General features: G+C 45.2%; 3 protein-coding genes and 1 pseudogene across 3 annotated transcripts in view; 3 read left to right on the forward strand and 1 right to left on the reverse strand.

Moving 5' to 3' along the window:
* Positions 1–3,383: 3,383 nt before the first annotated feature.
* Positions 3,384–40,099, reverse strand: LOC116827468 (interferon-induced very large GTPase 1-like). Its single transcript, XM_075065874.1, has 10 exons — positions 40,000–40,099; positions 37,912–38,011; positions 33,594–33,898; positions 31,957–32,028; positions 29,823–29,922; positions 24,427–24,731; positions 16,163–16,262; positions 12,043–12,347; positions 10,443–10,565; positions 3,384–8,110 (listed from the first exon to the last, which is right to left on the reverse strand). The coding sequence occupies exons 1-10, from the start codon at positions 40,097–40,099 to the stop codon at positions 3,384–3,386; spliced, it is 6,237 nt and encodes a 2,078-aa protein (XP_074921975.1).
* Positions 40,100–49,683: 9,584 nt separating this feature from the next.
* LOC116827463 (up-regulator of cell proliferation-like) lies at positions 49,684–50,739 on the forward strand (annotated as a pseudogene).
* Positions 50,740–51,857: 1,118 nt separating this feature from the next.
* Positions 51,858–60,363, forward strand: LOC116827467 (up-regulator of cell proliferation-like). Its single transcript, XM_075064693.1, is given in 6 exon segments — positions 51,858–51,899; positions 52,417–52,630; positions 55,270–55,401; positions 56,401–59,901; positions 59,968–60,194; positions 60,352–60,363. Coding segments are annotated over 6 exon segments (4,128 nt in total).
* A 9,164-nt stretch (positions 60,364–69,527) lies between these two features.
* LOC116827476 (sulfotransferase 1C2-like) overlaps positions 69,528–71,817 on the forward strand; it is a 6,090-nt gene continuing 3,800 nt past the window's right edge. The window contains exons 1-4 of the mRNA XM_032785042.2: positions 69,528–69,737; positions 70,933–71,058; positions 71,128–71,225; positions 71,460–71,586. Coding sequence (XP_032640933.1) covers positions 69,569–69,737; positions 70,933–71,058; positions 71,128–71,225; positions 71,460–71,586 — 520 coding nt within the window. The 5' untranslated portion in view covers positions 69,528–69,568. The remainder of the gene's footprint in view (positions 69,738–70,932; positions 71,059–71,127; positions 71,226–71,459; positions 71,587–71,817) is intronic.

Consider the following 71,817-nt stretch of genomic DNA (forward strand, 5'->3'; position numbering starts at 1 on the left):
CGATGGATCTGCCGCAGTCGTGCCTGCGGAGGGTCCGCTGGTCCACGGCTTTGGTGAAGCTGCAGCAGTGGCGCCTGCGGGAGGTCCACTGGAGCAGCGGAAGCAGCTGACCGTCCGCAGGCACGACTGCGGCAGCTCCACTGGAGCCGCCTGCCGCTCCCTCCGGCAAAATGCCACCCACCAATAATCCTGGCGCCCTAGGCGATTGCCTACGCCACCTAAATGGAAGCACCGGCCCTGCCTTCTCTGCTCCCTCACCATACCCCACTCACAGTGGTTGTCCTTGGTCAGTGAAGACCAAGGGTTTAGGGGTGCATCTATGTGAGTTCACCTCCCAGCTAGGGAAGAAGGCACCTTGCTAGCTCTGTTATCTACATACTTGCTCTGGCTGGCCACCCCACCAGCCACGGTTCCTCTCCCCTGGCCACCCTGCCAGCCACTTGTTCCACTCACTGGTCACCTTCTGCCACCTGCCTCTCTGCCGTGCCCACTGCAGGTCAGTTTCCTGAGGTTCCACCCAGGGCATGGCTACACTTGCAGATGTAGAGCGCTGTGAGTTAAACCAGCTCTTGGAGAGCACATTAAGGAAAGCGCTGCAGTGCGTTCACACTGTCAGATTCAAATGCACTGGCGGTGCCACATTAGCAGTTCTTGCAATGGCCACAGAGAGCAGTGCATTGTGGTAGCTATCCTGGCATGCAAGTGACTGCACATGCTTTTCAAATGGGGTGGGGTGGGGTGGAGTGTGACAGGGAGTGTGTTGTGTGTATGTGGGAGGAGAGAGAGTTGGTTGTGGGGGGGCTGAGAGCATGTCACTTCTTGTAACTTGTAAGTTCAGACAGCAGCAGACCCCTCTCCCCTACCTCTCAAGCAGCATTCCACAGTAATGGTTGCTTTGTCCTGGAGCAGATAAGCAGCTGGCTGTCAGAAATAGAGCTTTGAAAGGGCATTTCTGCATTCCCACAGCCAATTCCAAACAATGACAAGAGTGGCCACTTCACTTAAGGGGATTATGGGATGTTTCTGGAGGCCAGCCAGAGCACAGTAATGCAACATCTCATTCACACTGATGCTGGGAAGTTCCAGCCAAGATGCACCAAGCTTTATGCTTCTGGTGAAGGTGGCTTACCAGAAGCGCTCCAGCTGCAGAGTCCAGGTGCTCTACGTGCCTTGCCAGTGTGGACAGGTCGTGAGTTAGGGCACCCAGGGCTGCTTTAATGTGCTCTAACTCGCAAGTGTAGTCAAGCCCTTAGTGATTTTCAGCTATTAGGGTTTGGCTACATTTGCAGCTGTACAGCACTGGGAGTTAAAGCTGTCTTCATGCAGCTGTGTAGGGAAAGTGCTGCAGTGTGGCCACACTGACAGCTACCAGCACTGCAATGTGGCCACATTTGCAGCAGTGTTGGGAGCAGTGCATTATGGACAGCTATCCCAGCATTCAAGTGGCTGCAACGTGCTTTTCAAAAGAGGGGGGTGGGATGGAGTGTGACAGGGAGTGCAGGGGGAGAGAGAGTGGATTTTTGGAGCTGACACTGTGTCAGCTCCCTGCCTTGCAAGTTCCGACCCCTTTCCCCACCCCTCTCTCATTCACTAATGCCAAATAGCCTTCTTGTTTTTCCCTCACAGACCGATAAGCAGCTGCTCCAAAATGGACCCCCCATCCCTCGTGCTGCTTCTCTCCTCAAGCAAACACTAGCTGTGGACATTCCAAAGGGATCCCCCTGCCTGCCTGCCTCTGCTCGAGCAAACAGGAGCTGTGTTTGTTTTTTAGATAAGCAGCTCTGGGAGCCCTGAGTTCCACAACAAACAAAGAGAGTTCTTTAGTTAAAAGCATGATGGGAAGGTTCCGGAGGTCAGTTATAGCAATAGTAAGATTGATCATTGTTTACACTGGCACTCCAGCGCTGCAGCACCAGCACTGTTCTCTTTGGGCTTGGCTACCACTGGCACTTTACAGCGCTGCAACTTTCGCGCTCAGGGGTGTGAAAAAACACCCCCCTGAGCACTGCAAGATGCAGCGCTGTAAAGTGTCAGTGTAATCAGGGTGGCAGCGCTGTGAGCACGGCTCCCAGCACTGCACGCTACACCCATAAGGGATGTGGTTTACAAGCAGCGCTGGGAGAGCTCTCTCCCAGCGCTGCGGCTCTGACTACACTCACACTTCAAAGCGCTGCCGGGGCAGCGCTTTGAAATTTCTAATGTAGCCATACCCTTTATTCCTCTCGTCCATGTTGAGTACAACCAGCGCTGTAGCCAGGGAGATACAGCGCTGTATGTGCCTTGCCAGTGTGGACGGGGAGTAAGTTACAGCACTGTAAACCAGCCCCAGCACTGTAACTCTCAAGTGTAGACAAGCCCTTTAGGCTGGGCAGAAATGCTGTCCTGCCACAAGTAATTGTTAGCTCCTTTGAGCACTTAAAATAACGAAAGGCTCCTAATGAAGCCTATTTAGTGCTACCTTTTGAAGAGTGGGAAGGAGCAGGTTAAACCAGACCAGGGACCCTTAGGGAGAGTTCACACCTCCTGACAAAGATATCTCTCCTCATCTTCTCTTACTTTCACAGGGGTCAGGCATTCAAGCCCCTGGCTTAATGAATCCTTTCAGCTGAGGGTGACCCCTCATTTGAGAAAGGTTAAACTCAGTTCTGCTCCCCTTTACTCATACAATTAAAGCAACACTGACAACAACATTTCACTATCCCTTCATTTAGTACTAAAGTGATTTGTAACCCAACACCAGTCAAAATTGACCACTTTGAGCAACACCTCTATCTGCTGGATATCTAGGCAGAGTAAGTGATTTCATGTAAATACAGTTTGTTCCTAAAGTCTCTCCTACTCCCAGCTAGATATCATGGGAGAACTCATTCGGACCCTGTTTACATAGTTATGTGAGGAAGAAGTTTCCTCTCTAAACATGTTTCTATAAAATTTCCATTAGATGGTATCTTGCACGTCCCACTGAGACATCTTGTAATGGCCACTGTCAGAGACAGGATGGATCACTGGCTTGATCCAGTACAACAGGAAGATAAGATACCGAGCTAGATGGCCTTTAGGTCTCATCCAATACAGCAAGGAGGTGGGATACTAGGCTATATGGGTTATTGGTCTGATCCAATAAGACAGAGAGGTGGGGATACCAGGCTAGATGGGCTGTTACTCTGGTTCAGCAAGGAGACAGGGACTATCAGTTTCCTTTGGTATGGCTGCACCTGTGCAGCAGCCTTGCACTAATTGGAAGATGTGACCTGCAATTGATTTTTTTTAGTTTTCAATTTAAAAAAAAGTACAGGCTGTCAGATTTGTTCATATTCCGTTTTTTAAAATCAAGGGTTTTGTTTTGTTGAAGTGTATCCTGTTCAAAGATACACTTGAGATGTCTATTTTTTCAGATAAAACCCTTGCTTTAGGCCCCGCAGTGCGTACTCTTTAGTTATATTTTTCCAGTCTCTTGGGAGATCTGCTTCTTTAGCATCATACTTCCTAGCTAACTGGTCATTGAATGATTTGAAAACAAATTTCCAGTAATCAGAAGCATCAATGCTGGGATCAGGCTGAATGCGCCAGTCTGGGTAGTAATGGCGGTAATCTTTGAAAGGATGAAATTTTCCTTGTGTGGCTACAGTTTGGAACTCACGATTGGAAACCACATCAGAGGAGCATATGGAATGCTCAAGCTTTTGTGAATCACGATCCCTGAAGTTCCCTAATCCTTTGGGTCGATGGACTGATACAAAATGCTCTTTATGGTCAGTGCCTCCTGCTTCACAGGGGGCTTTACAGAATGGACACTGCTTGCCACAGCCAAACACTCGCTTGAAGATCTCATCCCGGGGTTTCACTGACAGGTTGGAGAGTTTGGTGTCAAGTTCCAAATGATTAAACTGGGTTAAGATTTGTTGTTCTAACTCCAGAAGGAAGGTTCGGATGTTATCAGAAAGCTGCTCAATTTTTGCTGTGCTTTTAAACTGTACTCCAACTAAGCTATTGCAGGAAATGACCAGGTCCTGCTGCAGCTCTTTGCAAAAGCTGTCTAAAAAGGCAGAAACTGTGTTATTGTTTTTATTTATGGAGTTTTTCAGAATTCCTTTGATTTTATTTATTATTGTGGAGAGAATCCTTTTCTCCAGATCTCTCAAACTTCTCTTCTCTCCATAGTGATCTATCAGACATCTCTGTATCCAGGATTTGACAAACTTTTCATACTTACTTATGTATTTCACATAGTTGTCAAAGTTCATCTCTTCCAGCAGCTTCTTTAGCACAGAAAACTGAAAGAAGCTTCGGCTGGCGTATTCAACGGCCTGTTCACTGCTGAGAAAGTTGTCAACTATTTCTAGTCCCAGCCTTTTGTTGACATAACCCACCAGGGCAGGTTTGAGACACTGATAACAGAAATCCTTGGCCCTTGCTTGGCTTTCATCCTTTTCCAAATAGAGATCCATAAATATGGAGAAATACTGAGGTTTCAGCTTCTCCAGACGTTGCTGAGGATCGTTTTCTTTGATAAAATCTTCATGCATCTTCTGAAATGCACAAGCTGCTTCCCCCAAAATGTGAAGTTTCAGGTCAACTTCAAAACTAGGGGTAGTGGGAAGTTTCTGAACATCTTCCCGTTTTAATCTCTCATTAACCATATGCAGCAGTTCTCCACAATAGGTTTCATCATAGTCTGTTTTGGATTTAACTTTTTCTTCAATGTATTTCTTGCATTCCTTCATTAAAGATAGAGCAAGCTCTTCAGTTTTACGGTGACAGTCCTGTAAGAAGAATTCCACAACTGCTGTGGTCCATTTTAGTTCTAAGTACTCCTTCTTCATTGTGAAAGACTTCATTCCATAACCCAGTAGGCTTTTTGCATGTTGAAGCATCTGATTGACAGCACTCCCTCGATTCTCAAAATCCTTTCTCAGCTGTAGATCCATATCTTGAACAACTTGACGTTTCTGTAAACTACTGAGCTTTAACTCTGACAAGGTTTCTCGCCACATTGTTTCAAATTCTATTTTCAGTTTCTCATTGTCTAGTTTATGTTTTCTGTTCCGGCATTCAGCCAAGAGTCTGTCAACTTTCCCTTCAATTGTCTGTTTGTACCCAGTCTGGATAGTGTCTATCTTGTGCTGTCCTCTTTGAATTCGAATTGCTTCCTCACAGTTACTGATTGAATAACTTTCAAGTTCTCTTTTGAGGCTATTTGCGCTCCTTTTGAAATCTTCTCTGTACTTTTCTATCAGGTTCAAATTTGAAGCTCCACTTTTAAAATACTGTTCTAAATTATCCAAGAGCTTCTTTTCTTCCTCCTGAAGTTTCCCTTGTGCCTCAATTTTTAAACTTGTTAAAGGATCACGCTCTAGTTTCTCTGGTGGCTGGTTCTGGATGAAAGTTTCTTTTTCGGATATCCAGATATACATCTTCTTGTGGAAATCCCACTCCCATTCAGAATACTTCATAGACAGCTGGTTATAGGCTTCAGCTACTAGACTGTTTCTAAAGCTAAAGATGAAGTTTTCATGTTTTACAGCATTCCAAAGACTCTTCAGCCATTCAATAAATTCAGGAATGTCTTTGATAGCTCTGTAACGTGAACGGTTCTTTATGAATTCAAATAGGTATTTCTTTAGCTCACACACACTCTCACTGTATCCAGTGTTTACTGGAGCCATGGGAGGGACTCCATGCCACAGCCCAGGGATGTACCAATTGTGTTTCTCTGGGTTATACTCCATAATATCAGAAAATGCCATTTCCCTGCTTTGTTTTTCCATCCTTGCTGCAGCTTTGGTCATTTCATTCAGCTGCTCCAGGAGGTGTTTCCTGTCCCTCATATTCTGGTCATGAGCAGACACATCACTGACATTCTGATGCACAAACTGGCAGTTTGGCTTTTGTCCTATTTCCTCCATTCTGAGAAAGGCGTGGACCACAATTTGCAGAATATCCTTCATTTCTGTGGCATTCTCCATGGCCATGTTAACGATAGTTATGTCACTTAGTCCAATCACCAGTGTGGCCAGCTCATTGTCGTGTTGATAACTGTCTTCCAGTGCTGTTAGTTCAGGGGCCTTCAGACCTTCAGTGTCTACCACCAGGATGAAATCACAGCCACTTAGCTTCTGAACAGCTTCTGTAACTTTAATTAGCGTCATGAAGGCTCCTCGTGTACATCGGCCACTGCTCACTGCAAACTGCAGGCCAAACATGGTGTTGAGAAGGGTGGATTTCCCTGTACTCTGCACTCCCAGCACTGTTATAACCACCATTCTGGATCTACCCTCTAGTCTGATATTGAGATGAGTTAGAACATCTACCACCCAGTTTATGGGGATGTTGGAGGCATCTCCATCAATCAGCTCTACAGGAAACCCTTCCAGCATCAAGTCAGCTACTATGGCTGGAAGATGGAGGAATTGTCTCTGATTTTCTGCCTTGTTGCCTTTTTTAACTATTGAGCATTCAGCTTCATAGAACTGCCCCAACTCACGTATGAAATGCTCAACCCCAAGGGAACTATCAGCTATTAATTTATCTAGTTTTTCCAGCTGTTTTTGGTCCACTCCTGGAGTTTCACATTTCTTTTTATACTCTGCCCGCATTTTAGAAAGATTTCCTCTGGTAGTGCTATCGAGGCTAAATTTCATCCATTTCAGGAAGTAATGTTTCTCCACTGTAGGCAAGTGTTCTATTCCATTGATAAACTTAGTCAAACCATTAGTAAGGCCACACTGATTCTGCTGTCTGCGTATCTCTAACCATTTCTGTTTCAGCTCAGATTTATAGTCTTCAGTGGCCATGTCTCCTTGGCTTTTCATTCGGCACAGCTCTTTTTCCACTTTAGCCAAGTTTTTCCATGGATCTCCTTGGAGTCTCAACATTTCTCTTTTGTATTTTGCCCCATCTCTTATTTCTGCAATGATATCTTCAGCACATTTCCTCGCACACTGACATGCCTGACAGTCCTCATCCACTTGGATTCCTAGGTCACGTGCCATCACAGCCATTGCTTCCAAACTCACTGTCTTGGGAGATGAGTTCATTATGTTTCCTATGGTGGACTGCACCTTTTTCACAAATCCTGCATTATTGGTGGTGCTGTCTTTCACAAGTAGCTGTGATTTGCTCAGCTTCAGCACAGGGGCCAGCTTATTAAGGAATCCCAGAGTTTCCATGGGTTTCTCATTCTTGTAGTTAAGGATGAAGTAATATTTAGCTGTTGATTCTTTCAGAGAGGATAACAGCTCATATTCTCTCTCACTGATGCTTTCAGTAACTATGAACACTGCTGAGGAGACCTCTGTTAAAAAGCTAAACTGCAGCCACTGCGTCTCGATGTCTCCACGCAGATTTGTAACTGCCACAGGTTCTGGGAAAAGATCAGAATTCTCATTTCCACCTGGGAAATACCAGGAAATCTCGACCAGCCCATCTGCGATTTGCCGAAGAACATTCCCAGACTCTGTGTCCCGATGAATAAAGAAATTGTGGTGCTGCTGGGACGGGCTGAGAACATCATTGAGGAGTTTGGACTTGGAGAAGCTGCAGCTCCCCAACCGCACAAAGGAAATGGTTAGCATTGACGTGAGCACCAGGCTCTCCTCTCTGAACCCTCTGCTCTCTGCCAGGGAGTGCGGCCTCCACTTCCTCACAATGTCCCTCATGGCCCACAGCAGTAGGGTGCACTTGTGGATGTCAAGGGCAGGTAGCAGCAGAGGGAGGGCAAATTGGCACATGGACATTTTGGACAGGATCTCCTGCTGCAGGAAACTGTCTGAGCAAAGCAGAACAGCACAGAGAACATCGAGAGGGTGCAGTGAAACTTTTATCTCAGCATCACTAACACAGAAATTGTCATCAATATGCAGCTCTTTATCATCATCACCACTCATTTCTTCTTCAGGAGCCTTGTGCCAAATGCTTGTATTTCTGGCTGTCCCATTCACAGCCATGACCTTCCTCAGAAAATGCCAAGGTAAATCTCTTAATGCCTCTGGAATCCTGTTTTTGATACCTTCTGGGCAAATCTCCAGGACATCCCTCAGCCTGATCTTCCTGCTTCTGTACTTCTCCAGGTTTAATCTGGACAGAATATCTTGAAATGCCTTACTTCTTTCTGCAAAAGGAAGTGAAAACATAAACTAAATTTTCAGAGTAGAAAATGATAACCTTATACACCGTTTACTAATTCCTTAGATTGGCTGATGTTGTGGGAGTTATGGAAAGAGAATTGTAATTTAAAGAAAAGCAGTACCCAGTAAATGACAGATGCATTAATCATCCTGGGCTCAATTTTTCTCTTATTTATATGGCACAATATAAATAAAGCCAACAGGATTACTTCTGTGCTTACCTCTCATAACTGTTGTTCTTTGAGATATGTTGTTCACATACATTACAATTAGGTGTGGGCGCATTGCGTGCATGGATGTTGGAAACTTTTCCCCTTAGCAGCTCCCGTCAGGATGGCGGGGGAGTCCCCTAACGTGGTGCCTTTATGGCGGTGTATATAATACCCTGCCAGACCGATCCCCCTTCAGTTCCTTCTTGCCGGAGACTCCGAAAGAGGGGAAGGAGGGTGGGTATTGTAATGGACGTGAACAACACATCTCGAAGAACAGTTAAGAGAGGCAAGTAACCGTCTTTTCTTCTTTGAGTGATTGCTCACGTCCATTCCAATTAGATGACTTCCAAGCTTACCACTGGAGGAGGGTAGGAGTCATGGAATGATTGATTGGACAGCTCTGCCAACTGCCGCATCATCTCTGGCCTGTTGATCGACAGCATAGTGAGCTATAAACATGTGCACTGAAGATCAGGTAGCTACCTTGCAGATCTCCTGGATGGGAAAGGCAGTCGAAGATGCTTGTGCTCTGGTCAAATGGGCCATAATTGCTGGGGCTGGGACCTTGGCCTGCTCATAGCACATGCAAATTCAGTCTGTGATCCAGGAGGATGTGTGTTGCGCAGACACTAGAAGGCCTTTCATTTTATCAGCTATGGCAACAAACAATTTGGTTGATTTGCAGAAAGATTTTGTGCACTCTGTGTAGAAAACTAAGGCTCTTTGAACATCCAGCATCTGTAGGCTGCAGTGCCGCGGGCTCATGTGGGGCTTTGGAAAGAACACCGGCAAGCAAATGTCCTGACCCACGTGGAATTGGGAGACCACCTTGGGGAGGAATTTAGGGTGTGGTCTAGGCTCCACCTTGTCCTTATGAAACCCACCACGTAAGGGGGTTCAGAGGTGAGAGCTCTCAGTTCAGACACCCTCCTTGCCGATGTAATGGTCACCAGGAACACTAGCTTCCAAGAAAGGTAGAGGAGGGAACTCAAACAGTGGGCTCATGAGTTTGGAGAGGACCAGGTTCAGGTTCCAGGTTGAGACTGGGGATGACAATATGGGAACACCCGCTCCAGCCCTTTAAGGAAGCATCCCACCATGGGATTTGAGAACACCAAGCACCCAGACTCCCTTGGATGGAAAGCTGAAATGGCCGCTAGGTGCACTCTGATGGACGAAAGAGACAGGCCATGTTGCTTAAGGTGTAGGAGATAGTCAAAAATAATCAGGATCAGAACCTCAAGCAATTAAAGACACTTGGGATCGCACCAGCAGGAAAATCTTTTCCACTTTGCCAGATAGGTAGCCCTAATGCAAGGTTTCCCCTTCCTTATTGTCTTTGCTTTTTCTCTTTTCATGCCATACTTCCTTTCCTCCCTGTTTTTACATGTGAGTTTCCTCTATTTTCTTACCTCACAGCCCATTTCAGACCCTCACCCCCGCAGAGACCCACTCGCACTCCAGCCTCCATCCTTTCCTCCAGCCTCTGACAAACTCATCAGTCACAATCCTCATCATTTCATCCATCCCCTCAGTCATCCATCTCAAGGAAAAGGGAGGTAGTTAGCAGCGGGAAAGAGGAAAAGGCACTTTTCTCTCCCTCTTCCTTACTACATCGCTGACCAACAACCTCCCAACAATTGTCTCCCTTCTTCCCTGTACAGATGCCCCATATTTTCACTTGAAATATCTGGTTGGCCCAAATGGGAGGAGGGTAAAGAGGGGGGGAGAGCAGGTGTGGGGCAAAGGGAAACAGGAGGAGATGTTTAGAGACTATAACCCCACCATTTATTTTGGGCAATAGCTGCCACTTGTCCCGGTGCTTTGCCACTGGCCTTCACGGGAACATGGATCAACTAACAGTTGTGGTTCAAAGCACCCCACTGATCAATACAACCAAATTTTAAGCAGAGGAGCCCCTGTGTTCCTGCCTCTAAGCCACTGACTGGGTTTCCATGGCATCCCTGATTGAATCTGAGCAAATCTATGCAGAATACCAAGAAAATTCTTCACTCTCATAAGCACCATTCACACCTGGGAGCGCCAAGCTCTTCTAAAGGTGTTAACTCCCACTACAGAAGGAAGGGTGATCAGAGGAAATTACCTTTGGAAAGGTTCTTCTCCTCTGGCTTTCTGTCTTGTTGAATATCTAATTCCAGTTCTGGATTTATGACACTTTTTCCCCCCAGCTCTGGGGCCTGCAGAGTCTGAGATTCCCGATTTAATCCTTCCAGCAAGAAAACAAGAGGAGAAAACTTATTTAGTGTCTAATTCTCTTCAATCCCTTCCTGTTTGCTGTGTGTATTTTATTTAATTCACTGCTCCTGCCTCTGCATTTCATTACATAGTTTCTATTTTATAATAGAAGAGCTACTTATCCAACACATTGGTATGAAGCTTTAGATAAAAAATGCAACGGATGCAGCAGTATTCTGGCCTCTTCGAAGGGAGATCGGGGGTTAATTCTTAGTCACGTTTCTTTCTGATCAGAGTCCCAGATGGGAGCTGTGCACCTACTTATGGTTCTCGCTCCTCACTGTATTCTATCCCTGTTCTGCAACCAGTTCCCAATAAACTACAAAATGTTTATATATATTGTTGTTGATTTCCATTGCCGTATCAGGTTACATAACCTTGGCGGGCCTGGCACCCTCAAACCATTCTAGCTAGAATTCAAAGAGGTTCTTTGGAGCATTGTGGCTTAGTTCGTGCCCCTGCCACACAAACTGGGGGAAACAGATATGTAAAAATGTGACAGACCATTGATCTTCAACTGGCTTCACTTTGGGGTCCATTTCTAGCTCTCTTTCATTTTTGGAGGATTTTGCTTATCCAGCCCCATGGCAAAAATACTGGATTCTGGGGCACCTTGGAAAAATGCCAGATTTCATGGCAGTGGAATCAGGAAGTCTTTTGGGCTCATCTGGGCAAGTTCACACTTGTCAGTGCTATTGTTTCAGGCAGATATCACTGCAACAGTTACACTCACTTGTACTTCATGCTATCAAGATTATCTCTGCAATCACAAATGCTAGAAACATTTTTTAAATGAACAAGTTCAGTTTCTGGATCAAAATTCTGTAGCAAAGGGTGAATTTTGTGACTGTGGAATCATGGCATACACAGGTCACTGGATATAAGCAAGGGAAGTTTGCCTTCTGTCCCTAACCATAACTGTTGGATTCTCTGGTGACCTCCTGTGGGTGTGGACATCTCTACACTCATCCATTGTTTGATGGATACATAGATCCTATGGTTAGATACACTGTTACGTTTCAAAAACTTTGTTCTATGAAAGATTATACAGGTTTGAGAGTTATCCCTTATACATAAAGGGCCTCATCCAAAGCCCACCAAAGACAATGGAGATTTACTGATTTTGACCACCTGAAGATCTTTGTGCGTATATTTATATTCTATTGGTAAATTTCTATCATAAAGGTTTTGTAGAATACACCACTATATCATCATTTTACACATGAGCAAAGAAGTCACACAATAGCTGCCTGTGAACTATATGTTTCAATTTAACCATTTTCACACATTTGAATTCTCAGCCATAACTTTGCATTAACATAGGCTCTACCATTAATCGTGTATCTATTTGGAAATTAGCCTTTGATTGATATTGCGAGTCCTAAATTTTTTTGTCCTGTAGGGCAAAAAAAATCAAAAACAACCAATAAACAAAAACAACAACCTACCACAGTGAGGATGTTGTAAATCCTGATTTGTGCCCGGAAACATAGTTTCTAAACACTCCAGGAATTGCTGACAGGCCAGTGCTCCCTTCCTCTGTATTTGAATTAACAATTTTCTAATTTTCGCCTCTGTATCCGATATTGTGTTCATATTGTCATAGTCCTCATCTGTGATGAGGGACTGAGCAAGTGACTCATCCAAGACACCAGCTGGGTCATTTTGAATAATCTTAATCAGTTTCCGTCGCTCTTTGCACATAATCTTCAAGGATTTCTCATCAGCGACCACTGTCACTGAATCGGGGGATCTGTAATAATGAAAAAATACAATGCTTTTTAGACAAGGAGCAAGAAATCATTTGTGAAGGTGAGAGAATTAGATTCAGGTTAGTGAGTAATAATCTGGGATTCTGCCTTCCTCAGTATCAGGCATTCAGCCTGTTGAACAATTGAGGGTAGGCCTACACAGCAGCCGATGGTGTGGCTGCAGCACTTGTAGACATATGTGAACTTTTTTCCTCTAGTTCAATCAAATATCAATGGCAGCTTTTTGAGCAGACTAGCTTTTTGAGTATGTATCTAAGGTCCCAGACTGCTGTCCATAGCGCCAAGGCTTCGCTGCTGTTCTTATCTGAGCTAGACCAAAGCTAGCTCAGGTATGTTTACATATTCACTTATTTATATATACACACACGTGTAATGTAGCTATTCTATGCCTTGATGTGAGGTAGGGACTGTGGGGGTCGCTTTCCCTCTTCTTACTACTTCTAACTGGTAGATGCACTTCATACAGCCTCTGAGCTACCACCCTCCTGCCCCTGGTCCCTTCAATCCTATCAGGGCCACAGAGGAGCCAGGAGGAGAGAGGAGCTGGCCACTTTGTGGGAGGAAGGTGTGCCCAGAAGCTCCTCACGCTTCCATCAGAGGCCACTCAATCCTGCCCTACCCTTACTACCACCACTTCAACCAAAAACAAGGGAAATTAACTGCTAAAAAACTTCATGAACACAGCTCTACCTTTCCGTAGCACTGCCTTGCACCCCTCCAGATGGAGGAGGATGTATACACATAAATCAGGCTACACAGAGTTAAGGTAATGTCTCCCACATTATATCCCCTCACAGCCTTAATGTTGCCCCCTTTGACCATGCCCAGAAAAATCCCTCCTAGAGAGCAGAGGATTGTCTGCTTCCCAAACAAGTAGAGGATGGCAGATAAAGTGAAGAAGAGTAGTATGGAGGAATTGTTTAGGCCCTGGCTTTGACCAAGATAAAGGTCAAGTTTAGCCCAGGCCTAGCTAAAACAAGCCAGTTAACCCAAAAATTGTCTTTTGGACAGATTTAAAGAGAGAAGCTTCTAATTAATAATACTGACAAGTGGATTTTTGTTTGTTTTCTAAAGTGCTTGGTAAGTATGTTTCTTGGTTTTCCTTTGGCCAGCCTGAGGCTGACCTATGATACAAGAAGGAAGGGAAGGCCTTCTAGCTGAGACTCATCATGGAGCAAGTGAAAAGAAGGGAATGAGGGTAATTTTAAAGCAGCTGGGTCTTGATAAGGAGAAGCAGAATTCTTCTTCAGAATGAACTGGACAGAATGTGGTTTAATGGAGATAAAGACAAGAAAATATCCAGAATCCTGCTAGAGGAGGGGGATATTATTTTAACTTTGACGTACCCAAACCAGGGATCAGCTTTCTCTTCTCTCAGAGACAGAGTGTTTTGTTTGTTCTGTCTGAACCAAGGAACTAATATGATTGCTTTCCTCCACTGGAGAAAAGGGAATGTTTTGTCTGTGAAGCCAGGTACCGATTCTGTGAATTTCACTGCCTTTAGTTTAATATCCTGGAGTTAGAGAAACTGTTAATTGTGCACCCATTGAAAAGGACACCAAAGGAGCTTTCAGATAGATGTCAATTTTGTATGTGTATACACTGAAATAAGTAATAAATATTAGATATTTTATATAAAATATATAGGATGAATAGGGAGTTAGTAGGGGTTGGTAACATCTAAACAATATTGTGTGAATCAAACATTTTACAAGCAGAAATACCTCCTTTTATTTGTTTTAAACCTGCTGCCTATTAATTTCATTCGGTGACCCCAAGTTCTTGTGTTATGTGAAGAAGTAAACAATACTTCTTTATCTACTTTCTCTACACCAGTCATGATTTTATAGACCTCAATCATATCTCCCTTTGCTGTTTCTTTTCCAAGCTGAAAAGTCCCAATCTTATTAATCTCTCCTCATACAGAAGCTGTCCCTTACCACTAATCATTTTTGTTGCCCTTTTCTGAACCTTTTCCAATTCCAATACATTTTTTTTGAGATTCAGCAACTGCATCTGCACACAGTATTCAAGGTGTGGGCACACCATGGATTTATTGGCAACATGATATTTTCTGTCCTATTATCTATCCCTTTCTTAATTATTCCCAGCATTCTGTTTGCTTTTTTGACTGCCGCCTCACATTGAGTGGATGTTTTCAGAGAACTATCCACAATGACTCCAAGAACTCTTTCTTGAGTAGTAACTGCTAATTTAGACCCCATCATTTTATATGTATAATTGAGCTAATTTAGACCCCATCATTTTATTTGTATAGCTCCTAAACTCTACAGGACTGGGGCTCTACTTTATCTCCTTTATCATAGGAGCCATGGATGCCAGTTGCTTTCTCCTGCAGGCCTACTTCTGTGCTCCTTTCACCTTTATCCTAGCCAATTACAGTCCAGAGAGTCTCTTCTATTTGGAGCTCATAAGATGCTCCACTTCAATGCAAATACAGAACACGAATGCCCTATCTTTTTAATCTTTGCTGCACTTTTAGAACAGTTTCAGTAAAAGTGAAGGTGCTGAATGATTTTGTAACCAATGAACATTGCTGCAGAATTCTGTGTCTCCTAGAACTCAGTGCATCTCTGCTGGTCCAATGTGCTACACAGTACAGATTGGTGAACTCTGTGGGACCTCAGCATTATTCACCCCAGGGAGGTACCGAATAGAAATCTGCTGCCTTGAGATAAGAAACAAACAAAGAGTTTTTCTTGTATGTGGCAATAACAGTAACAGTATCATGGCACTGACACTTTAGTGCTGTCTGAGGAGACGCTTTCATTCTAGTCACCCTGGCTTAATTTGCGTAGGCATCTAAACCCCAGATTGAGGCTCCACACCCTGTAGGCACCTAAACTCATTCAGTACCTACATTTTTGTAGTAAAAAGTTCCCTGGGCACCTATGTTTCTGCCTCTGGGTACATACACTACTGCCTCTCTCTGGGCATCCAGACACTAGGCTTCTGCCTAAGCCCCAGAGCAATTCATGGAAGGGGTGAGACAGGCATTTGTCCACCTCAGTCGCTCAGGGAGCCTGATCTGGTGTGCTCAGAGGCAGCCTACTGGATAGGGCCCCTCAGGTGAGTTCACAAAACGCACCCTTTGGGGGAGGGGAGGAAGATCTCCTTTATCACTTTTTGTCCAGTGGTTGGAGTACTCATCTGGGATGTGGGAAACCTCCAATTCAAGTCCCCCCTATACCTCATGAGGAGAAGGGACTTCGAAAGAGGTCTCCCACTGCTCAGATCAATGCTCCAACCACTCCACTGTGGGACATTCTGATGTGGGGAATCTGTCAATCTCTCCTGTTGAAGTCATTCTACTGTTCATTATATAATTAGTCATTTGGGCCAGAGAGTAAGTGAGTGGGGGAATGATCCTGTAGCCTGGTGGCTGGAGCACTCACCAGGGAGGTGGGAGACCCCAGGTCCTGTTCTAATGACGGTTCACAGCTAAGACTCATGAATAGTAGAGATGGGCACCTCCCTGCAGCCTGTGCTTAGGCGCCTATTTCTGGAGAGGGGTGGAGCTTAGCACACAGCCAATGCAATATGCTCATGAGAGGGATATCTTTAAATGCTCCCCACCTAGTGTGCTGGTTTTTGTGACTCATAATCTGAGGTGCCTGTCTTTCCCCATTCTTGTACAGAGGGGCTGGCGCCTAACACAGATTCTGTGAATAACAGTGGATTCCAATGATTTTCTTGATGGCTAAAAGTTAGGCATCACAAAGCATTAATCTCTTTGTGAATCTAGCCCCCTCTTTCCAGCTAACAGAGTTATTACCTTGTAGCGGAGCTTGTCAATGTAGCACTGCTGCCCAGCTCTCCCGTCACTTCCTCTTCCATAGGCCTTGCTGCTGAGGTCTCACCATTTGGTGCAGACACTGTGAGATAAAAGAGAACCAGATAAAAATATCCATATGGGAGCAAACATGGAAGGCAAGAAATTAAAATTCCCCAGACAAAAGGCCTTGCTAAACTGGAGTGACATTTGAAAATCCTTATTAGTAATCTGAGTGTTAAAGGCCTTGCAAGAACATTGGAATTAAGGGAGAAATGTCAGAAAGCTAAACGAGTCAGAACTGAGATTACAAAAATGATACAGTTTTGTAATATTCAATAAAATAGATAAATACACAAAATTATAAATTAAGGCTGACATTCCAAAAAATAACCCCCATATATTTGGAAGTATGGAAATTCACAGTTTAAGTCACCCATACAACCTTCACTCAGCCTCATGGTAACACCGATCTTCTATCTTCCCATTTATGTTCCTTTCATAACAAACTTGCAAACAGCAGTGTTTCTATCCCTTTCACTTTTTGGAGTCATGTTCTTACATCAGAATCTCTGTTTTGGAGGCAGAGGTTGTTTTTTTAAATAAGTTTCTAGACTTCATGGTTGCAAAGAAAACTTTGAAAACATGACGTCTACAAATTCAAAACCCAGAAGGCAAGTAAATAGATTTAATAAATAAATGAATAGAAATGCATTGCATTTGAAATCTCATATTTTTAAGCCAATCTCATGACTTCTGACCATCTCACTCACAATCTTTAAATATGTGGAGTGAGTAATATGAAAACAGTGTTAAGTTTGAATTAAAGCCTGTTTTTTCCCCCCTAAAATACTATGTCTGCACCCATTGAGAAACCACGTTTTGCAATTTGCAAGTTGCCATTAAAAAAAGTTAACCATAGACTACCAGTTTACATTCTGTAGCTGGAAGAAAGCTGAAATTGTGCCAATATTTTAAAAGAATAAACAGGGTTGACCCAGATAATTGTAGGAAGATTACGGAATGTCGGATATGGGACTCAGTTAAAAAAGAATTAAAGGAAGGTAACATAATTAATGCCAATGAACATGGGTTTATGGAAAGTCAGTCCTCTCAAACTAACATGATATCTTTTTTGGTTGATAAATGTAATAGTGTTGATGCAATAGACTTAGACTTCTACAAGAATTTGACTTGGTGCTGCATGACATTTTGATTAGAAAACTAGAAAGAGATCAAATTAACATGGCACACATTAAAAGATGGCTAACTAACAGGCCTCAAAGTGTAACAGTAAACAGATAATCATCATTGAACAGGTGCATTTCTAGTGCAGTCCCACAGGGACTGGTTGTTGGGTCTATGCTATTTAATGAATTTTTATGAATGATCTGGAAAAAAAAAAACATAAAATCATCACTGACCAAGTCTGCAGGTGACAAAAAATGGGAGAGTGGTAAATGATGAAGAGGAAAGGTCACCAATACAGAGTTGTCTAGATCAGTACTTCTCAAAGCCAGTCCACCGCTTATGCAGGGAAAGCCCCTGGCGGGCCAGGCCGGTTTGTTTACCTGCCATGTCCGCAGGTTCAGCTGATTGTGGCTCCCACTGGCTACAGTTCACCGCTCCAGGCCAATGGAGGCTGCGGGAAGGGTGGCCAGTACATCCCTCAGCCCGTGCTGCTTCCCGCCGCCCCCATTGGCCTGGAGCTGCAAACCATGGCCAGTAGGAGCTACGATCGGCCAAACTTGTGGATACAACCGGTAAACAAACCAGCCCATACCACCAGGGGCTTTCCCTGCACAAGCGGCGGACCGGCTTTGAGAAGCACTAATCTAGATTGACTGGTAAACTGGGTGCAAGCAAACGGTGTTTTAATATGTAGACTATGATGTTGCACTCCATATGTTTTATGGAAATATGCTTATGAATGTAAATATGATGTAACTGGAATATGCTTTATGCAAAACATCTCTTGCAAGATATCATTCCAAAGGTTATAACTACTGAATATATTCCTTCTATTTGTATGCATGTATCATTCTTGTATCTGAAGCTAAAAATATGAAGTATAACTCTGAGGTCCTGTTGTAATTATGCAAAGTCTGGGGCATTAATGGTGGTTTAGAATCTTGATGGCTCCCATTGACTAGGACAATTGTTGGTAAATGGTTTATTTACCTGCTAGCCTTCCTGTGTACATGTGGACCAAAGCAGGAAGAATGGAGACAAGAGATACCAGAGACATGTGACAATGTCACATGACACTGGACTCCATTTTAATCATTGTACTTTTCCATGGAAGAGGCAGGGGTGGGGACAAGCACAGACAAAATGTTCACACCTTATGCCAAAGGTATAAAAGGGGGTGGAACAGGACAAGAGGGCTGCCAGTCATGAAGAAACCCCTGCTTGTCACCTGAGATGTAAGCTGGAACTAAGACGGTACCAGGGGAAAGGATTGGGCCCAGACTAGGAAAGAGTTCAGTCTGTGAAGTAAACTTATTGGAACATCTCTGCGGGTGAGCTATTACGTGTAATCAGTTTCTTAGACTTGCATTTTTGCTTACGTGACTTACTTTGTTCTGTCTGTTACTTGAAACCACTTAAATCCTACTGTTTATACTTAACAATCACTTTTGTTTATTAATAAATCCAGAGTAAGTGATTAATACCTGGGGGAGCAAACAGCTGTGTATATCTATCTGTGTTATAGAGGGTGGACAACATGCCCACTACTCTGTGTCAACAACTTTTGTCAAGCCTGACATATTACACCTAACACACTGTTGTCCTGATATAGATCCAGAAGGCGGCATGTAATATTTCATTGGAAAACTAATAACTCACCAATCATTAATATTCTTGTGTGATGTACATACTGGGCAAATACAAAGAGTTATGGTTATGGGCTAGAACTATGTGCTTAAAATGCATTTGCCAAGTAGTGCATAAGCCCAGTCTGCCCTGGACAATAAAAAGTGTATTTGCTTGGCTAAGCAGCCTGGTCATCAGGCACAGACAATGAAGATGCATTCACATAAAAGGCAAACAAAGCCATCCAGCTTACAAGGGGAGGAGATAGTGACTCAACCATCACCAGCAGGAGAAGAACTAGCATAAAGTCTTCACCAAATGGCACAGCATCTCTTCCCAACAGGAGAAAAGGAGCTTTATCTGAGAATACATTTCAGTGGCCTACTGAACCATAAAGACAGGTGTCTGAATCTCAAATGATAAGTAATTGATTCAACTGATTATATACAATATTACTGTATTACAAAAAGGTATCAACTAAGGTGTTTTGTGAAAGCTAATTATACACTGATGATTAATATCACTGGAGAATAGCTGTAATTAACACTATATGAGGAAATATGGATAGCTAATATTATACTTTAAAGTCTATGACCAAATCCAAGGAGAAACAGGTTTTCTCCCAGACAGCTATCCTAAGTCTGGGGACAAAACATTGAGGTTGAAAAGACATAAGGAGAGAGAAGAAGCCATCTTGACATTCATCACTGGACAGACACAAGACGCCAGAGCTTTTGCAAGCTGAGTAAGATGGGCCCTTCAGTCAAGGAGGCTGAAGTCTCTAGAAACTGAATTCAGGTGAGAAATCAGCTGAGGCAAAGATCTACCACCTAGGAAGATAAAGGAAACCAGCACCTTCTACTTCTGTGGAAGTTCCTGACTGAGAGAGCCAGCATATGGCTGGAAAGAAAAAGATAGGTAAAAATCTACCTCAAACAAAGGTTGTAGCTTGTTGAGTTAAATCTTAGCTACCAGAAAGCATGCTTTACGTTTATGTGATTGTACCACTTAGTTTTTATTCCTTATACTGGAACTCACTTAAGCTCTCTTTTTGTTGATAAACTTGTTTCACTTTGATTGTAAATCAGCCCAGTGCTGTGTTTAACTTGAAGAGATTATTAATTCCAGTTAAAGCAACTAGCTGTTGGCTTTTGTCTCTTTAAAGGAGAAACAAATCTTATTACTTCTCTGAATGTTTCTGGAGAGGGCCCTACGTTTCAAGACAGATGGTTTTGAGGAAATTTTGGACTGGGGATACGTTGGGGTCACCTAGCTAGTTGTAATCATGGCTGTTGGAGGCCAGAATGTGACTGCTATAACAAGCTGAAGTTAGAGATGCTGAACCAGGGCTGCTAAATACACGTGCACCTACTCAGTGCAATGCTTATTTTCTGGCTGAGAATGTCCAGACAGGGAGTTACATTAGCAGAGCATTTTAAGTCGGTCAGGATTACAGGACAAGCAGTAACACAACTTCTCACTGGTCTGAGTAGACCCCAAATGGTTACAACACATTATGAGCATACTGGGGCATTGCTCAAAAAGAGCAGCTTTATGGCTATGTGGGTATTTAATCTTAACTTTGTAATTTCCTGACGTTTGAGTCTTGCAGAACTCAATATTCTGGAAGCTACAACAATGCAACCTTAACTTTGTATTAAAATAGTTTCTCTGCCATGTAACTTCCTAGCTTTTTAAACAAAGATAAATGTTTATTGGTAGAGTTAGTTATCATTTAGCTAGCTGTAGTCCTCACCTAGGTTTGCAGGTGTGATGCTACAGTGACCAGGGAACAGCCATCTATATACTGATTTTCGGTAGCTTTCAAAGAATTTCACATCATTATGCCCATTTTACAGATGGGGAAACTGAGGCACAGTGAGGGGAAGAGACCTGCCCGAGGACACTCAGCAGGCCAGTGGCAGCAATGGGAATAGTGTCATTCCAGTGACCTCTTCACTAGACCACATGGTTTCCACGTGATTCCTTAGCACTCATCTCCACTCTTGTATATTTTGTTATAAAGGAATGAGGATAATGGTTGTGCTTTAAAATTTTTGCAGTGTGCAGAAGATAACAGAGCCAGTGACAGACATCTCAGACATGGTCTGTCTCCCTGAACCTTGACAGTTTTATTGCATGGTAATTACAGTAAATTTAAACATATGAGAAGACTAGTGTGTGTCTCTCTCCTAGTCAACACTTGCCCCATCATTCTTTGCGACATTCAGCCCCACACCATTTACAGCTCCCTCTTCCTTTGTGACCCCATTAAACCATTACTTGCACTGTATAAGCCATTAGTATGTTAGATGTTGCTTCCTGTTGTCTCCTGCACTAACATATCACAGGCAGCAGCTTACTGGAGGACCACGTACTACCTTGGTTATATAGCTATAGCTGAGCTGGGCCCCTCACTTCCGCTACTCATCCCCAGCTGGGACTCTTGCCTCTGCTTCAGCTAGGCTTCCCCAGCCATACCCTAGGCTCAAGCAGTCTGTCTCCCCTCCAAATGAGGCTCCTCCTTCACACACTGTCACCAGACCGCCCCCCTCACTTCCTTCTGCACGGGGATGAATCAGACCCAGAACTGATCCCTGCAGAACCCCACTCGTTATACCCTTACAGCATGACTGTGAACCATTGATAACTACTCTGTGGGAGTGGTTATCCAACCAGTTATGCACCCACCTTATAGTAGCTCCATCTAGGTTGTATTTCCCTAGTTTGTTAATGAGAAGGTCATGCGAGACTGTCTCAAAAGCCTTACTAAAGTCCAGATCTACCACTTCCCCCCCATCCACAAGGCTTGTTATCCTGTCAAAGAAAGCTATCAGGTTGTTTTGACAATCTGTTCTTGACAAATCCATGCTGACTATTACTTATCACCTTATTATCTTCTAGATGTTTGCAAATTGTTTCCTTAGTTATATGCTCCATTATCTTGCCTGGTACAGAAGTTAAGCTGACTGGTCTGTAATTCCCTGGGTTGTCCTTATTTGCCTTTCTATAGATGCGCACTATATTTACCTTTTTCCATTCTTCTGGAATCGTTCCCATATTCCATGATTTTTCAAAGATAATAACTAATGGCTTAGATATCTCCTCAGTAAGCGCCTTGAGTATTCTAGGATGCATTTCATCATGCCCTGGTGACTTGAAGACATCTAACTTGTCTAAGTAATTTTTAACTTGTTCATTCCCTACTTTAGCTTCTGATGCTACCCCATTTTCACTGACCATTCACTGTGTTAGTTATCCAATCACCACCAACCTTCTTGGTGAAAACTGAAACAAAGAAGTCATTAAGCACCTCTGCCATTTCCACATTTGCCATTTAGAAGAACTTGAAAATGTTGATATCATATGAGGGCTGTGTCTCAGTACCTCATTGTTTAAAAGACCCTAACTTTGGATTAACCCTACCCTAGACCTGATGAGACACAGCAAATTTCAAGGCAAGCTAAGTATGCACACGGATTATAGAGCACATAAGAAATTTCAGCTGTTAAACAGTAAACTAGATGTGACATATGATTATAATATAACATCTCATTGAAGTGTGACACATGGCCAGAAAAGGGTTAAGCAAAATCCCAGGCCGAATGACCCAGAGTCAAGGTATAGAGGCACGTGAGAACTGTGTGCAAGTGATAATTAGAACCATTCAATGCTAGTTAAGACTGAACTTTGAAGTGCAAACTTGTCTGGTAATACTAGTTATATGGGTTTACTTATATCTTATAGATGCTAACCTTGTACACAGAGAGTTCCTATCTATCACTACAACTGCTCATTCAGAGATCAAAAGGGGATATTAACTTTTAGATGAAACTTGGGTGAAATAATGTCATGCTCTAGATGTCTCTTTAAAGTTTGTGATAAACTGCTTAATGGATAAATTACCTTATGTTAGTTGCCATGATGTTTGGGAAACAGAAAGCTACATCAAGTTTACCCAGGACTGTATAAAAGGCCCTTGGGTCCTGATCCTGTTTATCTCAGATCTGCTTAAGGTTTCATACAGGGGAGACCTGAGATCGCAGTCACTGGCTGGATTCCACCCTGAAATGGACAGTGGACTATAACCTATGAACTATTTCTAAAAATTCTTTGCAACTACAAGTTCACCATCTCTGCTATGTATCTGAACCTCAACAATTGAACTTATGTCTTTATGTATATTGATCTTTTAACCAATACACTCTCTTCTTTTTTTTAAATACATTTTAGTTTAGTTAATAAGAATTGGCTACAAGCGTGTATTTTGGGTAAGATCTAAGTTACATATTGATCTGGGTGGGTGGCTGGTCCTTTGGGATCAGAAGAATCTTTTATATGATTAAATAAGATTTTCAGTAATCATCATCATATTTGACCTGGGTACCTGGATGGAGGCCTGAGGCTGGGTAATTAAAGGGAACTGCATTGTTTGGATTTCTGAGTAACCAGTGAGGTAATAAAGAAGCTGTTTTGTGCTGGCTTGGAATTCTAAACATTGGAATATCCACCAGCTTTTGGGTGTTTGTCTGCCCCATTCTTTTTGCAGTTCACCCTAATTGAGTGACCTCAGCTGTCTCCCACCAGGACCGTGGTCACACTGGACAAATGCACATTTTGCCAAAAGAGTGAGGTGTGACCCCTTGTGGGGTGTGGAGGAATGTGCCGGGGGGTGTAAGCATCAATGCCAGCCTGCATGGGAGGGAGAGCTCAGGAGTATGGCTCATGCCAGGCCAGCCCTGCATGGGCGGATGACAGGGGATCTTAGGTTGGCACGATGTGCAGGGGTAGAGGGAGGCCTCAGGCCGGCCCCATGCATGGGCAGCATGCAGGGACAGCTGGGGCTGATGGCTTACACTGGAGGGGGGTCTTGGGCCAGCCCCGTGCAGTGTCCCATTTTCCCTTTGGGAAAATATGGCCACCCTATATTTATTTACTTATGTCAAGTTAAAAATAGGTCAATTGAGAACTCAACATAAAATTCATAAAACAAAATGAATCAATATTATCTCCCTCCAGAGATGTCAACAAATCTCAACCACCAATAAAACCTCCAGAGATCTTCCAAGGCCCATACCCAGGCCAGCCTTTGTCTCAACCGTCCATCTGTAAAAGCTCAAGGAAATAGTTATGTCTCGGCCACCCTGCCCTGGATCCCATATACCCCTATACAGTGCCAGGGAGGGGCTCTTACTCAGATGAACAGCGTGTAGCACTAAAGATGCATACACGTCTGCAAGCCCTGCAATCCTCACCCCATTCTTCTTCCATAGTGGAAGAGCACCACCCTTCTCACCAGAAAATCCCTGTGTCCAAGAGGCAGAGTCAGCATTTGTATCTACCATGTAGGAATCCAGTCGAGAATAGATCCCTCCTATTCTGTGTTGCAGTAATTACATTCTAGTGTGGAAAAATGATTTTTAAAAATCAGAATCCATAATACAACTTACCCTGTACTGAGTATTGTATGTGCTGTTGGAAGTCAGGAAACAGGCTTTGTAAACACTCCAGAAATTGCTTACAGGTCAGTCCCCCCTTCCACTGTATCACAACCAGCAATATTTTTATTTTGCTCTTTGCATCCTTTCTTTTGCTGAGTTGATCATAGTCCTGCTGTGTGATCACTGACTGGCAGAACAGCTCATCCAAGACCTTGTCGGCATCATTCTGAAGTAATTTGATGAGTTTATCTTGTTCTTTGTGTATCATCTCCAAGGCTTGTTCATCTGTGGATGCTGTTACTGAATCCCATGGCCTGGAACAATAATTCACTTTTAATTATATACATTAACTATTGCTAAGGATTAAAAAAGGATACCTCAGGCAGCTGTAATGTTTTGGGACCTGGACTCTTTCAGCAATAAGTAATAAGGAAGACAACCAGTTGCAGAGAGAAAGTATTTCTTCTCTTTGCTGGAATGGTGTGGTGAGCTCACTGGAAGTGAGTGAAAAGATGGCCATTTCGAGTCCCAGCAGCTCATGTAAATTTTCCATTGATGGTCAGTACATGCAGAGGCTGCTCTAAGGATATGCATGCCAGTCAGCTGTGAAGGACGGCATATTTGCAGTAAGCTGGAGTGTGACCCATGTCGCACTTACATGTCGCACCACAGACTAACTGTCCATGTGCACCCTGATGTGCATTGATAGTTCCTTTATATCCTTTGAGCTGTTCCTTTTTAGAACAGGACTAGATCAAAGTTAATTAACGAACTGTTCATGCACATCAGCAGAGTGACATTAACATATGTACAGAGACCTTGGCATGGACCATGCAGCTGAAGGGCCTGGCCTGGACCCTGGTCACCTCTCCTTGGATGAGCATGAGAACTCCCCACCCCAATCCCCAAGGTGGACAGCAACCAGGTAAGTGGCACCCCTTTCTTCCTATCTACCCTCAACCCTACACCTTCTGCTCCTCTCTGCCCCCCTTTTCAAACCCTAGCCAAGCTGCCCTTGTGCCCCAGAGTGCTGCCCCCATTTCCTTAACTCTCCTGCCCCTCTGATGTTGTATGATTAAAATAAGACCGTGGATATCGTTGTTGCTGCTATACAATTGCAAGAAATCTTACACAAGGTATAAATGGAAAAGTTACAGTCTGTCAAATATGATTATCTTGTTTGAATGCATGTATCATCTTTGTATCTAAAGTTATGAATATTGACTGTATACCTGTATTTCAATTGTTACTCCTGGGGTAACATCCACAAGGTCGTTTGCATCCAATCTGGCCAGCACGTTGTAGTCATTAATGGGCCATGAACTTGAATAGTTCATTCACAGTGGGCTATAGAAGAAGCTTATTTCCCACCCCACTGGCCTTCCTGAAGACATGTTAGCCAGGATATAACCAAAGACTCAGAAAGTAATAGCAAAAAAATGTTAAGTACATCAGAAGCAGGAAGCCGGCTAAACAAACAGTGAGGCCACTAGTCAATCGAGGTGCTAAAGGAGCACTCAAGGATGATAAGGCCATTGCAGAGAAACTAAATGAATTCTTTGCATCCGTCTTCACAGCTCAGGGTGTGAGGGAGATTCCCAAACCTGAGCCATTCTATGTAGGTGACAGATCTGAGGAACTGTCCCAGATTGACATATCATTAGAAGAGGTTTTGGAACAAACTGATGAATTAAACAGCAATAAGGCACCAGGACCAGATGGTTTTCACCCAAGACTTCTGAAGGAACTCAAATGTGAAATTACAGAACTAATAATTGTAGTCTGTAACCCATCATTTAAATCAGCTTCTGTACCAGATGACTGGAGGATAGCTAATGTGACACCAATTTTTTAAAAGGGCTCCAGATGTGATACGCAAAACTGGTTAAAACTACAATCAAGAACAATATTATCAGACATATAGATGAACATAATTTGTTGAGGAAGAGTCAACATGGTTCTAGTAAAGGGACATCATGCCTCACCAATCTACTAGAATTCTTTGAGGAGGTCACCAAACATGTGGACAAGGGGGATCCAGTGGATATAGTGTACTTAGATGTTCAGAAAGCCTTTGAGAAGGTCCCTCACCAAAGGCTCTTAAGCAAAGTAAGCTGTCATGGGATAAGAGGGAAAGTCCTCTCATGGATTGGTAACTGGTTAAAAGATAGGAAACAAAGGGTAAGTATAAATGGTCAGTTCTCAGAATGGAGAGAGGTAGATAGTGGTGTCCCCCATGAGTCTGTTCTGGGATCAGTCCTATTCAAAATATTCATAAATGATCTGGAAAAATGGGTAAACAGTGAGGTGGCAAAATTTGCAGATATAAAATTACTAAAGATAGTTAAGACCGAGGCAGACTGCTAAGAGCAACAAAAGTATCTCTCAAAACTGGGTGACTGGGCAACCAAACGGCAGATGAAATTTAATGTTGATAAATGCAAAGTAATGCACATTGGAAAGCACAATCCCCACTGTACATATAAAATGATGGAGTCTAAATTAACTACCACTCAAGAAAGATATCTTGGAGTCATTGTGGATTGTTCACTGAAAACATCCACTCAATGCGCAGCAGCAGGCAAAAAAGCAAACAGGATGTTGTGAATCATTAAGAAAGGGATAGAAAATAGGACAGAAAATATCATGCTGCTGCTGGGATGTGCATGGGTTAAGTAGAGACCTGGGAAGCTGCTAATGTGCTGATATGGCATTAAGGGACAAAGGCATAAGGAGGCTGTAGTTCTTTGTTTAATAAATAAGTTGCCATATTTTGCCCTTCCCTGTTGCTTGTAAAAATTAATAGGAATGCAGCTACATGAAAAATTTAACTGGAATAATGCCCTTTGTGTGAAAGAAGGTAAAAGAAATGTTACCTTCCCCCACCTCTTCCTATCCCAGCTACATAAACAAGCCCTGGCTTATTGCCCCTTCCTCCCTCCCCTGAGAATTGCTGACCAGTGAGATTTGAGGCAACAAATTTTTGCAAAGAAATATATATTTTCAAGGTAAAATGCCTGTGTAATGCTGTGCACAATAGATAGGGTGGGTTTACTAACAAAATGGGTGTTTTTATTACTTAAGGGGTTTTGAGGTGGTCTAACAAATGTAGGGGTGTACATACTAACTTAAACAAAGAATGTGCTGTACCTAATCCAGTGCTTATAGGACAGCTGGGTCCAGGGGAACAAGTATCGCAATAAAGAAGCCCATCTACTCAAATCTGCCTCTGGGTCAGCCTGCTCTTTCTTCTAAGAGTTGCCTCTAGTTCTAGTGCACCCACATCTTGAATAGTGTGTGTAGACATGGTCATCCCATTCCAAAAAAAGATATATGGGAATTGGAAAAGGTTCTGAATAGGGCAACAAATTATTAGGGAGATGGAATGGCTTCCATATGGGGAGTGATTAATAAGACTGGGACTTTTTTCAGCTTGGAAAAGAGACAGCTAAGGAGAGATATGACTGAGATCTATAAAATCATGACTGGTGTAGAGAAAGTAGATAAGGAAGTATTGTTCACTCCTTCTCATAACACGAGAACTAGGGATCACAAAATGAAATTAATAGGCAGCTGGTTTAAAACAAATTTTAAAAAAGTATTTCTTCACACAAGCACAGTCAACCTGTGGAACTCTTTGCCAGAGGATGTTGTGAAGGCCAAGACTATAACACAGTTCAAAAAAGAACTAGATAAATTCATGGAGGACAGGCCCATCTATGGCTATTAGCCAGGATGGCAGGGATGGTGTCCCTCGTCTCTGTTTGCCAGAAGCTGGGAATGGGTGACAGGGGATGGATCACCTGATGATTACCTGTTCTGTTCATTCCCTCTGGGGCACCTGGCACTGGCCACTGTTAGAAGACAGGATACTGGGCTAGATGGCCCTTTGGTCTGACCCAGTATGGCCATTTTTATGTTCTTAATGGCTCCTGATATGACTCATTAAAACATGTGACTTGCTCATGTAACCCTGGACTCCATATCGTATCTGTACTTTTCCACAAACTAAGAGTGAGGGTTTTCCTTCCACATCGGAGATAGCATAAAAGGTGCTGGAAGCATTTTGATTTTTGGTTTTTTCCTTCTCTGATCTCTGGCTATGGACTTATGCTAAAAGAAGCTTTCCAATCGATGGACTCAGGACCTTCCAATCTTTCGGAAGTCACCAGAGACCTTACAATCCAGCAGTTCATTCCAACATTGCTTCAAAACTGATACAAGAACTTTGCATGAGTGCATGTATTTGTTTTCTTTGACCATTTTAACTTTCCTCTTTCTTTTCTCTTATAAATACACCTTTAGATGTTAGATAATAAAGGATTGGCAACAGCATGATTATTAGTTAAGATCTGAGTTGTGTATATTGACCTGTCTATTTGGCTGATCTCTTGGGGTTAGAAGAACCTTTTTGTTTGTTTAAACTGGTTTTAAATAACCAATCATATAGTCTAGTGTCTGGGTGGTGAAATGATGACTGGGGTACCTAATAAGACTGCATTTCTGACTTCTTGTTAACCAGTGTGGTGAGACAGAAGTTACTTTTGTTCCAATTTAGGGTGGGTCTTCCCCATTTTGCAGCAGTTTGTCCTGAATCTGGTTTTCTCAGTTGTGACCCAGAGAGGCACAGTGACACCCTCTCTGTCCCACCTATGTCCTACCCCCATCTCATCTGCCCCCACTCCTCATTTCCCCCCTAGTCCTTATGCCTTCCATCTCCCTCCCATATCCTAGTCAGTTTGCCACCTGAGGTCCAGCCCCTCCATCTATCTCCCACCTTATCTGTTTCTGATCCCCCGGGTTTGGCCGCTCACTCTATCTGCCCCTAGGCACTGTACCATTGCCTCCCTTCTCTAATGTCATGCACCCCTTTCGTTCCATATCCTGACCCCCCAGCCCACTTATGTTCTGATTTTACCCTGCACTGTTTCCCTAGTCCTGCCACCTATCTGCCCCCATGTCCTAGTCCCCCAAATTCTATTTCTATCTCATTGCAGCCTGAACCCAACCTCATCGGTGCTGGTCTCCCCCTGGATCCTGGCCCCCATCCCCACCCCGCACCCAGACTCTAGTCCCCCTTTATTATTTCCCCATTGTTCCACTTGCATTGCATGGCCCTTCCTTCTCCAAGACTCACATCAGGGACCACCCCTGGCCTGGTGCAATCTCCCATTGTGTCAGTCCTCCCCTCCATCACACCAGCATGAACCAGAAAAGACTCTGTTGGACCCAATTGAGTTTCCCCACATTAAAGCTGGTGTGAGCAAGAGCAGAATCAGAACCATTTTTCTCAGCCCTTTGTGAGCCAGGACTTGTTTCTGATGTGTAGAACAAGAGTCAGAACATCACAGCAATGATCCTGAGGAGACACTTTCCTCCTAAGACCTTCTTTTCACAAAAGTTACCTTCTGGTTGGTGCCGACATAGCCATTCCACTGATGTCATCTCCCCCAGGGTCCTCAGTCCTATAATTCAGCACTGCTATGTTACCAGCTGGTGCTAGCACTGCATGATAAAACAGAACAAAATGCTCAGTGAGATATGTCTGAATTGCTCAGTGCAAAGCATAAATGAGATTATGGAGTTGGCAAGTCTACATTTTCCAGTTCATTTGTGTATTTTATACCAGCTACTATCGTACCCAGAGTGAAGATTGCAAGACAGATTTGGCTGGTCGAAAAGATTAGGAGTGAAGCTTGATGGCCCTCATGGTCAATGTTGGAGCTATCTCCCCTGTGTTACACCACTGTATTGACTTGGTGGGCTCTCAGTGATAGCAGAATGTAGCCCATTATGTGTAAGTAATATTAGTCTGGTCCATCCCACTATAAGGTAGGGAAATGATGATTGACAGTATGTCAAGAAGCACAGGGTCCCAGTGGCACAGCTAAAACAGCTGTAGTTTTACTAGATTTCCTCAGCATAAACAACTGCAGATAAATCAGCAGAAGAAAAGGGTCCTACAGGACATGATACCCTAATACTAGAGGCTTCTCCTCAAAGACAGCAAAACTCGTTTTGCCAGTTTCAAGCCCACTTTACCTTTGTGGGGCTGGAAGTGTGACTGACATTAGTGGGTTTGAGTTCTGCTTAAGTAATGTGACAGTCAGCAGCAACCCCCTAACAGCTAGTAGCCTTATAATAGCTGGCAACCATTAGGAAAAATTGGACACCTCACAGACACAGTAGCCTGAACTTTTGAACTGTCTTCCCTTATCAGTCTTGAGGTAATTTAAGCTGGTTTTTGCTAAACAGATTGCAGAAGTTGCAGATTGCAGGGTTCGCTAACCACCAATCAAATGCTAACACAGCCAAAGCCTGTTTGTGAGTGTGTATAAAAAATTCTTGGTTTTTGTATGAAGTAAAGTTTTTTGTACCAAGGTACAGAACTCTCCTTTCTTCTTCAGAATAAATCAACCTTTCCCTATCCCTGTCTGGCTGTCATTGGCTGTCAGCTAGGCAAACCCAACATTTTGGTAACAGTAAGACGGTGCAAAATGAAGAAGAAAGAAGAGTATCCAGTTAAAAATGCATATGAAAAATGCAGCAGAGGGTGGGAACAGGAAAACACAAAGATTATGAACATGGAGCCCAGGGACTGGGCTGTGATGGGGTAAGAAGAGGAGTTGAATAAACTCAGATGAAACACTGGAGCACAAATATCACACACAGGACTCCCACTTTTACAGCTTTGCTCTTCTCTCTCTAACTCACAGCACAGAATTCCCATTGCTTGGAAACACTGTTCTGAGGGGTGTCTCTCTTGTGGGTTCATGAAAGGGGATCTATACATTAAACTGCAGAGGAAAAGGTTTTGCCATTTCAGTCTGGTCTTGTAAAGCCAAAACAATTTCATGAGGGCTACTGAAAACTTTAGACTACACAAGATTCACCCATTCCCAGTGTAGATTCTGCAGTTGCTGCCAGTTATTGGCAGGGTCAGGAGACAATGGCTCATGCCTATTAATTAACATTAACCAGATTTGATGGCCTCCTCTGCATGACACTGGTTAAACTCCCATTAATATTTTTCTTATCGTTCTGGGCACCTTAATACCGGCAATACGTAAGGCAATTGAGGGAATACAGAGAAGAGCAGCAAAAATAAATCCTGGGGTTAGGAAGACTAACTGTATTAGGAGTCAGGAGTTCCTGGCTCTCAGTGCCATGCTGTAGGCAACCTGAGAGAAGGGATGTGACTAGGACTAATAGATGTCATAATGGGACACATCTGAGGAATATAAAGAATAATACCATACAGTAGCAGACTGTGGAGCAGTGTACAAAGGGAAGGGGTGAATGTCACAGGCCTTGGAACATTTACATGCCTCTGGAGGATAGACTAGAGGGAACACTAAAGCTCTGGACAGAGGGGATGGGTGGAGAAGAAGATGGGACTCTTGTTATCTCTTTAAAATGGGGAAAGGAATGAGAAACTCATACAGGAGTTGCCCCCAGGAAAAACAACCTTTCTGTTTAGGAAGGTCTGTGTCCACTAGGTCTGCAAAGTGCACTATGCTGTAGAGTTAAAGACAATACCTTGAGGATTCACCGTCTCTGGAGACTCAGGACCACCTAAATTCCTGGGTCTATTCTCCACGATTACAGACTCTGAAAAGAAAACAAGATCCTTAAGACTCTCTTCATATCAATTTCTTCTTGGCCTTTTTTCAGAATTAGGAGGGTGTCTCTCATCTCCAGGATGTTTGTGTCACCCACCACAATCACATTGGCAGAATTCACATGAAATGCAGAGATAAAGGAAATGTGAATGGGCTTCAGGAAACTGTATGACAGGCAGCAGGGAACGTGGGAGATGGTGTGGCACACTGCAGGATAAAAGCAGGACTTGCACAGAGACATGATCTGGCAGTGTTTTATTCCTAGATAAAGGGGAAACGTGGCTTTTGTGCCCAGGAATGAAGTTTCTGCAATGAAACCAACTTGATTCATACATTCTACTCTATGGTCATCCTAGCTACTTGGAAGGAATCTGTATTACATGGAGACCACCAAAACACTGGCCCCCTTTTCCATTCAATGTCTCTTACATTCTAGTTCTGTCTCAGTCTACATTACAGACATCACCCCTTACGGTTCATCCAGCTGCTATTTTACCTTTCCCTCAACTATTAAGAAGCAGACTAGACTGATCAACACTGACTCCTCAGATTCATTAAGAGCAGGTAGTTACAACCCCCATTTCTTCGTTTCAATAGGCGCAGGTGCTGTGGGATGTTAATACGGCATTTGCTGCACTGAAGACTCCTTTTGTGTCCTCTTTCACACACCAGACCAAGTGCAAACCATGGAAACTGGAAACATTTGCTTCTGTTGGTGGTGACTTTAGGCTGGGTGCACTCCAGGCATCTTGGGGTGCACTTCACACCAAATTCAGCAAAGGTGCTAAGGATTCCCTTTCAGAGTGGTAGTGGAATCTCACATTCCCCCCCTTTGTCACCTTAGATGGGGTATGGGCCACAACCTTCAAACCTTTACTGTGTATGCAATCCCACTGAAACGTGCAGTCCCCTCACCTGACAACTTAAATGTTCTAAGAGCCATGGCCTCTAAGAACATCCATCAAGCTTTTGTTTCATTCACAGAAACTTTTTTGGTCAAACTGTACCAATAGCTGCCTGAAAGCTTCCTCAATAGCTGCCTGAAATCACTAATTAATTTATGTCAAGGAATAAAAGTTGCAAACATGCCAATCTGAAACTCTTGATATAAAATTAATCCATCAGATGAATATCTAGCAGCTCACCTCACAACATCCAACAGAACTGACAATCAGCTAAACTCCCAGAGATCTCACAAGCCCTGTCTGAACCCCAGGCTTCACCAGACTCCTCCGCCTGCAAAAGTCCAAAATAGTTATGAGTTACCCATCCTGCCCTGGACCCCACATAACCCCTGCACAATGACCAGCAAGGGACCCTACAGAGCTGCACTGTATGCTGCACTGGAGATGCATATGCCTGTGCCAGGCTCCCTCCTGCAGTGGGACTGCACCACTTCCAGAACCAGGGAACCTCTGTGTCCTAGACACAATGGCATCATTTGCTACTAAATAAGAAACTAGTTGAAAACGGGTTCCCATTCATTTTGTGGCAATTGCATTATTACTGTAAATAAATGTTTTTTAAAATAACAGAATGAATGATACCACTTACCATCTCCTGAGTATTGCAAATGTTGTTGTAAATCAGGATATAACCTTTGCAAACTTTCCAGAAATTGCATACAGGTCAATTCCCCCTTCCTTGGAATCAGAATCAACAGTTTTCTCATTCTGTTTCTTGTATCATCTTCTTTGTTGACTCCATCATACTCCTGCATTGTGATGACTGATTGGCAGAGTAACTCATCCAAAACATTGTCAGCATCATTTTGAAGTAAGTTGACCAGTTTATTCCGTTCCCTGTGTATCATCTCCAAGTAATTTTCAGCAGTAATCGCTGTTACTGAGTCATGTGGTCTGGAATAATAATTTTTTTATACATTAACTGTATCTCAGGATCAAGAAATAGACATTTGAAACAACTATGGTTAGATTGGATTTAACATAATTTTTGCGGAAAAAACGGTTACCTACCTTTTCGTAACTGTTGTTCTTCAACATGTGTTGCTCATGTTCATTCCATTTTGGTGTGCATGTTCCCACGTGTGTGGTCGTCAGAGATTTTGCCTTACAGTATCCACAGGGTCAGCAGTGGTGCCCCTTGAGTGCCGCGCTCATGCATTGGTATATCAGGAGCCACTGGCCTCTCAGTTCCTTTTTGTCAATAACTCTGACAGAAGGGCAGGTAATGGAATGGATGTGAGCAACACATCTTGACGAACAACCATTAGGAAAGGTAGGTAACCGTTTTTTCTTCTTCGAGTGTCTGCTCATATTGATTCCTTTTTAGGTGCGTCTCAAGCAGTGTCTTTGGAGGTGGGCTCAGCGTTCACAGTCTTGTAGCTTGCAGCACTGCTCTGCCAAAACCAGTGCCATCTCAAGCCTGCTGGGTAAGTGCATAATGAGATGTGAACGTGTGGACAGACAACCAGGTAGCAGCCCTACAGATACCTTGGATTGGTACACCCTAGCTGAGTGTGCCATCACGATTGCCATTGGAGGCACTTTTGCCAGCTCAGAGCAGTAGTGGATGCAGGCAGTGATCCAGGACAAAATCCTTTGAGAAGGCACTGGGCGACCTTTCATTCTGTCTGCCACCGCAGTGAACAACTGAGTCAACTTACAGAATGGCTTTGCCCTATCTGTGTAGAAGGCCAGCATGCTCCTGACATCCAGGACATGCAACCTGCGGTCCTCATCTAACGCATGAGACTTTGTAAAGGAGACAGGTAAGTATATGTCCTGACCAGTATGAAACTGGAAAACTACATTGGGCAGAAACACCAGGTGTGGTCACAGCTGCTCCTTATCCTAGTAGACTACCATATTGGGCAGTTCTGAAGTGCCCTGATCTTGGACACCGTGTGGGCTGATGTTATCACAACTAGGAACAACAATTTCCGGGAGAGAAGTAGGAGAGAGCAGGATGCCAGAGGCTCAAAGGGGAGGCCCCACAGCCTCAACAGCATGAGATTCAGGTCCTAGAGAAGGGCAGGGTCCTAGACATGTGGGTAGAGACACTCCAGACCTTTCAAAAACCAGGCCATCATGTTGTGAGCAAAGACCAACCTGCCTTGAAATGGATGGTGGAAAGCCAAAATAGTGGCCAGGTGGACCTTGATCAATTACAGAAACAAACCTTGGACTTTGAGGTGCAGAAGATAATCCACAATCTCCCGCAGCAAGGCCTGCTCAGCCCCAATATGCCGTTCTGAGGCCCTGCATGTGAACCTTTTCCACTTGGCAGGTAAGTCACTTTGGTGGAGTCTTTTCTACTACCCAGCAAGACCTGCTGAATTCAGGATAAGCATTCCCATTCGTTCACAGTTGGCAGGTAAATGTAGCACTACCAGGTTTGGGTGCAGAAGACGACCATGGTTCTGGGATAGCAGATCTGGCCAGAGGAATAGCTCCAATAGGGAAGCTACCTCAAGGTCCAGCAGTGTGCTGAACCAGTGCTGGTGAGGTGATGCGGCAGCTATTACGATAACCTTCACCCTGTCCTGTTTGACCTTCATGAGGACTCTGTGAATCAATGGCACTGGTGGGAAGGTGTACATCAGAGCCCCCAACCATGAGAGGAAAAGCATGTCTTACAGGGAGCCCCTGTCCATCCCCTGGAATGAACAGAACATGTGGCATTTCCTGTTCTGCCTGGACGTGAACATATCCACCTGGGGAGTTCCTCACCTCTGGAAGATTGTACTGACCACCTCTGGATGCAGCAATTACTCATGGTGAGAGGAGAAGGTTCTGCTGAGGAGATCTGCTGATACATTCCTGGTCCTGGGCAGATGCACAGCTACTGGATGAATGGCATGCCACACACAAGTCCCACAGGCGGAGAGCTTCTTGGCAAACCATGACCTTGCTCTGCCCTGTTTGTTGATATAATCATTGCGGCAGTATTGTCCATCAGGATCTGCACCAACTTACCCTTCCGGTGTGGCAAGAAAGCCTGACAGGCCAGATGAACCACTCTCAACTCCCTGACATTGATATGGAGGGCCAGATGGTCCTACAGTGGCACTGTATGCTGAGCTTGTCCAGGTGGACTCCTAGCCCAGGTCCAAAGCATTGGAGACTAGGGTCAGCAATGGGGACAGGGCTGTGAAGGGAACTCCCTCTAACATCAACCTGAGCTCCAATCACCAATTCAGGGATGATCAGAAGCAATCCAGCATCCCAACTACCCAGTCTAGGTCATGTCTGTTGGGAATGTAGACAGACATCAGCCATGCTTGAAGAGGTTGGAGATGGTGCTGGGCATGACTGACGACATACATACATGCATCCATGTGGCCCAACAACTGCAGGCAGATGCGAACCATGGTGAGTGGGTGGTTTTTCACATGGCAGATCAGGTCTGACATGACCTTAAAATCATAGGAGTGAAAGGGGCCTCAAGAGGCCATCAAGTCCAGTCCCTTGCACTCATGGCAGGACCAAGCACCATCTACAACATCCCAGACAGCAGGTGTTTGTCTAAACTGCTCCTAAAAATGTCCAGTGATGGAGATTCCACAGGCAATTCCAGTGACTAACCACCCTGATGATTAGGAATTTTTTTCCTAATGTCCAACCTAAACCTCCCTCGCTGCAATTTAAGCCCATTGCTTCTTGTCCTATCATCAGAGGTTAAGGAGAATAATTTTCCTCCCGCCTTCTTGTAAAAACCTTTTAGGTTCTTGAAAACTGTTCTCATGTCTCCTCTCAGTCTCCTCTTCTCCAGACTAAACAAACCCAATTCTTTCAGTCTTCCCTCATAGCTCATGCTCTCTAGATCTTTAACCATTTTTGTTGCTCTTCTCTTGACTGTGTCCAATTTTTCCACATCTTTCCTGAAATGTGGTGCCCAGAACTCGACACAATACTCCAGCTGAGGCCTAATCAGCACTTCTGATGTCCCAATTTTATAGGGGCAGTCCCGATTTTTGGGTCTTTTTCTTATATAGGCTCCTATTACCCCTTACACCCCGTCCTGATTTTTCAAACTTGCTGTCTGGTCACCTTAAGGCCGGTGGCACCTGATATACCCATGCTTTAATATGGCACTCAAGGAAGCGTCACTGCCAATGCTATGGATACCGCTAAGGCAAAAATCTCTGCTGACCGCACACATGGGCACACCTAGAAGAGAATCGACATGAGCAAGCACTGGAAGAAGAACAAGCCTTCTTCAGTAGTGACTAATCAGCAAAGTTAAAGAATTGCAGAGAGACAACACTTGTTTACAAGTATTTCCTCTGCTACCTGGAATGATCAGCTCAGCTTACTAGAAGGGAGTGAAACATGGCCATTACAGATCCCAGCAGCTCATGCCAAGTTTCTATTCAGCATCAATGTATGAATGTATGTAACTTTTTCACCTTTTATTATCTTCACTAAAATCAGCAATAACCATCAGGGAGCCACTTGTTTGCCAGTCATGATGAACATTACCTCAGCCCTTGGTATTGTCCACCTCTAGAAAGGCTAACAAACCTTCTGCCAGGTCTCCTTTCACTTACACCTTCATGAACCAGAGATGACTCCATTGGAGCCAGTGGGGGTCAACCCATGTAAAGCTAGTGTGACCGAGAGGGAAATTGGAACCATCGTTTTCAGCCCATGCCGCACCAGTATTTTTCTTTTGTATGTATAAGAACAGTTAGGACATCATGGCAACGACCCCAGAGTGCCAGCTGAGGAGACACTTTCTCGCTAAGACCCTGTTTTCAGAGACGTTACCCTCCGGTGTGTTCTCTCAGCGCTTGTTCAGATGTTGGACCGAATTCTCCTGCTATGGACACCAACATCCCAGCAATGACCCTGTGGTGCCAGCTGAGGAGACACTTTCATTCTAAGATCATAATTTTCAGAAAAGTTACCCTCTAGTTGATGATGCCAGCGAAGAAGCACCACTGCCATCTCCCACAGGTTCCTCAGCTGTGCGGCGCAGCGATGCTGTGTTACCAGTTGGTGCTGACACTGCATGATAGATCAGAACAAAAAGCTCAGTGAGATCTTTCTGGGATCATAGGGATTACTGTCTAGGCTATTCAAAGCAAGAATGAATCCTGCTAAAATGCGATTATGTATGTGTTATTATTTGTATGTACCTTCTCTAGGAGACTGACTAAAGCAAACTCTGGGAAGGGTTAGGAATTTCAAAGGACTTTTTTGTGACAATACACCTGAAATAGGGAATGCAAATGACCCACTTCAAATCTGCCTTTTAAAGATAGGCCCTGGGGAGAGAGACCCACTGTGTACTAATTACCTGCTTCTGGAAACTCTAATCAACTGTATAACGGGTGAACTGAGCATGCCATGGAGTGGTCTTGTTTTGAGCTGAAGCTGTAATGAAGTTTTAGCCACAAGGAATCCCCTGGGATGGGCGCTTGAAGGACTGTTCCTGCCAGAACTCATGTTAGGATTGGGGGGTTCATGGTAGGCTTATTAGCATGTGTGTAAATTCTTTCATTGTTTTTAATATATTTTATCTGTAATGCTTCTTGCCTCAAGAATAAAGTAGGCTTACTTAGATAGACCTACTTCGCCCTTATAACTGTTGCATTTTTCCCCACAGTGGTCCAGGTAAACTATGCCAGCTCAGGCTCTGAACCAGTAAACACTTAAGCAAATGCTTAATTTTAAATGTTGCCATAATCCTACTGAATTTAAGATTTCCTCACAACCACCCAGAGCTGTGCTTTGGAGTCCAGAAAAACCAGAGCCACAGCCCCTTGATTGGTGGTAGGACCCCAGAATAGTTTACAGCTAGAGGGGATGATGCTACCTGCACATAGTGGTGCTGATGCAGATGAGTTGGTTGCTGAATCATCACTCACAACAACTCTGGGGGCTTGTGTACACTCCCCGCCAGATTGATGAGCAGCTATCAATCCAGCAGGGGTCGATTTATCGCGTCTAGTATAGGAACAATAAATCAACCACTGAACGCTCTCCTCTCAACTCCGGTACTCCACCAGAATGAGAAGCACAAGCGGAGTCGATGGGAGGCATGAGTTGTCAATTTACTGCAGTGAAGACATCGCAGTAAATAGATCTAAGTATGTTGACTTTAGCTACTTTATGTCACGTAGCTAAAGTTGTGTATCTTAGATTGACCCCACGCAGTAGTGTAGACAAGCCCTCTGACTCCACATGGCTCTAACTCTTCATGTGGGGCAGGACAGGCTCAAGGATGTGCTCACCGGAGCTTCATGGAGGGCAAGGAGGCAACTATATGAGCTCACCAGTTCTGCAGGCTCATGGCTCCTTCAGAGGGCTAACCTGGAGGGATTATGGAAACCAGAGCTAAACACTGGGTGCTGTAAAACCATTTGGGATGGACTCTGGTTCCAGAGACACATGGTGTGGCTGCTCCCAAATCCCTACTTTCCTAGATCAGACTCTCCAAAGAAAGTGAACAACAGATTTGCTTTGTGTGTCTTCAAACCAGAAACCTGATGCTAAGAGATACACCCATCCCATAAGGGAACACATGTACCACATGACCTACCTATGTCAGCAAAGCAGATGTTAAATAGTCACAGCAAACTACCTTAGAATATTTGTAGGCAATCATTTGAATAAATACATAATTTTAGCAAAAACACTATGTGTTTATGGAGAATGGGCAAACAGAAAAAGAAAAAAAATTCACTGAATCTGTAATTCATTACAGGTTATTAGCCTGCACTAAGTGCTTGAGGTCGTAGCGAAAAGTCTGACAGTGGTAAAAGGGACGGGGGATGAACAAGATGGAATTTAACAGGACTGTCCCAACTTCTGTGAGTTTATTGGATAAACTTTTATCACTTCAGTGTGTCTGTGGTGCCAGACTGTGATGGGTTTAGGAAGATTCTGCCTTCAGAGAAGACTTTCTCCACTAGCTCAGCAAGGGCATGATGACTGTGTAACATGGAGAGCAGGAGAAACAGTGACAGATAAGAGGCTAAACAGGACAGTACTTGCAGCATCTTCTTTCATGGAGGATGCTGGATCTTCGTGACTCTCAGGCCCCTTCTCTGGGAACACAAGGTCATCTCGATTCTCTGGCCTATTCTCCATATTTCAAGATCTTGGAAAGAAAACCAGATAAAAACCTATTCAGGTCCATGAGGATTCTCATGATCATAGAATATTAGGGTTGGAAGAGACATCAGGAGGTCATCTAGTCCAACCCCCTGCTCAAAGCAGGACTAATGCCAACTAAATCATCCCAGCCAGGGCTTTGTCAAGCCAGGCCTTAAAAACCTCGAAGAATGGAGATTCCACCACCTCTCTAAGTAACCCATTCCAGTGCTTCGCCACCCCCCTAGTGAAATGATGTTCTTGTGTCCTTAGATATGATCCCATCATCCCTTCCTTCCCCCATTCAAAGCATGCATCAGGAATCCAAACACCAGCACACTGGACTTGCCCAACTTCATTGAAAATCTGATCCCCAAAGTACTTACTGTAAATTCAATACAGAATTTCTAGTTTAGGAGCTGCAGAAACCCAGAGAACAATTCCTGCTAATGCCCCAGAAGCCCCATGGCTGCATCTGTCCAGTGGGGTCAGGACACTCACTGTGCCAAAGGGAGCAAGATCTGCCAGATCTAGACAAGTCTCAGAGCATCCCCCTATGGATCTTAGCCCTGGCAGGGAAGCTGATGGAGTGGGTGTGTGTCCTGCCAGGCCCTACCCTGACCCTGAATGGAGACAGAGCACAGAGTTCTGAGGCACTGAGGTACCTTGAGGAAAGAGAACAAACTCCCCAACCCCAAGCACTGGGCAGAGGAAAATGAGGACAAGTGGCATTGCAGGGTTGTAAGTTGAGACTGGATGTGTTTCTAGAAGATACATTCTGGCTCAGAAGGAAGTTCTGGGTGTGATGCTGGAATCACTGGCTTAGTTCTTTGGCCTGGGTTATGTGGGAGGTCAGACTAGAAGATCAGAACAATCCCTTCTGTCTTACTACACTTCTACCCCCGTAAAACGTGAATTCGGATATAACGGGTAAAGCAGTGCTTGTGGGGGGGAGGGGGCTGCGCACTTCAGCAGATCAAAGCAAGTTCAATATAATGTGGTTTCACCTATAATGCAGTAAGATTTTTGGCTCCCGAGGACAGCGTTGTATCGGGATAGAGGTGTATTTATGAATCTATTGGGAGTGAGATTCAACACCTGGAGAGACTCACACTGGCTCCTCATTGTTATTCATTTGGTTACCAGGTTCTGGAATTGGCTGTATCCCTTAGTGAGGTTCGATGCTCACTGCTTTGGGGTTTAGAAGAGATTCAGACACTCGTTCTTCAAAATGGAATAACTGGGAAGTTGAGATTCATGGCAGGGTCAGAAATACAATCAGTGCATAGGACAAAATCTGCATGTTACTTATTGGCCATTGGAACTGGTGATACTAAGGGAATGTGTACACACCTGCTGTGCAGAGATAGACACATGCTAATCCTGCTGAAGCTAGCACACCAAAAATAGCGGTGTTGCCACAGCATCACAGGCAGTGGCTTGGTTAGCTGCCTGAGAGTTCACATGGGGGCTCAGACAGGTTTGTACTCAGACAGCTAGTCTGAACTGTTAATTTTGCCCGCCCACCACCCCACTGCTATTTTTTGAGCAGAACTAAACACATGGATGATTAGGGGTCTGGAAAACATGACCTATGAGGGAAGATTGAAAAAATTGAGTTTGTTTCCTCTGGAAAAGAGAAGACAGAGAGGACATGATCACCGTTTACAAATACCTAAAAGGTTGTTACAAGGAGGAGGGAGAAAAATTATTCTCCTTAACTTCTGATGATAAGACAAAAAACAATGGTTTTAAATTGCCGCAAGGACGGTTTAGGTTGGACGTTAGGAAAAGCTTCCTAACTGTCAGGGTGGTTAGGCACTGGAATAAATTGCCTAGGGAGGTTGTGGAATCTCCATCATTGGAGATTTTAAGAGCAGGTTAGACAAACACCTGTCAGGGATGTTATAGATGGTGCTGGTCCTGCCATGAGTGCAGAGGATAGGACTTGACGACCTCTCGAGGTCCCTTCCAGTCCTATGATTCTATGTATATCTGCCCCAGCTGGGAATTATACCTCCCAGTTACTTTGTTGATGTACAGTAACTCCTCACTTAACGGTGTAGTTACGGTCCTGAAAAATGCGACTTTAAGCAAAATGATGTTAAGCGAATCCAATTTCCCCATAAGAATTAATGTAAATGAGGGTATTAGGTTCCAGGGAAATTTTTTTCACCAGACAAAAGACTATATATATATATATATACACACACACACACACACACACACACAGAGTATAAGTTTTAAACAAAGAATTTAATAGTGGTACACAGTAGTGATGATTGTGAAGAGATTGAGGTGGAGAAGTCAGAGGGTGGGATATTTCCCAGGGAACGCCCTACTGCTAAATGATGAACTAGCAATCGGCTGAGCCCTCACCAGTTAACTCTCACACTCTACAAGGCAGCAGAAATAGGGGGAGGGGAGACTGCATCGCAGACTGAGACACACACCATGTGTGTGAGAGAGAGAGATGTGCATTTCACCTTTAAGTACGCTGACCCTACTCTTAAATACACTGCATTGTTAATTAGATCAGCTTGCTGAGATCGCAGCTGCTGCAAGCAAGCTCATTCCGTCCTGAGCCCTGTCATGTGTGTCCCCTGCTCTATGGAAGATGAGGTAAGTGGGGTGCAGGAGGGAGGGGGACACCCTGACATTAGCCCCCCTCTTCCTCCTCTCCCCTCCCCCGCACAGCAAGCAGGAGTCTCGAGGAGCAGCTCCAAGGCAGAGGGCAGGAGCAGCACATGACAGTGGGGGAAGGGGGCTGAACTGCCGGCAGTTGATGTCCTGCTGGGCAGCTGTTGCACAGGGAACTTAGGGGAGCTGATGTGGGGGCTGCCGGTCCACCCTGGTTCGAAGCCCCCACCAGAGAGCTGCAACGGACTGCTCTTCCTGCAAGCAGTGGACAAAGCAGGTGGCTGCCAAACAATGTTAGATGAGAGCATTGCACAACTTTAAATGAGCATGTTCCCTAACTGATCAGCAATGTAACAATGTTAACTAGGATGACTTTAAGTGAGGAGTTACTGTACCCCAAGAGTGCCAGGGTCCAGGAGGGCACAGGTTGCTTTTAACTTTCCATCTCTGTACATTTCAGCCATTGATCATAAGAATTTTCTGTATTATTAACAATTTAACACATGGTTTTAAATTGCTTGTGGGTGCACCAATAGGTAGCAGTCAGTATTCATTGATATCCACTTATTTGTACCCCAACCCTTCAAAGACTTACACCCATGCTTAACTTTACTCTGGTCAATGTGACTACTTGCTTGTTAAGATTTTGTATGTGTTTCTAGGATCAGGTCCTTGAAATCAAATCTTTGCAGCCTAGGTAATGAAATGAGCCTTGAAAGCAATTCACAAACCTACTGAGTCAAAGAAGACATAGGAATAGGAAATACTGGGTCACTGGAGTCTTTGCAATCTGTCTACAGAAGTAAACTATAAAGACATTCCTGAGCCCATGGCCCTTTCTGTACACAGTAACCCCTGTGTCTTTGTGGCGACAGAAAACTTTAAAAAAGTATTTCACTCACATAATAATGTACTGCATAAATCTACAGAAGGTCACCAAAGTGCTTGGGATGGCAAACATTTAAAACACTTACGTTAATATGTGAATGAAACAGATAGAAATCAGACAGTGTAAAATGAATCAATATTGTTCAGATTCTGAGCACTTTACTTTGCTCTTACTCAGTTTTCAATTGGTTTGATTCAATTTTATCCCACTGATCCCCAAGGGAGTTTCACTGAGAAAGGCTCCCCAAGATTGGCCCGAGATTTTTGTTCCAAGAAATTGTTCAGGTTTTTTGTAAGAAAGAATGTCACCTACCTCCTGTTCTCTAGCAGAATCAACAGCAAACACAGCTCCCCATGAACTCCCACTGCACTGTGTTGGCCTCATGCTGTATAAATAACCAATTGGAATCTGAAAGTAAAATGTTTTTGGGGGGCTGGCTCTTTGCCTTCTGGTTACTGAAACTCAGACACCATTAGAAGAAAGGTAGCCACCTGAACTCACAGAAGTTCAGTATCCTCCCTCTCTCAGCTGACACTTGGCCCAATCCCCTAACCCGCATGTATGTCCAGTGTGATGGGGGGGTAGGGGTGGGGCTGGAGGGCAGATGAAAATGGAAGCCTTGGAATTCAAGTTCAGATGACAGCTAAATTTACCTTGCAGCTGCCCTCCAGTAACTGAGGGCAGAATTGAGCTTGCAAAGCTCATTGCAGTGTCAGGCACCACTTGCTGTTGTGTTGGGCGTTAACAGGGCCTGAAGAGGCTGGCTGTAAGTCACCCGCAGAACAGTGAGATAGAAGCCAACCCAGCTGAATTGCTAGGGGGTTCCAATGGCTCCCAGACTGCACCCTGGGATGACAATCCTTCACAGAATGGTTCAAAAAATATGGGAGGTTGTTATGGGAAAATTAATGCACCAGTTACATATCCGGCAAAAGCATCATGGCTACAATAATCCAGAATCCCAGAGGACCTTTAAATGAAGGTAGAAGATCTTCCCTTCAGGACTGCAGATGGTTGTAACTATGATGCTCTCTGCATGTCTGTGGCCATAGCTGTCATTTGTGTGGCCATGTCTGCCACATTGAAGGATTATTGTAACATTGTCCTGGCTACAAGCTGTCCTTTGTTAAGGATGGTCTTAAACTGTTTCTTCCTTTCCTCAGAATTGCCACTAAGGAAATCGTTTAATTTAGGATAGTTATCATAATCATATTTTGTTAGGAGTGCAGCATAGTTAACTGTATGGAATTGTAAAGTTGAAGAAGAGAGGACTGTATGACTGAATAAATGTAGTTTCTTCTAGTCCTTTTCTTGGGAGCAGGGCTGGACCTGTGCTAGGATTGCTTCCCTCATTCGTTGGCCACATCTACCATTAGGGAGTTAGGCTGGGGGGGTGAGGGTGAAAGGAGGAAGTCCATTTCCTTGGTGGGCACATAGTATTTCTGGTCAGCTCTCTTACACATCGGGGGGGGATGGTGACTGGTGTTTTCCATACTGTTTCTGCCGGTTCCATCAACACATTGTTGATAAAAACAGCAAAGAATCCTGTGGCACCTTATAGACTAATAGACGTATTGGAGCATGAGCTTTCGTGGATGAATACCCATTTCGTCGGATGCATGTGATAGGTAGTGCTATCTTCGACATAGAAGATGTGTGTAAAATCTTTAGGAGCTGATGTTGGGTCTTGGCCACTTCCTTAGGTGGGAGGTTTTGACTTTGTGCCACTCATCGGAACAACTCCTGGAATTGTTTAAAGTCATCTGTAGCCATGGGAGGTGGATGCATTACAGTCTTGTCCAACAATGATAATGAGTTATGAGCAAGTGAAACGTCCTGCTCTGTGTCCTCGTCTCTGTAGTATTCCGTTTTCCCAGGGGCATCTGATGGCTCCCGTAAGAAGGCTGTTGTGGAACATATGAGTATCCTTTGAGGAGTGGAAGGTGTGTTATAATGAGTCCTGTAGGCCACCCATGGGTCCCATTGTGGCCCCTGCATACAAAATGCCATGGACAGCACATCCATGGGTGTCTGAACCAGGAATGTATGTCTTGGGCAAGCTTTTCCTTGAATCGCATATGTCCCAGCATTGGCCCTGATCTGGTCAGTGAGGAGTGGTATAATGAAAAGATGCACTTTTCTAGGTTGTCCTCCTCATCGCTGGATAATGGTGGATCAATGAGGAAGTCTGTTTGCTCCAGTGCTGTCTGCACCTGTGAGCCATCAGTATTAAATAGCGCTGAGCCTGGAGTGGAAGATACCGCCACATCTGTCTGATGTGTGAAATAGCATAGTGCCAAAGTTTTTGATGCCATGCCCTTGGGTGCCAATGCTTTGGATTGTACTGTAATCAATGCCAATTGTTTACATGGGGCCTTGGTCAGTGCCAGTGGTGACATTTTTGACCTCTCCATCAGTGCTGATACTGTTATCGATGCAGGCAGAGGAGGCATCACAAATGGTGACAGTTGCAACACTAACTCTTTCAGCATTTTTGTCAGTGCTGTAGAGGAGGAGGCTGACATGTTTGCCACTCAATTCCTTTCCTTTGCCAGAAGAGGTCCCAGTGCGGATGGTGCCGGAGGTTCCCAATGCCTCAAAAGTGCTCAACTTCGATGTGATTGGCACAGAGTTTAGCAACCTTGCAGGAGACTGTTTCGTTTTTGACAGTTCTCTCTGCAGGGAGGATCTCTCTCTTTTCTTCATTTTCTTGGAGGAGTGAGTATTTGCCATGTCCAATGATGACATGCCCAGAGAGTCCCCGGTTGAGTGATTCTGTTATCCAGAGTCAGAAGCTGGCTGGAGGGATTTCTCCATGAGAAAAAATTTTAGGTAGAAAGCTCTATCTCACCTGGCTCTAGCTTTGAGATTGCTGCAGTGAGTGCACTTTTGTGGCATGTGCAACTCACCTAAAGCAGCAGTCACAGAGTGAGTGACCATCAGAAATAGGCATAGCGTCCTTGCATGAGGCGCAGCTTTTAAAACCTGGTGAACGAGGGGGTTTATAATGTGATTCGCTGCAGTAATTTTTAAACAGAAAGAAAGAGAAAAGGTGTTTTTTTTTAAAGAGAGAAAAAGGGATGATAAACTATGCAAACTAGCAACAAACTAAAACTTAACTATCACTAATTAATTCTAAAACTTTCTAATTATTTTTTCTAGGTTCTGGTCAATGCCGCTACGGAGCTCTGGCTCCAAGGACAGTTGAGAAGGAACTGAGGGAGTCGGGTTGCATGTGCACTAGTAGAGGCAGCAGTGGCACCAGGAGATGACTACTGTGCACACATGACCCAGATGGACACTGCTACCAAAAATCTCTAATCAGAGGCATCAGGATGCACCAAGACTTGAAGTGGAGCACCACAAGGATATCACTCACAGAACAACTTATTTGTCCAGGGTAGCAGAAAAGCATCTGTAATAGAGCCCAGACTGTGGCTTTTCAGGGAACAAAATTGATTACATTTTCTGATGGCCTTCTTTGCCTCCCTCCAGAGCCACAGATCTTGAGTTCAAAGGGGGCCCACCAGAGCTCCCAACCCCAGAGTAGACACGTCCTACACCAGCATCATTTAAGGTTGATGGTGGCTGAAGGGAACACCCTTACAAACACTGAGTGAGTTCACCACCAATCCAATGAAGTCACTATCTGTGAGGGTATCATGAGCACAGTGCTCAGAAGATGGGGACTGTGTGAATAAATGGAGGCCAGCCACATCTTCAGGGGCCTGAGGTGCAGCCACGTGTGTTGTATTAGATATGTTCATGAAGCCCAGGACCCTCATACAGCTTTGGGATTGTGTGACTGGGTGAATTTTGAGGTCTGTCATGAGAGATTAACCAGACTGGAATCTTGGCTCTGGAAGGAATGTTCTGGCCTGGGTAGAATCCAACACTGCCCCCAGAGATGACCCGTACCTGCCAATAGTGGAGGAGCAGAGTGAGGGCAGTGGCTTTAGCAGATGTTGGTGGCTTCTGATTACTGGAAGTTTGTTTTCAAGGAATTCAGTCACCAGTTTGCTAGAGAGTACGATGCTCTGCCTGCTGATCTCCCAGAGGAGTAGGGGGAAATAACCAAAAAGCTGGCACTGGAGAGCATTAAAAAAAGAGTTTATGATGAAATAGCCCAATTGGTGAGGAAGTCTGTATAAGTGAGTTCTATTTATGTGAGTTATATTTTGACAGAACAACGAAGAATAATTCCTTTTTTCCTTTTTTTTAAAGGAAGCAAATAGAGCATGTGATGTAAAATATGTAATTCTTTTTCTATGGAGAAACAAATAAAACTCATGATTCCTAAGGAAGATTAATAAGGAAACCGATTTTTTTTCAATACAGTTCTAATCACCTGTCAATTTATACTACAATTAAAGGTGATTGAAATACCCTAAATGAACATTTCCGAATATGTGTTTAATGATTAACCATATTAGTTACACTGAAAACATTCCTGTATTCAGGTGGGTTCTCCTTTGGTTGTTGAAACTTGCTCTCTACCTGTAACTTGCCTTTCTTACTAACTCCTACCAGCGAAAACAATCCTCAACCAAACATTTCTGTTGAGCTTAGCTGTGCCTATGGCCTTCCCTACAAAATCTCTTATGTTCTTTCCTTTAGTTTTAGTCTGTCTCATTGAGACATTCAGAAACTTTCGTTACCCGCTATTCAGGGCTGATAGAACTCACCTGATCTGACACAAGGGTGAGTCAGCACAAACAACTGCATCTCTATGCAGAGTTCTAACTGCTAATTCAGCAGGGTTAGCTCTGAATTCCTAGGCAGGGTCCCAGAAAATGGTATCCTCTTACAGTTTCTCAAGCTTACTGGAGCAAAGGTGAAATCCAGTGAGCAGTTAATCCAAGAAAAATGGAGAATAGCCTGAGAATAGCTCGAGACCTGCACAACCCAGGTATCTTGTGGCTAGCAACTGTCTGTGCATGCAATCGAAGGTGGAATTCATTGCAGGTCCCACTATGGTCTGGCCCATGCTACATGCTTTGTTCTACTGTCATGTCTGGGAAGCAGCAGACAGCCTCTTAAATTAACATTGTATTTTTATATTGTTAAGTGAATTTGATGGATGTGGATTTATTTTGCATGCTGTGTACTTTGCAGCAAAATGTTTGCAAAAGGAACAATTGGAGGAATAAAGAGAAACAGTTGAAGACAGAGTCTCCGACACCAGGCAGTTCTCCTCTGCTCGCTGTCATCCTGATAGGATGTTGTCTTTTACTTCTTTTCATTTATTTGTAGACATTTCTAAGTGGCTTCTCCCTGGAGCCTCTGAGCAGTTCAGTACTTGTTCCTAGTTAAAGGCCATTTTGAAATGAAAAGTCATTTCAAGCTGAAAAAAACAAAATGTTTCAGTTTGCAAATGTCAAAAAAAAAAAAGTTGGGGCGGTTTTGGTTTGGTTTAGCTAGTTTTGTTTTGTTTTACAATTTAGGGGAAAGGATACAAATTAACAAAATGTACACAATTATTGCAGACTAATAATATGTGCTAGTTAGTGTGCAAAGAATCAGTGCAAATGAACCACACACACACACACACACACCCCATATACACAAGGCCCATACTAAGGGTACATACAGCAGTCAATACAATGCCGCCCCGTCTGCACAGAGCTCACTGCAGGATTGGAACTATAGGCATTTTGGGGGGAAAAGCACATGCAATGTGTTCCACTCCTTCACATTATTGACCCAACATCAACATACATGTTTGCCTTCAAAGAAAAATAAAATCAATAAGTTTCGTGCCTCAAACAGAACTTCTTCAGCTCTCAAAACATGTGCCCATTTTCACATCTTTCTACAGAAGCGAGAAGACAATTTCCGAAAGTCCTGTCAGAGCTAAGAGTTTCACAGAAGCAAAATGCTCAGGCAGAGCGATGTCCTGAAAATTCACTCAGAAAGTGCAAAGTCCTGGCCCATTGGGATGCTAGGCATTCTTCCTTGGCAATTCCTGAGAAAAGCCATGGCTTTGAATGGGGTGGCCAGAAGTACAAGCCATTTGATCTGGGCTTCAGATGATATAGGTATTAGTGACTAATATGGGATATCTTGGCATAGAGACACAGAAGCCAGAGTTTCTCTGCACCCCGTCAATGTTCTCTGTGCTGTTCTGCTTTGCTCAGACAGTTTCCTGCAACAGGAGATCCTGTCCAAAATGTCCATGTGCCAGTTTGCCCTCCCTCTGCTGCTGCCTGCCCTCGACACCCCCAAGTGCACCCTGATGCTATGGACCAGGAGGGACATTGTGAGGAAGTGGAGGCCGCACTCCCTGGCGGAGAGCAGAGGGTTCAGAGAGGAGAGCCTGGTGCTCACAGCGATGCCAACCATTTCCTTTGTGCGGCTGGGGAACTGTAGCTTCTCCAAGTCCAGACTCCTCAATGAGTTTCTCAGCCCCTCCCAGCAGCTCCACAATTTCTTCATCCATCTGGACATGGCATCTGGGAACATCACCTGGTAAATTGCAGATGGGCTGGTTGAGATTTCCATGTATTTCCGTGACGGAAGGGAGAATTCAGATTTTTCTTTCAGAGTCTGTTGTGGTTACAAACCTGCACAGAGACATTGAATCCAATTGGTTGCAGTTCAGCTTTTTAACAGTGGTCTCCTCAGCAATGTCCATAGTTACTGATAGCATCAGTGAGAGAGGCTATGTGCTGTTATCAGACCTCTCAACCTTCGAGCCTTCCAATGTGCGAGGCAACCCACCAAAATGTGTGACAAAGGACTGAAACATAGAACACATGGGTATTGTTGTGTGTTGTACCACAAAGGAAAAATTAGAGTGTTTTTAACTTAAAATCTGTTAAGGATGTTTTCTCACAAAGGGCACAGGCACTGCCTCCATGGGGGCTCCAGGACTGAAGCACCCACAGAAAAAAATAGGAGGTGCTTAGCATCCACCAGCCACAGTGGTTCTGGCCCCAGGGGTGGCCAGCGGAGCAGTGAGCAGCTGGTGGAAGGCACTTGGGGGAAGCAGAGAAAAGCAAGCTGTGGGCACGCATATGGGGGGGGGCGTGGGGGAAAGGGGAGGGAAGAAAGAGGCGGAGCAAAGTTGGGGCCTTGGGAGGGAAGATGCATGGCAAGGGCAGGGCCTGGGGGAAGAGGCAGAGTGAGGGTGGGACCTGGGGGAAGAGGCGGAGCGGTGGGGGAATGAGGCGGAGTGAGGGCGGAGCCTTAGGGGAAGAGGCAGATTAGTGTGGGGATGAGGCGGAGTGAGAGCGGGGCCTGGGGGAAGAGGCGGAGCGGGGCACCCACTGTGAGGAAAAAAGTCAGCTCCTGTGACTGGGGGAACTAAATGAATTAATGTTTTAAAAAAGAAAATTGAATAAATGAATTCCATCCTGGGCACCTCTCTGCATGGGTCAGAACCAGGACCTGAATCCTCCATCATCAGCTGCCCACGACGGGCATTCACCACCTGAACTAAAGATAGAGGTGTTAGCTGTGGTCTGGACCAGCCACTAGATGGCAACATGACACTGCTATTGGTGATATACAACTATTAGCAGTCAAAAGCCACAGCTCAGGACTCCTGGGTTCTGTTCCTTCTTCCGACAAGGCAGTGGATCTAGCCTGTTAGAGCAGAGGCGGCTGGGACTCAAGACCCCTGGGTTCTAGCCTGGCTCTGGGAGAGAAGTGGGATCTAGTGAGTTAGACGGGAGTGGGGGCTGGGAGCCTGTTGGGTTTTATTGCCAGCTATGCTACCAACTCACCATGTGACCTCAAGAGAAACCCTTCCTCTTTTGATGCCTCAGTTTTCCCAATCTGTATAATGGAGATAGTGATGATAATAATAAGGTCTAATAGTTACAGACAAGTCCCCACAAAAGATATTTAATTACTGACCTCATGTGCTATTTCCAGAATGCTATTTTTTAAAAAATAATTGTTATAAAAATGTCAAAATATAGGGAATTAACTCATTAATGCAGTGGTCCCCAATCTGTGGAGCATGCCTCCCTAGGAGGTGCAGAGGAATATTCAGTGTGGCATGTGACGGGGCCTTGGTCAGCTCCCACAGGGGTGCGGAGGCAGTGAGGATTGAGCTCCACCCAGCTCTGCCTCCAGCTGCAGCTCCACTCCACCCCCAATCTTCCCCCAGCCCATGTCTGCTCCCATTTGCTCTCCGTCCCAAGGCCAGCTCTGCCTCTAGCCCCAGCTAGCGGGGGCGGGGGGGGACACTGCGGGAAAAGTTTGGGCACCACCGCATTAATGATTGTCCTCAAAAAGAAGGAATTCTACCTTGACACTACAGTACTGCCATCCCAAGTGTTCAAAAACCATGTGTCAGGTCCCCAACCATCAGGAGATTGTCTTAAAAATCATGACATAAAAAAGTGTCTTCAGGGTGCACTCAGCTCATGTTTTCAAGACTTTCCCTGCAGCCAGGAGGTCTAGAAAGCTGTGCCTATTTAAAACAAAAGTGAGGATTCACATCAATGTAGGAGCTTTAAGAAAAACACTTATCGCAAAAATTGGCAACAGTGACAGCAGGTCATGTTGGAGGACTTAAGGCCACTGTTTCTAGCGGGGAAAGTGTAGGTTCAATGCATGTATCTGCAACAGGGAAGGATTTCCAGTGAGCTGCATTCACTCGACTTTACTATCCCCCTCCGTCCCCGCCCCATACCTCACCATGCAAATACAGAAACCACTTCCCGACTTTCACTTTTGCCTGGCCTTGCAGTTTGTTCAGGGCCCCCTCTGAGGAGCTGGTATGGAGAAGACAGGGAGAGACCTCCTGCTGGAGGCCCTGGATGATCTTGGGTAGGACAATTTCAAGAGATTCAAGAATAAGCTGCGAGCAGCCCCGTTGGAGGAGAGGTACAAAGCCATCTCCTGGCGCCAGCTGGAGAAGGGGGACCCTGTGGATGTTAGCAACCTGCTGATCAGTCACTATGGGGAGTGCTATGGGATGGAGGTGACTGTGCAGGTGCTAGGAGACATCAACCAGAGAAACCTGGCAGAGAGGCTCAGCAGAGCTGGTAAGGAACGAGCCAGGGAGAGAACAGGGAGATCTCACTGCAGGGTGCTGGAAGGAGACTAGATCATTTACAGCACAGGATGTTGAATTTTTGGAGATGCAGCCCTGTAAAGAGACACTTTCATCTTTCAAATTACACTCTGGCTGGAAATTATGTACCTGCTCAAGCTGAGATCATTTGCCCAGTAACTCAGAGCGACTGGAGAGGAAATGGTCTTTATGCACCATTTTTTCCCCAGTTGATATCCTGTGTGCTTTTGCCAATATTTTGTACTGCGTCCGTTTCATTGTTTCACTGTAGTCAGTCTGTCCTCTTGTCTGTCAGGATTTTTCATGCAGCAGGAGAGAAGAGAAAAACATTTTTGAAAAATGGAGAAAAGCTGGTAATAAAATGGCAGGCGTTGTCCTAGACGCAGCATCTGAGACCACTCCTTGCTTGTTTTTTGAAACTGAATGGATTTAAAATGGACAGTTTCCCTTTAATGTTTTTTCACACACAGCCTGAATCTGGATGTAAGGGTATGTCTACACTGCAATCAGAAGATAGGATTGCAGCTCATGTAGACGTACCCAAGCTAGCTTTAATCTAGCTAATTCACCTGCCAACAGCAGTGAAGACAGAGTGAGATGGACTTCAGCATGGGCAGTACAAGCCTGTATGGGACCCTGGGTAATTGCCCACATGGCTAGCCCGCACTGAAACCTGTGCTGCTGCTGGTATCTCAGCTAGCGAGATCAAAGCTAGCTTTGCTATGTCTACTCAAGCTACAAGACATAAACCTAAATGGCTAAGGACCATTTCAAACATCGGCTCAAACGTTTTCTAAAAAGAGGTCCCAGAAATGTCCTGCCTGCTATTACTATCCCTAAGCATTAAACAGTTATGAGTCACGTCCCCAAAAATCATGAGAGTGGATTAAAAGAGATTTTTTTTTAAATAATTAATGTGGGATTCCTTTTCTTTGCCTGATGCTTTCTGAGGATTAGGGTCACATTTTGGGTCATGCTGACACAGCCTCGGTAGTATAGATATGTCTTGAGGTTCCTCAGTTACAGGCCATCCTTGCTGGATCACTTTAACAACTAATCTTTCCTGGTTTGCAGATTGCGTTCTGTTCGCACAAGTGGGAAAGGAGTTAAGTGTGGGATATTTTAAAACTCTCAGGTCAGGATTGTTCTGCTCCCAGTGGAGTCCCGTTTACAAGCACTGAGCTTTACCACTGAAGGCAGAGTTTTGGATCAACCCAATGTCATTTGGGAGAGGTGAGGGAGGCGATCAGGGATTAAGTATCATTAATTTGCATCTCTTCTTGGTTTTCTTACCAAGTCGGGAGGGTCAGTCTGAGAGTTGGCGAGCTCCAGAGCAGAGGCACAAAGTTGGTTTAAACCCAAAGCTGGAATCAAAGACTCAGCCAGTCCCAGAATTGGGTCAAAATGCTGAATACCAGCCAAGGCTGCAGGCAGAGATTCAGCAAGAGCCAGAGCCAGGGAAGAAAGGTGATTAAAATCCAGAGCAGGAATCAGGTGCCCAGCAAACCTCACAGCCAAATCAACCTCCTCTTCTGTCGTCTTTATCCCTTCCCAAAGGAGAGCTTCATGAGCTGCCACATGAAAGAAAATATGGTCTCCTCCTGTTGTGTATAATATGAACAAGAGCTGGTTGGAAAAGAAGGTTTTCTTTTCTGTGGAAAATATAAACTTTTTAGCACAAATATCAAAATCTGAAATACTTTGGCCAAAAAAATCAAAATATTCCAATTTGGAAATCAAATCACGGTGCCTCCTGGGGGCTGTAGTTCGGGTGCCTCATGCTCCCATTCTCTATAAATAAGTCAGACTACATCTCCCATGATGCACCACAGCCCTCCCCTTGGTGAGATTGTTATCAAGTCCCCCCCTCAGTCTCTTTTTTTCAGGACTGAACATGCCGGGTTTTTTAATCTTTCCTCATAGGTCAGGTTTGTTAAACCTTTGATCATTGTTGTTACTGTCCTCTGGACTCTCTCCAGTTTGTCTACATCTCTCCTAAAGTGTGGTGTCCAGAACAGGACACAATACTCCAGCTGAGGCTTCACTGGTGCTGAGTAGAGTAGGACAATGACCTCCCACGTCTTACATAAGTCATTCCGGGGAAGGCCTTGGAAGCCAGGAGTGATGATGGGGGGTGGGGATGGTGGCGAGACAGCAAGGGCCACACACACATACACTGCATGTACACACATTGCCTGCCTACACACACAGACAGACTCTGATTTACACCCACACACTGAGTGCATTCATACACACTGACTCCACACACATACACTAACCATGCACACGGAGACAGAAATGGAGATTTTGGGTAAGATCAAAACAAAAATCATACTGTGTGCTTTAGTCTTCTTTTTTAAAAAGCCCCCAAAATGCCCTGTTTATGCTAAGAAACACACCCCATGGGTTTATAAAGAAAGACCCACAACCAGCTCATTTCTGACTGCCCCAGATTGAGCACTTTAAACCAATCTTTTCCTTGTTTGCAGATTGTTCTTGTTTGCACACAGAGGCAGCAGTTCCAGATGCCCAAACCCTTTGCGAAAAGGGCTGGAGCAGGTCAGTGACTGAGCGCCATTCATTTGTGCTTCCTCTTGTTTTCCATGATAGATCTTTTAAGACGGAAGCAGAACTCAGACACTCCAGAAGCGCCAGAGCTGGGGGAAGAAGTTGATTTTCATCCAGAGCAGGAATCAGAGACTCGGGGACACCCAGAACCAGAGGAAAGAGATAATTCCCAAGGTATTTGCACTTACAAGCTTGACTCCGCAAGAGATTCAGTCCAGGAAAGAAATGTGACTGCATCCTCCACACTCCACTCCCAGGGGAGAGCCCCATTAGCTGCCACATGAAGGACATTCAAGACTTCTGTGATGTACACATCAATTGCAATAGCCTGAGATTTGGCTGTACAATGAAGTAACCTGCACTCACCCCACCTACATATAGCAGCTGCTGAGGGATCCGGGATGCGTGGGGGTGTATGGAGCTGGTAGGGAGAGAGACTCAGTGCCTACATACCATGAACGAGATGGGAAGAGCGTCCATCTGGTCTGTGCATGGAGGTGGGGACTCTGACCTGTTGTGGGAGGGTAAATTGAGGCAGGATGGGCTATCCAGCCAATAATAAGGTGGTGATCAGGAGGGGGTGGGAGAGATGTATATCCTTATATGGAGAAGTATGAGACAGAGGGTATGACCTCTGGTCCCAACATGGGAGTGAGGGGGGCAGTCTGGGCTCCAGCTTATACCATAAGAAGGACCAGACTGGGTCAGACCAATGGTCCATCTAGCCCAGTATCCTGTCTTCCAATACTGGCCAATACCAGACGCTTCAGAGGGAATGAACAGAATGGGGCAATTATCGAGTGATCCATCCCCTGTTGTCCAATCCCAGCTTCTGGCAGTCAGCCAGAGAGTACGGGGTGACTGCAATGTTTAGGCCATTATGTCAAGGGTGGCAGGGAAGAAGAGTCTATGACTTGTAGTTGAGAGCAAGCTGGGGCATGGTGAAAAGGGGAACACTTAATATTGGGGGATGATAGCAAGGGTAACAGGGCAGAGTTAAGGTTAGAGGAGGGTGTGTATGGGTAAAGGGGCTGAGTTAAGGTTGGGGATAGGTGGTGTGAAGGTGTGGGTCAGAGTTAAACTTGTGGGGGTGGACATCTGGAAGTGAGCACAGTTAAAGTTGGAGGAGGCTGAACATGAGTAAATGTCATGTTCTTATTTTTTTTCCTGTAGAGGGAAGACGAGCCACACAGGGAATTCTGGAGAAGTTGAACTTGGAGCAATACAGAAGCAGGCAGCTCAGACTGAGGGATCTCCAGGAGATCAGCCCAGAGAGCAGAGAGACCTGGGCTCCTGTGACATTAGGGGATTTACCTTGGCATTTCCTGAGGAAAGTCATGGCTCTGAATGGGACAGCCAGAAACACAAGGCTTGTGCATGGGGCAACTGATGATCAAGAGACCAATGAGGAGCAGGAAGTACATATTGATGACAATAATCTTTCCCTGAGTAACATGGACAGTAGCAGTTCTCTGAACCCCCTCGATGTTCTCTGCGCCGTTCTGCTTTGCTCAGACAGTTTCCTGCAGCAGGAGATCCTGTCCAAAATGTCCATGTGTCAGTTTGCCCTCCCTCTGCTGCTGCCTGCCCTCGACACCCCCAAGTGCACCCTAATGCTGTGGGCCATGAGGGACATTGTGAAGAAGTGGAGGCCGCATTCCCTGGCAGAGAGCAGAGGGTTCAGAGAGGAGAGCCCGGTGCTCACCAAAATGCCAACCATTTCCTTTGTACGGATGGGGAGCTGCAGCTTCTCCAAGTCCAAACTCCTCAATGACATACTGAGCCTTTCGCAGCAGCACCACGATTTCTTTGTCCATTGTGACATGGAGTCTGGGAACGTCCCTCGGGAAATCGCAGATGGGCTGGTCTAGATTTTCTGGTATTTATCAGCTGGGAAGGAGAGCTCAGATCTTTTCCCAGAACCCATCGCAGTTACAAACCTGCACGGAGACATTGAGTCGCATTGGCTGCAGGTCAGCTTTTTAACAGAGGTCTCCTCAGCAGTGTTCATAGTTACTGAGAGCATCAATGAGAGACAATACGCACTGTTATCATCTCTGCAGGGATCAGCTACTAAATACTACTTCATCTTTAACTGCAAAATTGAGAAACCTGAGGAGACCCTGGGATTCCTTTATAAATTAGAGTCAGTGCTGAAACTAGACAAACTAAGCATGCTGATGACAGAGAACACCCTAAATCATGCTCAGTTTGTGGAGAAGCTGCAGTTCACCATTGGAAGCCTAACGGAGTCCTCCCTCAAGAGAACCTCCGTAGCAGACACAGCTGTGACAGCACGAGAATTAGGTATCCGGGTGGATGAGGACTCTGAGGAATGCCAAAGCGCGAGAAAACAGGTGGCAGAAATCACAGCGGAAATAAAGGACGTGGCAAAGTACAAAAGGGAAATGTTGAGACTCTCAGAGGATCAGTGCAAAAAGTTGGCCATGGTGGAGAAAGAGCTGCACCGAATGCAATGGCAAGGGGACACTGCCACTGGGATCCAGGCATCTCAGCAAAGAAAGGAATGGTTGGACTTACAGACTAAATGTGAGCTTACTGATGGGATAGTCAAGTTTATTACTGGGCTAGGAAAACTCTCTCAAGTGACTCTCTCAGATGTTCTGACCCAGCTTCATGCCAAGCTGGGAGGAAGGTCCAAAATGCTGGTTCTAACAGTGCTGGGAGGGCAGAGCACTGGAAAATCCACCCTCCTCAACACCATGTTCAGCCTGCAGTTTGCAGTAAGCAGTAGCCAACATACACGAGGAGCCTTCATGTCAGTCGTTAAAGTGGCAGAGAACTTTCGGCAAGAACTGGGCTGTGATTTCCTCCTGGTAATAGACACAGAAGGCGTGAAAGCCCCCGAACTGGCCAAGTTGGAGGACAGTTATCGACGTGACAATGAGCTGGCCACACTGGTGATTGGACTGAGTGACATAATCATCGTTAACATGGCCATGGAGAACGCCACTGACATGAAAGGTGTTCTGCAAATTACGCTAGATACACTTCTGAAAATGAAGAAAATCAAGCAACATCCAAACTGCCAGTTTGTACATCAGAACGTCAGCGATGTGTCCGCACATGAACAAAACGTGGGAGACATGTATCAGCTCCTGGAGTCGCTGGATGAAATGACCATAGCTGCAGCTTGTACAGAAAAAGGAATCAGGAAAACGAAATTTCCTGGCATTCTATATAATGATGCAGAGAAACACAATTGGTACATCCCTGGCTTGTGGCATGGAGTCCCTCCCATGGCTCCAGTGAACATGGGATACAGTGAGAGTGTGTGTGAGCTAAAGAAATACCTATTTGAATTCATGAGACGATACTCGTCTAATAGACCCCTTAAGGACATCCCCCAGTTTAGTGAATGGATGAAGAGCTTGTGGAATGCTATAAAACATTCAAATTCTACCTTCAGCTTGAGAAATAGCTTTGTGGCTCACACTTATAACCAGCTGTTTGCAAAGTATTCTGAATGGGAATGGGATTTCCGCAAGGAGATTTACCTCTGGGGGTCTGAGCAAGAAACTTTTATCCAGAATCAGTCTCAAGCTGAATTAGACCATGTAGCTTTAAGTAAATTAAAAGATGAAACTTGGCAGAAACTGCAGCAAGAAGAACGGAGGCTCTTGTATTGTTTGCAAAAATACATTGAAAGTGGAGCTGCAAATGTGCTTCTGACAGAGAAGTACAGGGAAGATTTCATCAGGAGCACCAATGGCCTGACAAAAGAACTCAGACGGTATTGGTTCAGAAAGTGTGAAGAAGCACTTGACAGTCAAAGCAGCCTAGAGAGACTGAACCATCAGATCCAAGCCATGAATATGAAAACAATGAAAGGGAAAGCGGACAGTCTGTTGGGACACTGCAGGAAAAGAAACCTTTCCTCAGAAAGGGACACCTTTCAAAAGGAGATCAGGATATTCTGTGAGGAGTGTCTGAGGCCTGCCCTGGTGGATTACGTTAATAGGATGCTTGGTATAAAAATAGTAGGCAATTTTCTCAACAGTGCACAGGCGATTGGATATAGCAATCGGAGCATCTTCCAATTTTGGTTGCTGAGCAGACTCCTGAAGGAGATAAACTTTGATGGTTATGTGAAATATATTAATAACTACCAAGAGTTTGCCAAAACTTGGATATGGACACACCTGTTAGATCACTACAAAGAGACTAGGGGTGTGGAAAATTTGGAGAGAGAGCTTCTGTCCACAGTAATAAAGAAAATCATGGATGCTCTGGAGAACTCCAGGACTCAGACTGACTTTTTAGGCAGCTTTTTCAAATATTTGCAAAGGGATCTTGTAATGTCCAGGGACAGCTTAGCCAGAATGCAGCTTATTATCACAAAAAACTCAAACCAGTTTCCCAGTGCTGTTCAAGTCTTTCTACGTGCACTTGAGCAAGTCTTTCTGCCTGCACTTGAGCAAACAATCTTATCTCAGTTTAAAGACTTGGATGTAAAGTCTAAGCTCTCCATCCTGCCTCTGAAGCCCGAAGAGGAGATCTATAAGCGCATGTTTGGCTGTGGGAAGTGCTGTCCATTCTGCAAAGTCCCCTGTGAAGCGGAAGGCACCGATCACAAAATTCATTTTGCATCAGTCCACCGGCCTCAAGGGCTAATGAAACCCAAGAGAGTCTTCTTACCCTGTTTGGCACATGGCCCAAAACTTGACTATTCTCCTTGCTGTTCTGGATGGCTTATCAGGGATTCCCATGTCCACATAGGTTACTGCCATTGTTTTTGTGAAGATAACAATGTCTTGCGCTGTCATTCTCCAGCAGATTCCAGCTACAAAACTTCCAACTATTGGAAGTTTGTTTTCAAGGAGTTCAACCAACAGTTTGCTAGAGAGTACGGTGCTAAACCAGCTGATCTGCCCAGCGATTGGGGTAATATAACCCAAGAGCAGGCACTGAAAAGTTTAGAGGAAGCTTTTAAAGGAGCAATCTCAGTGCCAGGTCAAAACTGGCTCCAGGCTGTACAAAAGAAACCTAAGATATTTCCACGAAACATTAAATATACTAAATCTTCAGCAGCACTGTCTGCATCTGGAATGCTGCTGCTGAGTTTACCTCACACTAAATCATTTGCTCATTGTCCCCCTCTAGTGGTTGGAGTAGATGTAGACATCTATGCATCTGCTACTGCCTTTAAGTTACTGGAGCCAGTCTTTTGCCTCAGGCAGTATAGACTCAGGTTTTGAGATCCAGCAGTTCTGGGTTCAGTCCTCACTGGTGACCCAACATGTGCTAGGCAAGGTTGGGAAACAATGGATTACATTGACCAGATGAGGAAAATGTCTGGACATCTTATGTTGAGAAGAAAGGTTGAGGAGTAATTTACTCCTATAGTTCAAGTGGTAGAAGTGCATGCTGGGAAATGAGAGGTCTGTGGGTCAAACCCCACCTATTACCTATGGAAGGAGTATTATAGTTGCATGTGACAGAATTGGATTTCACAGTTTTCTTTTTTAAATACAGATATATTTTATTATTAATTATTATTATTTATTTATTATTTATATGAATTGCTGTAGCGCCTAGAAACCCTAATCATGGACTAGGACCCTGATATACCAGGCACTGTACAAACAGAATAAAAAGGTGGTCCCTGTGTTGCAGAACTTGGAATATTTAATTCACACATTGAGAAAAATCTCTCTTCAACTGGGCATTAGAGTTCAAAGCTATTATAAAAAAGGGTGACCCAGTTGTTAAGGTGCTAACGTGAAAGACTCAAGTTCAGTTCCCTACTCTGCCACAGACTTGTTGTGTGACCTCGGGACAGTCGCTTAGCTGCTCTGTGCCTCAGTTTCCCCATTTGTACAATGGAGAGAATAGCTCTGCTCTGCCTCACTTGGGGGTGGTGGTATGGGAACAAATGCATGGAGAATTGTGAGGGGCTCAGATACTACAGTAAAGGGAACATGTAAATTGATGATGCAACAAAATACAGGTATTCCACTTTTTCACAGTCGCAGGTGGAGAGGTAAGAATGACTCCCTGCTGCAGCAACTCAAGGACAAGGTGGAGCTGTGGCTGGCCAAAGCTGATCAGCAGGGCAGTGGAAAGTATGTAGCAACCTCTCAAGGGATGTAATAGGGAATCCCATTGACCACTGTGGTTTTTTGCAGCAGAATATGTCAAGATACTTTGCCTGTGGTGGACTGACTCTGTGCTATGGGGTTATGTTTATACGGCTTGATCCAAAGGCATGGACCAGGGGTCTGCAGCCTTTCAGAAGTGGTGTGCCTAGTCTTCATTTATTCACTCTAATTTAAGGTTTTGCTTGCCAGTTATATATTTTAACTTTTTTAGAAGGTCTCTTTCTATAAGTCTATAATATATAACTAAACTATTGTTGTATGTAAAGTAAATAAGGTTTTTAAAATGTTTAAGAAGCTTAATTTAAAACTAAATTAAAATGCAGAGCCCCTGGACCAGAGGCCAGGACCCAGGCAGTGTGAGTGCCTCTGAAAATCAGCTCCCGTGCCACCTTCAGCACACGTGCCATAGGTTGCCTACCCCTGCCATGGACATTTGAACATTGCTGGACTTTGGAGCAGGCCTGTAACACACAATCCAGCTGGGAATATGGTGCTGATTCAGCTATGCTTTGTCCAGCCAAATCAAGAGCCATATGTGAGCAATGTTTCTATTTTGATTATGGGAACAGGGTTTTAGACTGTAAACCCCATACTGTCTGTATTCCTTTAAAGAAACTGTATATACACCTCTACCTTGATATAATGCTGTCCTCGGGAGCCAAAAAATCTTACCTTGTTATAGGTGAAACCGCATTATATCAAACTTGCTTTGATCCACCGAAGTGCACAGCCCTGCCCACCTGGAGCGCTGCTTTACCACGTTATATTTGAATTCGTGTTATATCAGGTCACGTTATATCAGAGTAGAAATGTACTTCCTTAAAATAAAATTAAAAAAATACTGATTTTTTTTAATCCTGTGTAAAACAAGAATAATTTTGCATCTAAAAAACTAAAAGGCAGAAAGACCCAAGGGGATGATTTATTTTTTGTGCAGTTTGGTCCTGATTCAGCAAAGCCCTTAAGCCCAGATCCTCAAAAGGTCTTAGGTGCCTAATTCCTGTGGGGGGAGGTTAGGTCTCAGGTTCCATCCCTCACCTAGCTGGGCTTCAATTCTTCTTGATGCTTGCGCAGATGCGGAGGGAAAGAACCAGTACCTCAAAAGGCACAGCAGGTATGGAATCATGGCAGGAGCATGTCAGGGAAGGGGCTGTGGATTGAATTCATCGCTGATGTTAAATGGGGATCCAGCTCCTCAACCCCTTAGGCAGCTTTGACCTTCTCACGCTAAAATTCTAGATACTGCTAGAGTTGTGCACATAATGGATTTTTCAGCTCACTGGCTATTCCATGTTTATTTTAAAATATTCATTTTGTGTGGAGCCAAAAACCATTTAAAAAAAAAAATTTGGTAGCTGACCCAAAATGAATTCTTGTCTAACAACATGGCTCATGACCCAACATGAAAATTTTCAATTTTGAACATTTTAAAACATTTTTGAAAATAAAAGTCGGTTAATTACGCCCAGGATAATGAGTCACTTTTGTGGGTGTTCACAAGGCGCTCCTCCCAGGCGTGAGGGGCTGTGTGGGTGAAAGTCCAAAGGTGCTGGGAAGCTGCCATCATGGGCCAGCTGAAGGCAGGAGCTGACCTTTATAGTGAAAGGAAGATGATAGGTCAGGTGAGGATTAGCGATGAAGGGTCTTGAAAGGGACGACAAGCAGCTGACATGTGACATGCTAGAGAAGGGGGCAGGGATAGCTCAGTGGTTTGAGCACTTGTCTGCTAAACCCAGGTTTGTGCAGTCAGCCCTTGAGGGGGCCATTTAGGGATCTGGGGCAAAAATAATCTGTCAAGGACGATACTTGGTCCTGCTGTGAAGGTAGGAGACTGGACTTGATGACCTTTCAAGGTCCCTTCCAGTTCTATGAGATAGGTATTTCTCCATATTATTATTAAAGGGAAAGCTAGAGGAGGGATGTAGAGAAAGGTGATGTGGACAGAGAGATGGGCCATGTTCAGAATGGCTACATGCAAGACAACATTGCATTAGTCAAGGTCAGAGAGAAGGATGCTTCAGTAATTGAGAGCGGAGATGAGGAGAGCCTGGATACCAGTTTTAGCTATGTCGGTGGATAGGAAAGGCCATATCTTAGAGACATTCCGAAGAACAAATCAGTGAGATTTAGACATGGACCTCTCTCTAGGTAGTGACTTTCCAATGTGCCGGGGGGTGCTCAACCCCAGGCCCTGCCCCCACTCCACCCCTTCCCCCCAGTGCCCCGCCCCACCTCTTCCTGCCCGTTTTGCCTTCTCCCCCGAGCGCACCACATCCTTGCTCCTCCCCTGTCTGCCCGAGCCTCCTGCATGCCACAACACAGTGGATTGCATCGAGTGGAAGGTGTGGGGAGGGAGGGGGAGGTGCTGATCAGCGGGGTCTGCCAGCACGCAGGAGGCACTGGAGGGGAAGGGAAAGGTGCTGATGGGGAGCTCCCGGTGGGTGCTCAGCAGCCACCATTTTTTCCTCATGGATGCTCCAGCCCCAGAGGACCCACGGAGTCAGTGCCTATGCTAGGTCCTCACACTCAGGCTGAGTCCAGTAGAATGGTGGTGTTGTCCACCGTGGTTAAGATAGGAGGTAGGCCCTAGCGGGGAGGTCCTGGGGGAGAAAGATTAAGAGCTCTCGTTTAACCATGCTGTGCTTAAGCTGATGGATAAACATCCCCGAGGGGATGTCAGAGAGACAGGCCAAGACTTTAGCTTGTATAGAAGAAGACAGGGCTGGAGTAGAGAGCTAGATCTGTGACGTGTCAGCATCAAGACACTAGCTGAGTTTGTGTTGGATGTAAAGCTACGATGTTAATATTTTTAGTTCTGTTTAAAAAATAGAGTTGAGTGCTTATAAGTTATGGCAATAGATATGGTTGAAAATAATACATTCTAAGCCACGTGAGACTCCGATCATTTTGACATTCGTTTTTTCATACAGATACGGGGCAAAAGTCAAAATTCTGCATTTTTTTGCATTAAAAATTCTGAAAAAATTTAGATTCTGAAACAGCTTTTAGCCAGTTCGACATTAAACCGCCTCTGACTCAGGTACTGCAGAGCTTCATGGGAGTGGTAGGCCAGATACCCCATGCCTCTTGAGCACCACCTGCTGCCACGGGTGGTACTGCAGGCCTTTCCCATTCCTGGCACCGCCTCGGTGGGTTGCCAACCTCACCTGGCAGATCTTCAGTGGCTCAGCCCTCTGACTGTCACACAGTCAAAATTAATCCTTTCCAGGGTAGCAAAACAGTCTGTCTGCCCTCATCAGCCCCAGCTCTGGGGCCAGGTCAGGACCTGCCAAGCTCTGCAGCACCTTTTATCTAAGCTTTCTGGGCTCTGATTGGCTGCATCTGTGCAGCCTCTCTAGGCAGACCTGGAGGACCTTCCTCTGTTGCTGCTTGTGTGAGGCAAGGTGTAGTAGGACTGGGGGTTCTCCAGCAGGGGACGACGAAGGCCCAGGTGCACCCCGGCACAGGTAGCAATCAGCATCAAATTCCAGGATGGGGGATTTGCACTGAGTATCAGGAAAACCCCTTGTGGGATGCATCACAGTCAGAAATCGCTCCCAAGACCAGGGCTGGGACCTGGTGCCATTTAAAATTTAAGATTGAGCAAAGCCTTGGAAAGCTGATTGTAGGGAACAATTCTGTACTGGAAGGCAGGGGGGACAGACTATGAATTGCTCGTAGTGCCCTGTAGCGCAGCATTGAGGTCAGCACGGACAGCCAGGGGAGAGTGCCCCCTACTGAGCCCCCCATCTGGCACCCTGTGTCACACAGCCCTTATCACCACGCTGAGGTCTGCTCTGACTGCCAGGGGAGAGCACCCCCTACTGAGCCCCCTCATCCCACTCCCTGCAGCACAGGGCCCTCTAGTGCCACATTGGAGTCAGCACTGTCTGCCTCAAGAGAGCGCCCCTTATCATCACGTGGGCGTTGGGGACTGTACTGAGTGTGAGGGGCAAGTGCCTGCACCCTGCTCCCTGCAGCACAGCACCCCCTCGCACCTGACTCCAAGAAACTGCGCTATCAGCTCCCTTTCCCGCCTGCCCCTGGCCAGCCCAACCCCGTTTGGCTCAGGAGAACGGTTCTGACAGAGCCCTGTTGGCCTAGCCAAAGCGTCCCCACGGTTCTTTGCATAGGGCGTGATACCACTGCCCTGATTAGGTGATTCAGACACATTTGCTCTGGGTCAGGAAGTGGGTGCGTGGTGGGCAGAAGCTGTTTGGATTCAGGGGCCGTCAATCACGCCAGCAGCAGGGTATTTGAACAAGAAGGAGCCCTCGATAAGGCCACTCCCTGCTGGATCGCAAGGCACAGCTCGACTGCCCTGCTGCTCAGAGTCTAGGTACGTAATTGTGTCTCAGCCTTTTCTCCTATGTTCTCTGGCAGCCCAGCCATTATCCTAGGGCGGTGGTGGCTGGCTTTGTATTCCACTGGGCCCCTGAGCTGTACATCAATGGCTTCAGCAAACTGAGCAGCAAGCCCTGCATTGTGCAATACAGGGGACAACACTGTGCTGTAGTTATAACCCTAAATGCTGCATGACTGGCTGGCTCAGAAAATAGGGTAAGGAGCTTTTCCCCTCAAGGGGGTGCTGGCTCCGATCCAGCCCCAGGACAGGGGACTGGCCAGTTTAGGGGATCAGGATGCGGGCCTTTTCTCTCTCAGGAACAACAGCTCTGATCCAGTCCCAGGACAGGGGGACTGGCTGGCTCATTGGGTGGGGAATGGGACACAGAAGCTTTCTTCTCAGATGAAGTGGAAAGAAGATCCAGGAGTCCAATCTTCCACCGTAACCATTAAACCACAGTTTCCAGGAGAGCTGGGAATAGAACTCAGGAGTCCTGTATCCTCGCCCTACCCCTTCCCTAACCCACTAGACTCCACTTCCTTCCCAGAGCCAGGGAAAGAACCCAGGAGTCCTAGCTCCCAACCCCAACTTAATGGGTCCCACTACCCTCTCAGAACCAGGGATAGAACTCACAAGTTTTGACTCTCATCCCCCCCCACTGTAACCCCTAGACACCATTCTTCTCCTAGAGCTGGGGCTAGAACCAGGAGTCTAATGTCCATTCCCCTGTGTTCTAACCACTAGCCCACCCAACTAGCTCAGCCTCCTGTGTGCTTTTACCACTGTGATACCAAGATGTCAGGCACCTCATAAATATCACAGGGACACCTACAAGTCCAGTTTTCATGAGACGGTAGCACTCAGAGAATGTATCTACACCAGCTTTTCCCTGCAAAGTAGACCAGGTGCTAGCCATCTTCAGTGCTTTCACTGTCACGTCATCTAGACCTGCTATGAGCCTTCCCTGTTTTAGACCCACCCCTGCCCTCTCCCATTGCCGGGACAAAATATAGGCAAGGAGTTTTCCTCCACAACAGCACAAAGATGTTACTAACCACTGGAACAAACTTCCAGGGAAAGTGGTGGATTCTTCAGTTCCAGAGCGGTCAGCTTGGTTACAATGGCACTATGCCCATTTAGACCAGGTGAGGAACTAGCCCTGCTGTGTTATGCCTCACTGGGATATAGTACAGCTGGGAAAAGGCTCTGGCTGTACCTACACATCACCCTAGGGAACAGAGCAGGGGTCGGCAACCTTTCAGAAGTGCTGTGCTGAGTCTTCATTTATTCACTCTAATTTAAGGTTTCGCGTGCCAGTAATACATTTTAACACTTTTAGAAGATCTCTTTCTCTAAGTCTATAATATATAACTAAATTATTGTTGTATGTAAAGTAAATAAGGTTTTTAAAATGTTTAAGAAGCTTCATTTAAAATTAAATTAAAATTAAATTAAAATGCAGAGACCCCAGACCGGTGGCCAGGACCCTGGCAGTGTGAGTGCCCCTGAAAATCAGCTCGCATGCCACCTTCGGCATGCGTGCCATAGGTTGCCTACCCCTGGGATAGAGTTTGAACCCCTGAACTGTCTCCTGTTTCCCTCCGGGCTAAATCGGGGAACAGATAGCTGTACTGTTTGGCAATAAATATCAGTCAATTCGGCACCAGGGGGCTCCTTAAGATTTAAAGCTAAGCCTCATCAAGTTGCCAAGTGGGCGTGTGGTCTCAATGGAGCCGGTGTCCTACTCCACAGGTGTCTTCTTCTAGATCTGTAGACAGCAGTCCCGAAAACAGGACACACATGATTACCTGGTCTGAATGGAATGGATGTGTCTGGTTCAAGCTGTTTAATTCTTGGAGGGGAGGGGGGTCTACTGGGTTAGAGCAGGGGGGGCTGACAGCCAAGACTCCTGGGTTCTATCCCCAGCTCTGGGAGGGGAGTGGGGTCGAGTGGGTTAGAGCTGCATGGGAAGGCTGGGTGTTCAGGATATCTGGGGACTAGCTCTAGCTCACAGCAGGATTGGAGTCACAGTTCCTCCCAGAGTTGAAAACAGACCACAGGAGTCCTGATTTCCAAACCCCGCTCTGATCCACTAGACCCCACTCTCCTGCTGTAGCTAAATAAACCCCATTGCCTCTGTACGATCCAATCTGTGCTCTTTGACTCTTCCTGGCTTGGAGAATGCCCATTAAATTCACATTAGCACTTCCTGTGGGTGGAGGGGCATGCCATACGTTCAAAGAACAGTTGCAGGACTCTGCAGCAGATGGGTGAGGAACAGAAACTGCTGAGTCATGTGAAACTGACCAACTTGGATTAAAAAGGCTGCCTGCTAAGAGGAGTGCTGGGGCTTTGCCTAGCAGATCAAGAAGGAAACTCCTCAGCAAGAGAAAGTTCAGTATCCAGATTAAGCAGCTTTATAGACCCTGTCTGACCATCCGAGGTGAGAAGGAGGCTGGAGGAGCTTTGTCAAGACAACAGGCGAAAGGTAAAAAGCTGAGGAGCTGTAGGTGGGAGTCTTGGCTCAGATCCACTCAAAAGCCAACAGTAAAATCCATACTTAAGTTCTCTAACTTTATGGCGTAACAGGGAGCTTCGTTTTAAAGGAGTTATTGCAAGAGATGAACTGATCAATCCCAGAGTTTGGGGATAATTGACTACAGATTGGGATTCTCTGGTTACTACAGTTCAGCTGGGATCAATCAAATGAGCAAAAGAAAAGACAGTTTAAGGCATAGGTGTAACCTGAGAAATGAGCCAGTCTGTTGGAGTCAGGACACCTGGGGTCTCTCTTTGCCACTGACTTGCTGGGCAAATTCTGTTTGCGAATTTCTCCCCTGGCTGGGCTGGATCGAATGGAGTTGGATGTCTCCAGGCCTTTACACCCTCTTCTGCAAAACAGAGGCTTATTAATGAAATTATACACCGCATCTATGGTGTTTATACGCCCCAGTTGTCCCAGTAGCCGAGCACCTCGCAATCTTTAATGTATTTGCACTCAGACACCTCGGTGGGGCAGGGCAGGGCTATTATACCCATTTTACAGATGGGAAACTGAGGCACAGAGGGTACAGCTACGCTGCAAAATAAATCCACAGGAGCACGTCTCCAAGTCTGGATCTATATACCCAGGCTCATGCTACAGGGCTAAAAACAGCCACACAGGCATTCCTTCTCCGGCTCTGAGTTCAACCCCCTTTGCTAGGTTTCAGAACCCTGATGGGAACATCTACATGTTCTTTTTAGCCCTGTAGCACACGCCCAAGTCTGTAGGCTCAGGCTCTGAGACTCCCTGCTGCATGTGTTTTTTCTGCTGGGTAGACGTACCCAGACAGACTAAGCGATTTGCCCAAGATGACACGGGAAATCTGGCAATTGAACGAGGTCTTCTGAGGCAAAGGCTGCTGCCCTACTCACGGATCCATCCGTCCTCAACACTTACTTAAAATGTACAAATGAAATAACTGTTATTTTCAAATGCCAGCTTTTTGCTCAACTGTTTTGCTCTCTGTGTGAGTCCTGTCTTGGTGCTTTAACAGCAGTTTTACTCTGTTAGCATCGTGGAGTCAAGATCTGAGCCAGACTCGAATCTGACTCCTGCATCACACACAGGTTGTTCTTTTTTCTTAACTGAGTTCAGACTGAAGGTCTGTTACTGCTGATGGGAGAAGGAGAGAACCCTTCTTATCTCTCTGATCCCTGGCTCGGTTTACATGGTTGGTATCTAGGCACTGCTTAAATGGGAGACAAATACTTGATAGTTATTTTTTCAGCATCTCAGCCAGGACACTAGTGGGTGTTTAATACTTGCTGTGCCTCACCCCAGAGGTGGCTGCATTTCAGTGCTGGATGATCATCTAGTCTGCGATACACTATGTCCAAAGAACAGACTAAAGCGCTCACGCCGGAAAAAGAGGGACGTCCACAACTGGGCGAAGTGGAGGGGATTCTGCTCTCCCAGTCCACCTGTAATGAATGGCAGCGGATCCAGAGTTTCCAAGCCAGGCCCGACGATCTGCTCATCTGCACCTACCCCAAAGCAGGTGGGTGTTTGCTGAGGGAAAGGCTATAGAGAAAGTTGGGAGCACTGAGACTCAATGTATGCCCATTCCTGTGGCTGGGATCATTGTTAAAGGGTTTCTGCCACTGTGGTAGGGAAGATTCAATAGATTGCTCAAGGAAGAGCCTTGGAGGTGGTAGACGACTGGTCAGGTATCACACGAAGGACTGTCAGGACAGGACCCGGACAGTGTGAGTGCCACTGAAAATGAGCTCGCGTGCCACCTTTGGCACACGTGCCATAGGTTGCCTGCCCTGGTACAGACGTACCCTTTGAGAAGATACATGGAGAGGGTGTCCAGATGTCCCAATTTTATAGGGACAATCCCAATTTTTGGGTCTTTTTTTTATATAGGCTCTTATAACCACCTCACCCCTGTCCCGATTTTTCACACTTGCTGTCTGGTCACCCTATACATGGAGAATACATTGTTACACCTTTTTGACCTAAGGAGATAGTGAATTTTTAGGGTCCTGTGGGTTCTTTTGGTTAGAAAGAGAAACTGACACTGGAATTGGTATTTCTTTGATGCAATTCTGTTTATTTACAAGAAATATAGAGAGTCCTCTGACCTGAGCACAGCAAGGATCAAACCACAGGGGACTAGTTCTTTGCTTACAATTCCAAGACTCTTTTCCAGCCAACCCTCTGCCCAAAAGCTCTCTCCTGCTTAGCTTTGTCTCTGGGGCTTGCTTGCTACTGGCTTCTCTTTTAGACACACAACTGCAATCAAGTGAGTCGATCCCCAGCCTCCTGTATTTGCATTCAATCTAGTCTTTGAGCAGTGGCTTTCATTATCTGTCCCCAGGGTGGCTTTTTCCTTTGTTTCAGCTATCACTAAGCAAAAGAGCATTTAGTTGCTCCGTCATTCAGTCTGAATGGAATATCCCTAGTTCTTATATACCATTTTCTGTCATCTCATCTCAGAGCACTTTGCACAGCAGATTGGCATCAGTATCCTAATTTAAAGATGGGGAAACTGAGGCACAAAGAGGGAAAGTGACTTCTCCAAGGTCCCCCAGCTGGCTAAGACTAGAACCCAGGTCTCTCAAGTCTGGTGTTTTATCCACTAGCCTTGGTGTCTCAAGGCAGCCAGTAAACCCAATCTCCTTAACAAGATGGGCACAGCAGGTTTGGTTGGAATAAACACTCAAATCCACTTCTTTCCCGGTGGGAAGGCACAACATGGATCCAGGAGATAGTAGACATGATCCAGCAGGATGGGGACTTGGAGAAGTGCAAGCGTGCCCCCGTCCACCACCGGCACCCCTTCATCGAGTGGGCTCGTCCGCCCCAACCCTCAGGTAGGTGCTGCTGGGCTGGGTGGGGCTGGTTCTTCAAGCACAACATCTGAACTTCACTCCTGCCTGCAGGTGTGGAACAGGCTGAAGCCATGCCCTCGCCACGGACCCTGAAAACCCACCTCCCCGTCAAACTGCTACCTCCATCCTTCTGGGAACAGAAGTGTAAGGTAATCCTTCCTCTAAGCACCATGCTCACAATGGCAGCCACTGTGCCCCGCCCCAGAGGTGGCTGCATTTCAGGGCTAGGTGAGTGATCCCTGTGCAGGGCTGCTGTGTGGGTATTCAACAGCTGGGAGCAGAGGTGTAAGGTAACCTCCTCCTCTCTAAACTTGAGCTTAGAGACCCCCTCACCCTACAGCAGTGACCCCTCTCCCTCTGTCTTTCCTGCCCCATCCACCCAGTTCCTGTACGTGGCTCGTAATGCCAAGGACTGCATGGTCTCCTACTACCACTTCCAGAGAATGAGCAAAGTGGTGCCTGACCCAGGCCCCTGGCACGAGTATTTTGAGATGTTCATGGCGGGCAAAGGTAAGTTCAGCCCAGCTCCTTGGCCTGGCATCCAGAAATTCCTCTTCCTGTTGTCCGTCCTGGGGTGAGCGCCGCTGCTGGGAGTCATCCCACCCTCTCAGCCCAGGGGTCCCCCCTAGAATATCCCACCCTGGGGAGAGCACCCTCTGCTGACGAGATGTCCCCAGCCATGTGCTCTCAGTCCTGAGGTCCTCCCCCTTGAGCTCCCCATTCCAGAGAGAGCACACCCTG

The sequence above is a fragment of the Chelonoidis abingdonii genome, chromosome 4 (genome assembly GCF_003597395.2).
Source record: "Chelonoidis abingdonii isolate Lonesome George chromosome 4, CheloAbing_2.0, whole genome shotgun sequence".
Classification (NCBI taxonomy): Eukaryota; Metazoa; Chordata; order Testudines; family Testudinidae; genus Chelonoidis; species Chelonoidis abingdonii.

Coding starts and splice junctions, on each gene's coding strand:
- LOC116827468 (XM_075065874.1), bottom strand. CDS start 40,099: ATGGAGAATAGGCCAGAGAATCGAGATGACCTTGTGTTCCCAGAGAAG. Junction 32,029..33,593: donor TTTGCAATACTCAGGAGATG/GTAAGTGGTATC, acceptor TTTTCTTTTCAG/AGTCTGTAATCGTGGAGAAT. Junction 29,923..31,956: donor AGAGACGGTGAATCCTCAAG/GTATTGTCTTTA, acceptor TTTATCATGCAG/TGCTAGCACCAGCTGGTAAC.